Source organism: Bombina bombina, chromosome 3 (genome assembly GCF_027579735.1).
Source record: "Bombina bombina isolate aBomBom1 chromosome 3, aBomBom1.pri, whole genome shotgun sequence".
In the NCBI taxonomy this organism is placed as follows: Eukaryota; Metazoa; Chordata; class Amphibia; order Anura; family Bombinatoridae; genus Bombina; species Bombina bombina.
This window is the reverse complement of record NC_069501.1, coordinates 1170568453-1170640541: the sequence shown is the minus strand read 5'-3', so window position 1 is coordinate 1170640541 and position 72089 is coordinate 1170568453.

Below are 72089 nucleotides of genomic sequence, written 5' to 3'. Positions count from 1 at the left end.
TTCATTAAAGGGGGGTTGGGTGGGTTTTAGAGTAGGGTTGGGTGAGTGGGTGGTGGGTTTTAATGTTGGGGGGGAGTATTGTACTTTTTTTACAGGTAAAAGAGCTGATTACTGGCAATGCCCCGCAAAAAGCCCTTTTAAGGGCTATTTGTAATTTAGTATAGGGTAGAGTTTTTTATTATTTTGGGGGGCTTTTTTATTTTATTAGGGGGATTAGATTAGGTGTAATTAGTTTAAAAAACTTTTTTTATTTTCTGTAATTTAGTGTTTTTTTTCTCTCGTAATTTAGATAATTGTATTTAATTGTAGTTAATTTAGGGAATTCATTTAATTATAGTGTAGTGTTAGGTGTAATTGTAAGTCAGGTTAAGTTTTATTTTACAGGTAAATTTGTATTTATTTTAGCTAGGTAGTTATTAAATAGTTAACTATTTAATAACTATTGTACCTAATTAAAATAAATACAAAGTTGCCTGTAAAATAAAAATAAACCCTAAGATAGATACAATGTAACTATTAGTTATATTGTAGCTAGCTAAGGGTTTATTTTACAGGTAAGTATTTAGTTTTAAATAGGAATAATTTAGTTAATGATAGTAATTTTATTTAGATTTATTTAAATTATATTTAAGTTAGGGGGGTGTTAGGGTTAGACTTAGGTTTAGGGGTTAATACATTTAATATAGTGGCGGCGACGTTGGGGGCGGCAGATTAGGGGTTAACAAAAGTAGGTAGGTGGTGGAGATGTTAGGGACGGCAGATTAGGGTAAATAATATTTAACTATTGTTTGTGAGGCGGGAGTGCGGCGGTTTAGGGGTTAATATATTTATTAAAGTGGCGGCGATGTCCGGTTCGGCAGATTAGGGGTTAAAAATTTTCTTTAACTGTTTGCGGTGTGGGGGGGCTCGGTTTAGGGGTTAATAGGTAGTTTATGTGTGTTAGTGTACTTTTTAGCACTTTAGTTAAGAGTTTTATACTACGGCGTTAGCCCATAAAACTCTTAACTACTGACTTTCAAATGTGTTAGGGATCTTGGAGGTAGAGGGTGTACCGCTCACTTTTAGGAAGACTTGTAATACCGGCGTTAGGAAAATCCCATTTAAAATATAGGATACGCATTTGACGTAAGTGGATTTGCGGTATTTTAGAGTCGCGCAAAAAAAGTGAGCGGTACACCTGTACCTTCAAGACTCGTAATAGCGAATAGAATGAGTGTAAATTGAAGATAAACCTAAATTATCATAAAAGGAAAAGCCTTAAAAGCAGAGGGTGGTAAAATTTCAAATAAAAGCAAAAAAGTTACTTCACTTCTACACCAGTGTTTTTAAACTCCATTCAAAATTAAATTGATTGGATAGAGCCTGAAGTTTCCAATTTACTTCTATTATCAATTTTGCTTAGTTCCCTTGGTATACTTTGTTAAAAAGTAATCCTAAGTGAGCTCAGTAGTGTGCCTGGCAACAGTGTTTGCAACAATGTTTATACAGGGAGTGCAGAATTATTAGGCAAATTAGTATTTTGACCACATCATCCTCTTTATGCATGTTGTCTTACTCCAAGCTGTATAGGCTCGAAAGCCTACTACCAATTAAGCATATTAGGTGATGTGCATCTCTGTAATGAGAATGGGTGTGGTCTAATGACATCAACACCCTATATCAGGTGTGCATAATTATTAGGCAACTTCCTTTCCTTTGGCAAAATGGGTCAAAAGAAGGACTTGACAGGCTCAGAAAAGTCAAAAATAGTGAGATATCTTGCAGAGGGATGCAGCACTCTTAAAATTGCAAAGCTTCTGAAGCGTGATCATCGAACAATCAAGCATTTCATTCAAAATAGTCAACAGGGTCGCAAGAAGCGTGTGGAAAAACCAAGGCGCAAAATAACTGCCCATGAACTGAGAAAAGTCAAGCGTGCAGCTGCCAAGATGCCACTTGCCACCAGTTTGGCCATATTTCAGAGCTGCAACATCACTGGAGTGCCCAAAAGCACAAGGTGTGCAATACTCAGAGACATGGCCAAGGTAAGAAAGGCTGAAAGACGACCACCACTGAACAAGACACACAAGCTGAAACGTCAAGACTGGGCCAAGAAATATCTCAAGACTGATTTTTCTAAGGTTTTATGGACTGATGAAATGAGAGTGAGTCTTGATGGGCCAGAGGGATGGGCCCGTGGCTGGATTGGTAAAGGGCAGAGAGCTCCAGTCCGACTCAGACGCCAGCAAGGTGGAGGTGGAGTACTGGTTTGGGCTGGTATCATCAAAGATGAGCTTGTGGGGCCTTTTCGGGTTGAGGATGGAGTCAAGCTCAACTCCCAGTCCTACTGCCAGTTTCTGGAAGACACCTTCTTCAAGCAGTGGTACAGGAAGAAGTCTGCATCCTTCAAGAAAAACATGATTTTCATGCAGGACAATGCTCCATCACACGCGTCCAAGTACTCCACAGCGTGGCTGGCAAGAAAGGGTATAAAAGAAGAAAATCTAATGACATGGCCTCCTTGTTCACCTGATCTGAACCCCATTGAGAACCTGTGGTCCATCATCAAATGTGAGATTTACAAGGAGGGAAAACTGTACACCTCTCTGAACAGTGTCTGGGAGGCTGTGCTTGCTGCTGCACGCAATGTTGATGGTGAACAGATCAAAACACTGACAGAATCCATGGATGGCAGGCTTTTGAGTGTCCTTGCAAAGAAAGGTGGCTATATTGGTCACTGATTTGTTTTTGTTTTGTTTTTGAATGTCAGAAATGTATATTTGTGAATGTTGAGATGTTATATTGGTTTCACTGGTAAAAATAAATAATTGAAATGGGTATATATTTGTTTTTTGTTAAGTTGCCTAATAATTATGCACAGTAATAGTCACCTGCACACACAGATATCCCCCTAAAATAGCTATAACTAAAAACAAACTAAAAACTACTTCCAAAACTATTCAGCTTTGATATTAATGAGTTTTTTTGGGTTCATTGAGAACATGGTTGTTGTTCAATAATAAAATTAATCCTCAAAAATACAACTTGCCTAATAATTCTGCACTCCCTGTATATATATATATATATATATATATATATATATATATATATATATATATATATATATATATATATATATATATATATATATATATATATATATATATATTTATATATACACACACATATACATACATATGATTATTTATTATACATGTAGAAAACTCTTTATCCAAACTGCATCTATAAAATGGGACAGTTTGGAGAGGGGATGGGACCAAGTGTAAACAATAATATCTTATGTCATTTAGGCAATATTTACATGTCATAATACAGCTTATACAGGCAACTCAAAAGTAGTTTTGCATAATTTTTAATACTTTTCTATACATAGTACCCTCAGAATGATAGTACAGTACTGAAATCAGAAAGGTGATAGTTTTTGTTTTAAATAAGGGCTAGATTACAAGTGGTTTCGCTAAATATCCAGCCATTAGAAGTGGATTGTCATTACTACTGCAAGCTCACAGTGGCAGTTAGGGCTTATAAAATTAACAAGAGATCAGATCTCTGGTTAATTTTAGAAATATGCCCCAAATTACAATCTAGTGTATTTTATTAAAGAAGAAAGATAGCAGCATCTTTATTTTTTAATAAAATAACTGAATTAGGCAGTATTTTGAGGCTAAGGTTAGAGGGAATGGGGTGTTAGAAACAAAATGGCACTGAAAAGTGCCTTTACATTGCTGTCTATGGAAACTGTGTATTTTCAGTAAATATATATGTATATGTTATATACATATATATTTATCTCTTTATATGTGTATATACACACACTAACACATAAATATATATGTATATAAGCATATATATTTATATTTAAATTTGCTGCCATCACTGTGCTACTTACCCCATTCACTGCGCTTAGGTTCTGATGCCGTCTCTGACAGCATCAGAACGAGGCTCCCATTGGAGCCTATGGAAGTGCGCTCTCGGAGCGCAATACTTCCAAGCAATGCGAACGACGCGTTGCTGACAACTTATCATACCAGCGCCCATGAGCGTGCACTGGTATTTCACAGTGAAGCACAAATATCTCTTTCATAAAAGCGATATTTAGCATTCCACTTGTAATCTGGCACTAAATAAAGAATATTATTTGTATTTAAAACACAAAAAAACAAACCAAAGACACAGGCATAGGAGATTATGACTTACAAACAGGGGAAAATAGTAATATTTGATCATTTTATTTTTAAACAAATAATAATTAAAAAGTTTTTTGTAATTCCAGATCTGGGGATTTGGACCAGTTTTCATATTCTTATAGCTCACAGCCCATGGGTGCAGAAAGCTAGACACTTGCTATCTCACTGGTATTTCAATCAATCGTTGGTTATGAGCAGCACTTTGATAATCTACCTTGAAAGAATGCTTAGATAATCAAATTGTAGTGGATAAATTCTAGTGCAGAGGAAAAAGCCAATCAGTCATTACAAGTGGAGAGCAAAAATGTAAGTGTTATGGTGTGCTAAAATCAATACAGCCCAATCCATAGCGCTTCCATTTTTACTCTCATATTACAAGTTGGAAGTAAAATATTAGCACTGATGCAAAAGCCTAGGATGTTGGATAGTGGTGCACTAAATCCCTCATATAACAGCCTTCAAGGAACAGTTTACTCAATCCCCTTTAATTTGTTCCCGATGATACACTTTACCTGCTGGAGTGTATTAAATTGTTTACAAGTAACTCCTTTACCCTTATATTAGCATTTGAAATAGTTGATTTAGTCTGTGGTATCCTAACCTATTCTGAAAGTTTCTGACCTTTTGTCCAAGCTATAGATAAACTATGTAAATACAACAATCAGAAGAAATTGCACTCTTAGTGGGATATGGAAGAGATAAGGTAATACAATGTTCATTTTCCATGGTTCCATCCAAGTATTGGTCTTTGGTTTACGGACAGATATAAGATCAAGAAGCATGTGTGTGTACACAATGTGATAAAGTAATGAGATCTGATTATACCTACAAGCTCAACCCATTTTATAAGGTTGTGGCTTCAAAACACAAATTCAGCTAATTCATATACACAAATAAACCTTTAAAAGCAAATTATCATCCATTTTATACTCTGCAGTTCGAAAAAAAGAAATTGGAAACACATTAAGGAAAAAACAGTTTTACAGGGGCATTCTGAAAAACTCATTTAGACTATCACTCGAGCCATAAGCCAAAGGTGCGCTAGACAGAAGGTCCTATAAACTGAAGATTAAATAGTTGAGTTCTTTGCTAAGTTAAAACTATGCTTTGCTATTGAAATATAAATATTTTTTTATTGCAATAAATATTTTAACAGTGATTTAACTGAATATGATATTTTATAAGTTCTTAGACTGGGAAGGGCTTGAATATGTATATGTATATGTGTATATTTCTATGTGTGTAGATATATGTATGTGTCAATTTGCTATGTGAAGAATACAGTATTATGATTATGATGATGGTTTTAATAGTACACTTTACAGCATACAATGGGCCAGGAATCTTTTTAATAAAACATAGATTTCTGTTCCCTGCCTATCGTTCCTTTTAGATAATGCACTAACACAAAAATAGCAGTTTTCAAACTCTATGATATTAAATTGTTACCAAGTGATGAATTTGGTAGAAGCTTGTCTAAACTAGAAAACAATAGACAAATTGCCTCTAATGGCTTTGTAACAGGTCAGTCACATCCAGAAGACTTGTCAAAATTCCATTACAGTGCATTGGGCAAGGATAGGCCCACATTTTTAAGTCATTACAGACATGTCTATTTGATATATCAGGCAGAAGGACAATTATTCTAAATTGTTGTCAAATGCTATAGCTTATTCCTGTTTTTGGAAAAGGTATAGTAACTGCAATATGCAAAAATGGTCTTGTGTATTTTAAAACCAAATATTCTATTATTGTGTGTCGTTGCTAAGGGTGACAATGAATTGTAACTTTATTTATGATGTACAATTAAGCACCCCATTTAATTGAAGACAATAAGGTCTAAATTACAAGTAGAGCGCTATTTAGAGCACAGGATGATTATCCTTATTGTGACCCTGGTATTACATGTCAATGGTAAAACAGATTTACCAAAGAATGTTAGCACAGACGGCTTTTTGTTTAGCGGGCCCTATACTTTCAATGGATAGCAATATCATCTCTAATATTACTAGATGTGCAACACATAATAGCGTGGAAAAATTTTGCCCAACTGGAGACCTGAAGAAAAGGGTTAGGGCCAGAATAAATGCACAACAAAACACATGTATAATATAATAAAGTATTATATATATATATATATATATATATATATATATATATATATATATATATATATATATATATATATATAATAAATACAGACATATGTTGGGAGAAAATTACCTGAACCTTCTTGATTACAGGATAGGAAGTTTTATACCTGGGTAGAAATTAAAGTTGGTCTAGGCGGACTTTAACCATTTCTAGACCTGGTGCAGGTCCCCAAAATATTTATTAACTTCAGATTTATTAGTACAAGAAAAGGGCCACAGTAGAGATATATGAGATACTGTGAATAGACAGGGGTTTACAGCACACAAAGGAGTATTCTCTATATCAATGATAAATAGTTTGGCCGGAAATCCTTCAAAACCAACAAACAGATACACACAGGTTCAGAAAGTGCGACAATTTATTTACAATTGAAAAACATCTCTGATCAGGCATAAATGCACTAAAGTCTGACTAATAAGCATTTAAATCTTACTGGAAAATACCTACTGAATAAAAGTACTCATAGCAGTATAGTATAAATAAAGAAGCAACCACAGGTATATCTCTAATGATGGTTATATATGCAACAGTTAATGGCAATACTGTTTACAAGCAAAGACCCCACAGTATGTTGTTATACGACCTGATAGATAGGGTGGTTATAGTCCTCCTTAGGAGAGAAAGGCTTATAAAGCCTTTAAGAACTGGAAGTCCTTTTCAAACAAAAGCCAGGACACAGGATAGAAATAATATTCCAAGGGTTAAAGATGTTTACAACTTTTGTCCTGCTTCCATCCAAAGATATACATCAGGATTCGCTAGCTGAGATATCGAGGTAAGAGCGTCCTCTTTAGCTAGCACAGAACAGTTGCAAACCAAGTTTGTTGCTAATTTACAGCCAGAGACAAGTGCAGCCTAACAGAGAATGCGGTAGGTAAGGACCGGGTATTCACATTTAGGCACTTATAAAAAATCAATACAGCCGCTTCTGACGTCTGTTAAGGATATCATCGCCTGTATTCCAATCTTCCGGACCTTTGAAAACCGCTTATGCTGTTAGTTGATGCCAGTCTGCAGTTCCACTGTGGCACACTTGTAAGATCGGGACATCCGCTTCCGACATCTTTTACTTTCACACCTCCTCCACATAAAATCGTGTCACCTTGCTCACAGGGACCTCGACTGTGGTGGATAGGGTATCGTTGGTTGTAATGAACCTTAGGTTATTTTCAACTTTTTTCTCTTTTTTAGAATACAGGAGGTCATCCCTATTCAATTTTCTTACTTTGTTAAGAGTGTGTTTAAGTATCCTGAAGCAACTGCACCCCCTTTCTTACTATGAACCAATAAAAGCCTTGAGATCCAGGTGTTTGACAGTCCTGACGAGGCCCCGGCTTTCACTCAGCATTGTGGGGCGAAACGCGCGTCAACGACAGAAACTAACAAACAGTCTGCTAAAGTCCAGAGGAATACAACACAGGCAGCGATACTCTATCCGCCACAGTCGAGGTCCCTGTGAGCAAGGTGACACGATTTTATGTGGAGGAGGTGTGAAAGTAAAAGTTGTCGGAGGCAGATGTCCAAAGTGGAACTACCCGGTCTGCAGACTGACATCAACTAACAGCATAAGCGGTTTTCAAAGGTCCGGAAGATTGGAATACAGGTGATGATATCCTTAACAGACGTCGGAAGTGGCTGTATTGATTTCGTATAAGTGCCTGGATGTGAATACCCGGTCCTGGGGGAGAAAGAGCACAAAAGAGAGGGGGGAGAGAGAGCACAAAAGAGAGAGGGCAGAAAGAGCACAAAAGAGAGGGGGGAGAGAGAGCACAAAAGAGAGGGGGGAGAGAGAGTACAAAAGAGAGGGGGGAGAGAGAGAGCACAAAAGAGAGGGGGGAGAAAGAGCACAACAGAGAGGGGGAGAAAGAGCACAAAAGAGAGGGGAGAGAGAGAGCACAAAAGAGAGGGGGGAGAAAGAGCACAAAAGAGAGGGGGGAGAGAGAGAACAAAAGAGAGGGGGCAGAAAGAGCACAAAAGAGAGGGGGGAGAGAGAGCACAAAAGAGAGGGGGGAGAGAGAGAACAAAAGAGAGGGGGGAGAGAGAGAGCACAAAAGAGAGGGGGGAGAAAGAGCACAAAAGAGAGGGGGGAGAGAGAGCACAAAAGAGAGGGGGGAGAGAGAGTACAAAAGAGAGGGGGGAGAGAGAGCACAAAAGAGAGGGGGGGAGAGAGAGAGCACAAAAGAGATGGGGGAGAAAGAGCACAAAAGAGAGGGGGCAGAAAGAGCACAAAAGAGAGGGGGCAGAAAGAGCACAAAAGAGAGGGGGCAGAAAGAGCACAAAAGAGAGGGGGGGAGAAAGAGCACAGCAGAGAGGGGGGAGAGAGAGCACAAAAGAGAGGGGGCAGAAAGAGCACAACAGAGAGGGGGCAGAAAGAGCACAACAGAGAGGGGGGAGAGAGAGAGCACAAAAGAGAGGGGGGAGAAAGAGCACAACAGAGAGGGGGGAGAAAGAGCACAAAAGAGAGGAGGGAGAGAGAGCACAAAAGAGAGGGGGGAGAAAGAGCACAACAGAGAGGGGGGGAAAGAGCACAAAAGAGAGGGGGGAGAGAGAGCACAAAAGAGAGGGGGGAGAGAGAGCACAACAGAGAGGGGGAGAGAGAGAGCACAAAAGAGAGGGGGGAGAGAGAGAGCACAAAAGAGATGGGGGAGAAAGAGCACAAAATAGAGGGGGCAGAAAGAGCACAAAAGAGAGGGGGCAGAAAGAGCACAAAAGAGAGGGGGCAGAAAGAGCACAAAAGAGAGGGGGGGAGAAAGAGCACAGCAGAGAGGGGAGAGAGAGAGCACAAAAGAGAGGGGGCAGAAAGAGCACAACAGAGAGGGGGCAGAAAGAGCACAACAGAGAGGGGGGAGAGAGAGAGCACAAAAGAGAGGGGGGAGAAAGAGCACAACAGAGAGGGGGGAGAAAGAGCACAAAAGAGAGGGGGGAGAGAGAGCACAAAAGAGAGGGGGGAGAAAGAGCACAACAGAGAGGGGGGAAAGAGCACAAAAGAGAGGGGGGGAGAGAGAGCACAAAAGAGAGGGGGGAGAGAGAGCACAACAGAGAGGGGGAGAGAGAGAGCACAAAAGAGAGGGGGCAGAAAGAGCACAACAGAGGGGGGGGGAGAAAGAGCACAAAAGAGAGGGGGCAGAAAGAGCACAACAGAGAGGGGGGGGAGAAAGAGCACAAAAGAGAGGGGGCAGAAAGAGCACAACAGAGAGGGGGGAGAGAGAGCACAAAAGAGAGGGGGGGAGAGAGAGTACAAAAGAGAGGGGGGAGAGAGAGAGCACAAAAGAGAGGGGGGAGAAAGAGCACAACAGAGAGGGGGGAAAGAGCACAAAAGAGAGGGGGGAGAGAGAGCACAAAAGAGAGGGGGGAGAGAGCACAAAAGAGAGGGGGGAGAAAGAGCACAAAAGAGAGGGGGGAGAAAGAGCACAAAAGAGAGGGGGGGGGAGAAAGAGCACAAAAGAGAGGGGGCAGAAAGAGCACAACAGAGAGGGGGGAGAAAGAGCACAAAAGAGAGGGGGGAGAGAGAGCACAAAACATAATTTATGCTTACCTGATAAATTCCTTTCTTCTGTTGTGCGATCAGTCCACGGGTCATCATTACTTCTGGGATATAACTCCTCCCCAACAGGAAATGCAAGAGGATTCACCCAGCAGAGCTGATATAGCTCCTCCCCTCTACGTCAGTCCCAGTCATTCGACCAAGAATCAACGAGAAAGGAGTAACCAAGGGTGAAGTGGTGACTGGAGTATAATTTAAAAAATATTTACCTGCCTTAAAAAACAGGGCGGGCCGTGGACTGATCGCACAACAGAAGAAAGGAATTTATCAGGTAAGCATAAATTATGTTTTCTTCTGTTATGTGCGATCAGTCCACGGGTCATCATTACTTCTGGGATACCAATACCAAAGCAAAAGTACACGGATGACGGGAGGGATAGGCAGGCTCATTATATAGAAGGAACCACTGCCTGAAGAACCTTTCTCCCAAAAATAGCCTCCGAAGAAGCAAAAGTGTCAAATTTGTAAAATTTGGAAAAAGTATGAAGCGAAGACCAAGTTGCAGCCTTGCAAATCTGTTCAACAGAGGCCTCATTCTTAAAGGCCCAAGTGGAAGCCACAGCTCTAGTGGAGTGAGCTGTAATTCTTTCAGGAGGCTGCTGTCCAGCAGTCTCATAGGCTAAACGTAATATGCTACGAAGCCAGAAAGAGAGAGAGGTAGCAGAAGCTTTTTGACCTCTCCTCTGTCCAGAATAAACGACAAACAAGGAAGAAGTTTGGCGAAAATTTTTAGTTGCCTGCAAGTAGAACTTGAGGGCACGAACTACATCCAGATTGTGTAGAAGACGTTCCTTCTTTGAAGAAGGATTTGGACACAAGGATGGAACAACAATCTCTTGATTGATATTCCTGTTAGTAACTACCTTAGGTAAGAACCCAGGTTTAGTACGCAGAACTACCTTGTCTGAGTGAAAGATCAGATAAGGAGAATCACAATGTAGGGCTGATAACTCAGAGACTCTTCGAGCCGAGGAAATAGCCATTAAAAATAGAACTTTCCACGATAACAATTTTATATCAATGGAATGAAGGGGTTCAAATGGAACACCTTGTAAAACGTTAAGAACTAAGTTTAAACTCCATGGCGGAGCAACGGCTTTAAACACAGGCTTGATCCTAGCTAAAGCTTGACAAAAAGCCTGGACGTCTGGATTTTCTGACAGACGCCTGTGCAACAAGATGGACAGAGCTGAAATCTGTCCCTTTAATGAACTAGCCGATAAACCCTTTTCTAGACCTTCTTGTAGAAAGGACAATATCCTAGGGATCCTAACCTTACTCCAGGAGTAACGTTTGGATTCGCACCAGTATAGGTATTTGCGCCATATTTTATGGTAAATCTTTCTGGTAACAGGCTTCCTAGCCTGGATCAGGGTATCAATAACCGACTCAGAAAAACCACGCTTTGATAAAATCAAGCGTTCAATTTCCAAGCAGTCAGTTTCAGAGAAGTTAGATTTTGATGTTTGAATGGACCCTGTATCAGAAGGTCCTGTCTCAGAGGTAGAGACCAAGGCGGACAGGATGACATGTCCACTAGATCTGCATACCAAGTCCTGCGTGGCCATGCAGGCGCTATTAGAATCACAGATGCTCTCTCTTGTTTGATTTTCGCAATCAATCGAGGAAGCAGCGGGAAGGGTGGAAACACATAAGCCATCCCGAAGTTCCAAGGTGCTGTCAAAGCATCTATCAGAACCGCTTCCGGATCCCTGGATCTGGACCCGTAGTGAGGAAGTTTGGCGTTCTGGCGAGACGCCATGAGATCTATCTCTGGTTTGCCCCAACGTCGAAGTATTTGGGCAAAAATCTCCGGATGAAGTTCCCACTCTCCCGGATGAAAAGTCTGGCGACTCAAGAAATCCGCCTCCCAGTTCTCCACTCCCGGGATGTGGATTGCTGACAGGTGGCAAGAGTGAGACTCTGCCCAGCGAATTATCTTTGATACTTCCATCATTGCTAGGGAGCTTCTTGTCCCTCCCTGATGGTTGATGTAAGCTACAGTCGTGATATTGTCCGACTGAAACCTGATGAACCCCTGAGTTGTTAATTGGGGCCAAGCTAGAAGGGCATTGAGAACTGCCCTCAATTCCAGAATGTTTATTGGAAGGAGACTCTCCTCCTGATTCCATAATCCCTGAGTCTTCAGAGAATTCCAGACAGCGCCCCAACCTAGTAGGCTGGCGTCTGTTGTTACGATTGTCCAGTCTGGCCTGCTGAATGGCATCCCCCTGGACAGGTGTGGCCGATAAAGCCACCATAGAAGAGAATTTCTGGTCTCTTGATTCAGATTCAGGGTAGGGGACAAATCTGAGTAATCCCCATTCCACTGACTTAGCATGCACAATTGCAGCGGTCTGAGGTGTAGGCGTGCAAAAGGTACTATGTCCATTGCCGCTACCATTAAGCCGATCACCTCCATGCATTGAGCCACTGACGGGTGTTGAATGGAATGAAGGACACGGCATGCATCCTGAAGCCTTGTTAACCTGTCTTCTGTCAGGTAAATCTTCATTTCTACAGAATCTATAAGAGTCCCCAAGAATGGAACTCTTGTGAGAGGAAAAAGAGAACTTTTCTTTTCGTTCACTTTCCATCCATGCGACCTTAGAAATGCCAGAACTAACTCTGTATGAGACTTGGCAGTTTGAAAGCTTGAAGCTTGTATTAGAATGTCGTCTAGGTACGGAGCTACCGAAATCCCTCGCGGTCTTAGTACCGCCAGAAGGGCGCCCAGAACCTTTGTGAAGATTCTTGGGGCCGTAGCCAATCCGAATGGAAGAGCTACAAACTGGTAGTGCCTGTCTAGGAAGGCAAACCGTAGATACCGTTGATGATCTTTGTGAATTGGTATGTGAAGGTAAGCATCTTTTAAATCCACTGTGGTCATGTACTGACCCTTTTGGATCATAGGTAAGATTGTCCGAATAGTTTCCATTTTGAACGATGGAACTCTTAGGAATTTGTTTAGAATCTTTAAATCTAAGATTGGCCTGAAAGTTCCCTCTTTTTTGGGAACCACAAACAGGTTTGAGTAGAACCCTTGTCCTTGTTCCGACCGCGGAACTGGATGGATCACTCCCATTAATAACAGATCTTGTACACAGCGTAGAAACGCTTCTTTCTTTATCTGGTTTGTTGACAACCTTGACAGATGAAATCTCCCTTTTGGGGGAGATAATTTGAAGTCTAGAAGGTATCCCTGAGATATGATCTCCAGCGCCCAGGGATCCTGAACATCTCTTGCCCAGGCCTGAGCGAAGAGAGAAAGTCTGCCCCCCACTAGATCCGGTCTCGGATCGGGGGCTCTCGGTTCATGCTGTCTTTGGGGCAGCAGCAGGTTTCCTGGTCTGTTTGCCCTTATTCCAGGACTGGTTAGGTTTCCAGCCTTGTCTGTAACGAGCAACAGCTCCTTCCTGTTTTGGTGCAGTGGAGGTTGACGCTGCTCCAGGTTTGAAATTCCGAAAGGAACGAAAATTAGACTGTCTAGCCTTAGCTTTGGCTTTGTCTTGAGGTAGGGCGTGGCCCTTACCTCCTGTAATGTCAGCGATAATTTCTTTCAACCCGGGCCCAAATAAAGACTGCCCCTTGAAAGGTATATTAAGTAATTTAGACTTAGAAGTAACATCAGCTGACCAGGATTTTAGCCACAGTGCTCTACGTGCCTGTATGGCGAATCCAGAGTTCTTAGCCGTAAGTTTAGTTAAATGTACTACGGCCTCCGAAATGAATGAATTGGCTAGTTTAAGGACTCTAAGCCTGTCCATAATGTCGTCTAGCGTAGACGAACTAAGGTTCTCTTCCAGAGACTCAATCCAAAATGCTGCCGCAGCCGTAATCGGCGCGATACATGCAAGGGGTTGCAATATAAAACCTTGTTGAACAAACATTTTCTTAAGGTAACCCTCTAATTTTTTATCCATTGGATCTGAAAAAGCACAGCTATCCTCCACCGGGATAGTGGTACGCTTAGCTAAAGTAGAAACTGCTCCCTCCACCTTAGGGACCGTTTGCCATAAGTCCCGAGTAGTGGCGTCTATTGGAAACATCTTTCTAAATATTGGAGGGGGTGAGAACGGCACACCGGGTCTATCCCACTCCTTAGTAACAATTTCAGTTAATCTCTTAGGTATAGGAAAAACGTCAGTACTCGCCGGGTACCGCAAAGTATTTATCCAACCTACACATTTTCTCTGGTATTGCAACGGTGTTACAATCATTGAGAGCTGCTAAGACCTCCCCTAGTAATGCACGGAGGTTCTCCAATTTAAATTTAAAATTTGAAATATCTGAATCCAATCTGTTTGGATCAGAACCGTCACCCACAGAATGAAGCTCTCCGTCCTCATGCTCTGCAAGCTGTGACGCAGTATCAGACATGGCCCTAGTATTGTCAGCGCACTCTGTTCTCACCCCAGAGTGATCACGCTTGCCTCTTAGTTCTGGTAATTTAGACAAAACTTCAGTCATAACAGTAGCCATATCATGTAATGTTATCTGTAATGGCCGCCCAGATGTATTAGGCGCCATAATATCACTCACCTCCCGGGCGGGAGATGCAGGTACTGCCGCGTGAGGCGAGTTAGTCGGCATAACTCTTCCCTCGCAGTTTGGTGAAATTTGTTCACATTGTACAAATTGACTTTTATTTAAAGTAGCATCAATACAGTTAGTACATAAATTTCTATTGGGCTCCACCTTGGCATTGGAACAAATGACACAGATATTCTCTGAGTCAGACATGTTTAACACACTAGCAATAACTTGCAACCTGGTTATAATTTTTTTTTTTTATCAAAAACGTACTGTGCCTCAAAGAGGTACTTTAACGATTAAATGACAGTTGAGATAATGAACTGAAACAGTTATAGCATCAAGTTTAAAATAACACAACTTTTAGCAAAGGTTTGTTCCCATTAGTAAATAACTAAATTTGACATAAAAAATTATAGAGTAACGTTTTTATTCACAGTCAATAACAATTCTCACAGCTCTGCTGAGAGAATGTACCTCCCTTCAAAGAAGTTTGAAGACCCCTGAGATCTGTCAGTGAACCGGATCATGCAGGAAATATAATAGTAGCTGACTGGAATTTTTTGATGCGTAGCAAAAGAGCGCCAAAACGGCCCCTCCCTCTCACACACAGCAGTGAGGAGAAACGAAACTGTCACAATTTAAAGCAGACAACTGCCAAGTGGAAAATAATGCCCAAACATTTATTTACTCAGTACCTCAGCAATGTAAACGATTCTACATTCCAGCAAAAACGTTTAACATGACAATATTTATTAAAAGGATTAGTGACCTTTAACAGAGTAGTTCCGGTGAAAAACCATTCCCAGAATACTGAAGTGTATACATACATGTCATTATAACGGTATAGCAGGATTTTTTCATCAATTCCATTCAGAAAATAAAAACTGCTACATACCTCAATGCAGATTCATCTGCCCGCTGTCCCCTGATCTGAAGCCTTTACCTCCCTCAGATGGCCGAGAACAGCAATATGATCTTAACTACTCCGGTTAAAATCATAGTAATAAACTCTGGTAGATTCTTCTTCAAACTCTGCCAGAGAAGTAATAACACGCTCCGGTGCTATTGTAAAATAACAAACTTTTGATTGAAGTCATAAAAACTAAGTATAATCACCATAGTCCTCTCACACATCCTATCTAGTCGTTGGGTGCAAGAGAATGACTGGGACTGACGTAGAGGGGAGGAGCTATATCAGCTCTGCTGGGTGAATCCTCTTGCATTTCCTGTTGGGGAGGAGTTATATCCCAGAAGTAATGATGACCCGTGGACTGATCGCACATAACAGAAGAAAAGAGAGGGGGAGAGAGCACAAAAGAGAGGGGGGAGAGAGAGCACAAAAGAGAGGGGGAGAGAGAGCACAAAAGAGAGGGGGTAGAGAGAGCACAAAAGAGAGGGGGAAGAGAGAGCACAAAAGAGAGGGGGAGAGAGAGCACAAAAGAGAGGGGGAGAGACAGAGAGCACAAAAGGGAGGGGGAGAGAGAGCACAAAAGAGAGGGGGAGAGACAGAGAGCATGTGTGTGTATGCTTGTGCATGTGTGTGTGCTTGTGCATGTTTGTGCATGCTTGTGCATATGTGCTTGTGCATGTGTGTGCATGTGTGTGTGCTTGTGCGTGTGTGCTTTTGCATGTGTGTGTGCTTGTGCATATGTGTGCATGCTTGTGCGTGTGTGCTTATGCATGCGTGTGTGCTTGTGCATGTGTGTGTGTGTGTGCTTGTGCATGTGTGTGCGCTTGTGCATGTGTGTGCATGCTTGTGCGCATGTGCTTATGCATGTGTGTGTGCTTGTGCATGTGTGTGTGTGCTTGTGCATGTGTGTGCTTGTGTGTGCTTGTGCATGTGTGTGCATGCTTGTGCGCGTGTGCTTATGCATCTGTGTGTGCTTGTGCATGTGTGTGTGTGTGTGTTTGTGCATGTGTGTGCTTGTGTGTATGTGTGCTTGTGCATGTGAGTGTATGCTTGTGCACGTGTGTGTTTGTGTGTGTGTGTGTGTGCTTGTGCATGTGTGTGTATGCTTGTGCATGTGTGTGTGTGTGTGCTGTGTGCATGTGTGTGCATATGTGTGTGCGTGTGCTTGTGCATGTGTGTGTGTGCTTGTGCATGTGTGTGTGTGCTTGTGCATGTGTGTGTATGCTTGTGCATGTGTGTGCATATGTGTGTGTGCTTGTGCGCGTGTGCTTCTGCATGTGTGTGTGCTTGTGCATGTGTGCGTGCTTGTGCATATGCTTGTGCATGTGTGCTTGTGCATGTTCTGGGTTTGTGCATGTGTGTGTGTGCTTGTGTGTGTGCTGGGCTTGTGCATGTGTGTGCTTGTTCATGTGTGTGCATGTGTATGTGTGTGCTTATGCATGTGTTAGTGTGTGTGTGTACTTGCGCGTGTGCTTTTATATGTGTGTGTGCTTGTGCATGTGCTGGTTTTCTTCATGTGTGTGTGTGCTTTTGCATGTGTGTGCTTGTGCAAATGTGCATCTGTGTGCTTGTGCACTTGTGCATGTGTGTGCTTGTACATGTGTGTGTGTGCTTGCATGTGTGCTGGGCTTGTGTATGTGTGTGCTTGTGCATGTGTACGTGTGCAGCGCATGTGTGCTTGTGTGTGTGTGCTTGCGTGCGTGAGGGGGGCTCAACTTGAAAGTTTTCGCCAAAGAGGGGGCCCAATTTGCAAGACTTTCTGAATCATGAAAGAAAAGATTTGGGTTTAGTATCCCTTTAAGTGCTGATGCAGGTTATTTCTGTCTTTATAGCAATCTCCTGCATCTTACAGTGATACTCTGGGCTCTGACATAAGGGGCGTGATCAAATATACGGCGCAGGTTTCGGCGCAAGCGTGGAAACCCGTGCCGCCCGTAATTTCACCTTGCACATCGGGGTATTACATATACGGCGCCGGCATTTCCTAAGTGCCGTAAGTCTGATAAACTAGCGATGTCCAGAAATGAGCGTAAATACAGATTTCTGGAGTCGCCAGTGACTTACGGCACTTTAGAAACTGCCAGCGCCTAAGAAAGGTAAAGAAAATAACAATTCTCCCGTAAAAGTCTACCAGTTTATTTTTATTTTTTAAGTAGTGTTAGTTTTTTTTTCATTTAATAGTAACGTTAGTATTTTGTAAATTTGGTAGTTTTAGTTCATTTAGGGGGTGTTAGGTTAGGGGGTCAGGTTAGGGGGGGTTAGGTTAGGGGTTAGGATTATTGCGTTGTGGGTTAATGGTGGATTAGGGGTTAATGGTTTTAATAGGTTGTTTGCGATGTTGGGGTTGGCGGATTTAGGGGTTAATAGACTTTATTAGTTTGGTGGGGGATTGCGGTTGACGGGTAGATAGACATTGCGTATGCATTAGGTGTTAGTTTATTTTTGTAGGCGTTTTCAGGAGTTACAGTGCTCCCATACTCAGCGCAAGGCTTGCTGTGGCTGCCTTGTTTGGTGAGGTAAAAATGGTAAGATTTATCCATTTTCGCCACGTAAGTCCTTACGCTGGATATTGGATACCGATTTGCGACTCGGTTCTATGTTAGCTTATGGGAGTAATAATTGCGGGGGACGGGTGAAATATACGCGCGTAACTTGTATGCTATGCCGTATATGTAATACCAAAATCGTGTAAAATCTGGCGGCGGAGGATTTTGCGGGCGATGCTGCATATGTAATGGAGGCCAAGGACTTTTAAAGCCCCTCCTCCAAAACAGGCTCACTGACATGGAAATACCTGCATCAGGAAGATCATCACACACACAGGTGAGGATGTCACAGCCACTGATAGGTGTAAAACCAGTTATAGAGTAATGCAAATGTTAATCAATATGCATAAAACATTTATAACTAGCAACAAACCAGTTCATATGTGTGTGGTTATATAGTTCTTTTGATCTTTCATGTTATGACCAAATTGTCTTTCCAGCAGTTATAGAAAAGTCTACCATAGGCAAGTTGTGATCTGAGCTGGCTACATATGAACTAAATGAAAATGTATCCTGATCGGGTGCCATTCCATTAAGAAAGCTATTAAAGAGATATAAAACAGTCTGTTTCATTGTTGTAAGAACAAAGCACTAAGCAGTGGATTATAATTAACATAAATGTTTGCAACATGTATTATTCATCATTTTAAACAGATTCTACTTTTTTTTCCCTTCATGTGTGCAGTGCTCATTGCTTCATGACACAGTCCTACAAGGGGGCTGGGTCTCTACAGTAAGGCATATCTAGCTTTATGTCATAAATCTTCTAGAGTAACATGAGCTGGTTTACTATTCAGATAGTCATTAAGTCATTTATGCCCATGCTCAGAAGAGGCAAAATGCAACTTCATTTTAAAGCATGTCTACTCCCTTATTTAGCTGTAGTCAGGGGCTACACTGAGAATGTCTACATACTCAATTTGGAAGAAAACAAGTATGTTGTTTGCTGTTTTAACACAATCTGTTTCTTTTGATGTTTACTTTGATTTAACATATATTTTGTATATTTTGCTGCTAAAGGAGCACTATTTCATATCCTTTTAAGCTTTCTGCAATCACAATTTAATGTCTCTGACAAACTTTTATTGTGATATTTGTAGCCTTAAACTACACATCAAACTAAAAAAATATATAGAATTTCTATTCATGACTAAAGTTATGCATCTCTCATTAAAATGCACCTTACAAAGAAACACTAATATTTAAAACCAATAAAGGAACTTTTTTAAACTATCTATAACACATAAAGTCATTATTGTCTAACAAAAGAAAAAGATGCACACATAAAACAGAAAAATGAAAAATAATTATCAATTAGGTCTGCAGGTGAATAAAGTGTTGCAATCTACCTGTTAGTGTGAGTTTTAATTTAAATAGCTGTACAATTGTTCAGAAGCTTTCTGACCTATAGAATCCCAGATGTGTGGATATTTTATTTTTAATAGATATTAACATCAAATTTGAAATAAGCAGCAGTAAATTTGAATTCACATCAAGTTTGTAATATATATTTACCAAAGTGTTTTTATTAAAAAACTAATTACTTCTACAAAGCCTTTTAGTACACAACCTGCTAAGAACATGTATATGAGTCACAAACATAATTTAGTCTTTCTTGTTGATGACATCATGCAAATATAGGTAATTAGAATGTTCCTTACAAAGAAGAAACACTTAGATCTAAGATCAATAAAAAAATATTTATTAAAAAGAAAAACATGGGTACTAAGCAACTACATGTAACGCATAACATCATTATTGTATAACAAATGAAAGATGTACACGTAAAACTAACAAAAATAATTGTCAATTAGGCCTGCAGGATAATTCTTGTTATTCTTGTAACATAAAATCAAAGTTCCTTTATTTGTCTGCAGTGACCACAGTGCTGAGCGCCTCAGGCCTCCCACAGCAGAGCACTATTTTGTCAATAAGGTGACGTTTCCACCTCTTAGCAAATAGCCGTGCGGGCCAGCTGGCATTATGCCTGATAGCTAGCATGCTATTGGCTAAGATCACCTCACTGCAAAATAGCATTCTGCCGTGGATGGCCTGAGGTGCTCAACGCAGTGAACATGACTGAAAGTCCCCTTTATTTGTTGCACTGGTAAAAAAATCACTTTAACTCAAACCCTATAAGGTTTTTGCATTTTCTAAATGTTGGGAAGTAGGTGTATGATACAACATGTAAATCAACTAAAGGTGTGTAATTATAAATGGGTTATAATATTAATAAATGATAGCTCAATTGTTAACATATTTCACTTTTGAAAGAGGTGTCTGATGACTAATACTTTTTGTGTTTTTATTTGTAAATATAATTGCATATTTGTCATTTGAGTGGACCATTCAAATCAGTCAATAGAATTTCAGTAGCTCTCATCCTATTGGCTGATTTGAACAGCGAATAGGATTTCAGTAGCTCTCATCCTATTGGCTGATTTGAATTTCAAAAATCAAATCAGCCAATAGGAAGGCAAGGGACGCCATTTTGAAATGCTCCCTTGCATTGAACATTCAGTGTACGGCGGTGACCGGATGAAGAGGATGCTCTGAGACGGATGTCTTCAAGGATGGACCCGCTCCGCGCCACCGGGTTGAAGATAGAAGATGCCGCCGGGATGAAGACAGAAGATGCTGTCTGGATGAAGATAGAAGATGCGGCCTGAATGGATGAAGACCTCGCTGCCTGGATGAAGACTTCTCGCCGCCTAGATGTCCGGACTTCAGAAACTGTAAGTGGATAGTCGGCTGTTAGTGTTAGTTTTTTTTTTTAACTTTTTTTGGGTGGATTATTTTTTAGATTAGGGTTTGAGCTTTTTAAAAAGAGCTGAATGCCCTATTAAGGGCAATGTAAAATAGCTGAATGCACTTTTAAGGGCAATGCCAATACAAATGCCCTTTTCAGGGCAATAGGTAGCTTAGGTTTTTGCTAGAGTTAGGTTTTTTATTTTGGGGCGTTGGTTGGGTGGTGGGTTTTACTGTTGGGGGGACTTTGTGTTTTTTTACAGGTAAAAGAGCTGATTTCATTAGGGCAATGTTTATTGTAGGCTAGGGTTTTATTTTCGGGGGCTTTTTTATTTTTATAGGGCTATTAGATTAGGTGTAATTGTTTTTATTTTGGATAATTCTGTCTTTTATTTTTTTTTTGTAATTTAGTGTTTATTTTTTGTAATTTAGTATTTTTTTATTTTTTTATTTTAGACTTAATTTTTTTTAGTAGTGTTAGGTTTTTTTAATGTGCAATTTAGTTTATTTTATTGGTAGTTATTTTAATTTTAGTATTATAGTTATGTTAGGTTAACTGTTAGTAAACTTAGGTTTTTTTAATTTCACAGGTAAGTTTTTATTTATTTTAAGATAGGGATATTGTAATTTTAATTTAAAGTTAGGGTGTTGTTAGGTTTAGGTGTTAATAAATTAATTTCGTTTTTTGTGATGTGGGGGCTGGCGGTTTAGGAGTTATTAGGTTTATTTTGTGGCGGTGATGTGGGAGGCCAGAGGTTTAAGGGTTAATAACTATAGTGGTGGCGATGTCGGGGAGTAGCGGAATAGGATTTAATAACTTTTACTAGTGGCGGCAATGTTGGAGCGGCAGATTAGGGGTATATATGTTTTAAATAGTGTTTGCGATGCGGGAGGGCGGCAGAATATTGGTTAATAGCTTTATTATAGTATCAGCTATGTTGGGGTGCGGGAGAATAGGGGTTAATCACTTTATTATACTGGCAGCGGTGTCGGGGAGCGGCGGAATAGGGGTTAATAGCTTTATTATAGTGGCAGGATGTGGGCGGGTGGCAGATTAGAGGTTAATAAGTTTTAAATAGTGATTGCGATGCAGGAGGGCAACAGTTTAGGGGTTAATAGGTAGTTTATAGGTGTTATTGTACGTTGTAACATTTTAGATATGATTTTTGTGAAACATTTTTGTTGTGCAAAACTCATAACTACTGCTTTCAGATGGCGGAACGGATCGTGTCGGTATAGGCTGGAACTCAAGCATTTTAGCCTCACCGCACAAACTTGTAATACCGGCGCTATAGAAAACCCATGCAAAAATGACATTTTTTTGAGTGCGGGATAGACGTTGCGTTACAGGCTAAAATGCTTGCTGTATAGCTATACCGACAAGATTCGTAATAGCTGTGTTACTGTTTTTAGGTTGAAATGGCCATTTTTTCAGCGTTAAAACCGTAACGTAAAAAACTCATAATCTAGGTGTTAGTTAATTCCAGTCATGGTTACAGTTCAATCATGTTTAAGGTTAAATCATGGAATTTGTAGGATTGAGTCAGCTGTGTTAGGGTTGTTATGGGCCAGGTCAAAAGTAAACTTTAATGTAGATAGGTGGACAATTATTTATTGGTGATTTTCCAGTTTTAAGCTGTCTTGCAGCAGGTGTAAAGAGTTTATTCTTGGTCAACATAACTATAGAAGGAAAGGGTTACTGTTGATATTATGTTTTAGTAACTCACATAAAAAGTAATAGAACTCACTATTACTTGGGAGCAGTTGCTCACCTTTGTCTTATCTAAAAAACATATTTAAATCCTTGTTATGTAAGTTTCATATTCAAAACTGCCACATTATTTGACAAATCAGGATAAGTTACATAAGAGACTAGATGCATCTTCCTCTTCGTGAAATGCAAACTCATTTCCTGCTGATTGTAGTTTTTTTTTTTAATTATCATGTATCAAAACACATACTAAAATGCCTTAGCGTTAAGAAGATATTCACAACTCAGGTTGTCCAACTGTTGGGTTGGTAGATTTCTTTCTTAAGGTACCAGGTTCAAATCCATTCAAACCCTTAGGTCCAAATGCATGAAGCTGCATCAGCTGTATCATCTGAGCCTGCAAATGGAAGTTAAGAATAACCACTGCTTCTTAGCGTGTCTGCAGCCTCAGACATAAGCGGATTTCATAAGTATTTTTGGTTTGTTTTTATATATTAAACATCTCACTCATTTTAATAAAATCAGTTGAAGGGAAAATCTGAGTATCCTATATTATTCATTTGGTTAGTTGCCCATCTGAAATTAAAATATCACATCTCCCTGATCTATGTAATGTTAATATTACCTGAGTTTTTTCAGCTCCCAATTCATGTTTTTCAAGTTCTGAGTGATTGCAATCCAAAAGATATCACCATTTCTGTATTGAGAACAGTTCAGATATGAGCAGATAGAGGGAAAAACACCCATACGATGCACGAACAGCAATGACTTTGGTGATCTTAATCCTCCTGACCATGGGTTTTGTACTTTACTTCAGCAATAAAATTGACACATCGAATTTATCATAAAAACGATGTTGTTAAAGTGCAAAACTGGACTTCCCTACATGTTTGCCAGTATTCCAAGAAGATTTGTAATAATTCTGTAATCTTTCCCATGTGCAATACAATTACAGAAATTAATTAGATGTACAAAGGAATATACAGTATGGTCTATATTTATGAAACCTATATTTAGCACTAATACTATTGTAATAGAAACATAGAAACAGAATTTGACGGTAGATAAGAACCAAAAAGGCCCATCAAGTCTACCCATATTACATGTTACTTTTTTCTTAGGATAGCCTCATGCATGTCCAAGGCATTTTTGAATTCCTGCAGTCTTTGTGTTTACCACCTCAAATGGAAGTTTTTTCCATGAATCCACCACCCTCAGTAGTATGTGTGTGTGTGTGTGTATATATATATATATATATATATATATATATACAGGTAGCCCTCAGTTTACGCTGGGGTTAGGTTCCAGAAGGAAAACCGTTGTAAACCCAGTTTATAATGTAAGTCAATGGGAAGTGAGGGAGATAGGTTCCAGGCCCCTCTCAAAATTGTCATAAGTAACACCTAATACATTATTTTAAAAGCTTTGAAATGAAGACTTTAAATGCTAGACAGCATTATAAACCTAATAAAATAATCACACAACACAGAATATATAATTAAACTAAGTTAAATGAACAAAAACATTTGCTAAACAGCATTATACACCTAATAAAATAATCACACAACACAGACTTCACTTGCATTTTTCTGCAAACAGTTCTTTCTATGCATTCCAATCTGGACTGAGTTATAGACAGGAAGATCTTGTTCCTTTGAAATCTGCTCGATAGCTCAGGTCTGGTTAAACTGATTAATTTCAGCTTGCTTGGCTTTACTGCAACACAAGCGGACAGCTTCTTGCTATTTTAATAAATGCACTGCTTCTCAATGCTTTTCAATAGTAGTCACATGACTGGAAAAAAAGGTTGTTATTCTGAAACAGTGTAAATTGAACCATTGTAAAACGAGGGTCACCTGTATATATATATATATATATATATATATATATATATATTTGGATTAGAATGGAGTCCCCAAAAGCCTGTGCACAAATTAACAAGTGATACAGTCACAAACGCTCAGGACCAAACTGTCCAGGGATTTAAACCTTCAATGTCGCTATAGTGAGGGAAGTAGATGGAATGGAGTTCGTCTGCTGTGTAGTGTGGTAAATGATAACCGGCTGAAATAGCAAAACCCCAAGTTAAGGGAAAGAACTTACTCTGTGGGCGTCCTGGCGTGAAAAGATCTCCTTCCAAAGTGCCGTAGTTCACAGCACCTCGAGAGACAGAGCACGCTCAGTGATCCAATCGTTCACCTCCTTAACATTGAGGGGAAAAAGCTTCCTTAGAAGGTGCAGCAAAACACGGGTCGCTTGTTTTTCTCCGGTGCTCCTCCACTACTTACTCCGTCCAATAGGAACGGCGCTGTTGAACTCCAAGCCCTGACTTGACCATATGACTGCAAACCACCAATGGAGGGCGTTCTTTGAAAAAAAAAATATATCTATGATTAAGGCTACGGCCAAAACATGTTAGATTGTCACCTTTTGCTATTATTGTGAGCTACTTTTTAGCAGCTAATCCTTTTATATTTGTTGAATATATTGGACTTTTTAACGAAGCATGTGCAGGCTGGTTTCATGAATTTATATATATATATATATATATGAAACAAAAAAAGCGTGTATGTCAAAGGGTTAAAAAACCTCTCTTTCAAAACACAGAACTGCGCTCTAAATAAACCTATTTTTTTAAAATACAATATAAATATCTGGATGATGCCAAAATCAAAACATTCAAATAATCAAATAATATTGATTCATTGAAAATATATAACAGAATGAAATATATAATGATAAGATAATAAATCACAATAAAAAGGATAAGTTGGTTGGATCCCACGTAATAGTGCAGATCAATTGTAGGTGTCGGCTGCTGTATCTTATTAATCCTCCGGAATCTCACGGAGTAAGGTAGAAATCTAAAAAAATGAGAAAGAAAGCGCACAAAGGCACCTACATAGTGCAAATCAATTTAATTTAAACAATAATACAGGGGTATATTAAAACTGCTCCCCGTAGGGTATCTACTCACAAGAGTCAACCTCAAACTTGTGAGGTATGTTTGAGCATGTAGTTTGAAAGTTCCGCTCAGAACCGCTTGCTATGAAAGTGCTTAATCAAAGAAGTCAGGACAAATCCAACCTGAATGCCGGGTGTCGCTGTCTGTAACTCGAGATCTGGACAAGTATTTCTCCCGGCCTCTTATTCCACTCACATCCCTTTTTGGTAGGAGTTTTTTTGGGATACAATCTTTCTTGAGCAAAATGGTCCGTGCAGATACAAACACAGCTGATCGCAAATAGTGCTGGCAGAATGGTGAACCGCTGAGGGAGAGAGCTGAGATCCCAGGAACAATTAATGAGGATTCAGAATTCAGTCTGTGCTGATCCAAAGTGAGGCTAGAGTGATGATTCTCAGTAGTATCAAATTACCTAGCTAGGTAATTTGATACTACTGAGAATCATCACTCTAGCCTCACTTTGGATCAGCACAGACTGAATTCTGAATCCTCATTAATTGTTCCTGGGATCTCAGCTCTCTCCCTCAGCGGTTCACCATTCTGCCAGCACTATTTGCGATCAGCTGTGTTTGTATCTGCACGGACCATTTTGCTCAAGAAAGATTGTATCCCAAAAAAACTCCTACCAAAAAGGGATGTGAGTGGAATAAGAGGCCGGGAGAAATACTTGTCCAGATCTCGAGTTACAGACAGCGACACCCGGCATTCAGGTTGGATTTGTCCTGACTTCTTTGATTAAGCACTTTCATAGCAAGCGGTTCTGAGCGGAACTTTCAAACTACATGCTCAAACATACCTCACAAGTTTGAGGTTGACTCTTGTGAGTAGATACCCTACGGGGAGCAGTTTTAATATACCCCTGTATTATTGTTTAAATTAAATTGATTTGCACTATGTAGGTGCCTTTGTGCGCTTTCTTTCTCATTTTTTTAGATATATATATATATGTATATATATTCAGTAAATATATAAATATATATATATAATATAGGACTTTTTCTTGCTAAAAAGCATGAATGCTATTTCTGTGCATCATCCTGATTACAAATTCCATTTTTAGAATGTAAGATTAAATCTCAACACTTCTTGTTTAGTTTTGTTGGTCACTGACCCTAAAATTAATTAAATCTAATCAATTCACAGTAATCAGTTCAACAGTGATATTGATTCTCTCTACAATGTCAGGTGCTTTTGAAAAGGTTGCCTATTGACAGATGATAAATGGTTTGACTTTACAAACAACTCTAATGTACAACGATTTCTTGCAATCTTGTCAGGTAGAAGACATCTGAAAACTCTTAAAAGCTGTTTTGGAAAAGTCAGCTAGACATTAAAATCATCAGTTTTACAAACTACTTTTTATTATTCAGACAAATGATTAATGTTTTGGGCTTCTACACATAGGGGCTGAATTACCAAGTTCCGAAGGGAGCTTAATGCCCCTGTTTCCCTGTTTCTAAAGACCGCTGCTACATAACTTGTCCGCCTGCTCTGAGGCTGCGGTCTTCAATTCGCCCGATCCAATACAATCGGGCTGATTGACACCCCTGCTAGCTGCCAATTGGCTGCAAATCTGCAGGGGGCGGCATTGTACAAGCAGTTCACAAGAACTGCTTGTGCAATGATAAATGCCGACAGCGTATGCTTTCTGCATTTATCGATGTGCGGCAGACATGATATGCTACATCGTATCATGTCTGCTCGCACTTTGATAAATTGGTCCCATAATCTCTTCCCAAGATTGAATTAATTTGTAACCTGTTTCGTAATTGCAATATTCTACCTATTATGGGCCAGATTATGAGTGAAGCACTAAAAGTTACGTGCAAGCGAAAAAGGGTTTATCATGGGTGTTTGCACGCATCAGGTTTTTCCATCATATTACAAGTTGAAAGTAAATACGATCACTTGAGCGCAATTGAAGTTAGTGCATCCTCAGAGCTCTGGTTAAATGTTTTGCAAAACAAAAAATTGTCACAAAACACATCAAAAATACATTACAAAGTACAGTTACAATAAGAGAGGGGCCCTAGATGTACTTGGCTCTGGGTAGATATTAGCGCCAATTCTCCCACATCTACACAGTTACAGCCAATCAGATTGAGCTCGCATTCTATTGGCTGTTCCGATCAGCCAATAGAATGCGAGCTCAATCTGATTGGCTGATTGGATCAGCCAATCGGATTGAACTTGAATCTGATTGGCTGATTCAATCAGCCAATCAGATTTTTCCTACCTTAATTCCGATTGGCTGATAGAATCCTATCAGCCAATCGGAATTGAAGGGACGCCATCTTGGATGATTTCCCTTAAAGGAGCCTTCATTCGTCGGTAGTCCGTCGGGAAAGAAGGATGTTCCGTGTCGGCGGGATGAAGATTGAAGACCCCGCTTGGAAGATGACATCACCTGGATAGAAGACTTCTTCAGCGCCTCTTGGAAGATGACATCGCCCGGATGGAAGACTTCTTCAGTGCCGCTTGGAGGATCACTTCATCGGATGGAAGATTTCTTCAGCGCCGCTTGGAGGATAACTTCTGCCGCTCCGGGTCTCCTCTTCGGTTCCATCGCTGCTCGGCTGAGTGAAGACAACTCAAGGTAGGATGATCTTCAGGGGATTAGTGTTAGGTTATTTTAAGGGGGGTTTGGGTTAGATTAGGGGTATGTGGGTGGTGGGTTTTAATGTTGGGGGGGTTGTATTTTTCTTTTACAGGCAAAAGAGCTGAATTCTTTGGGGCATGACCCACAAATGGCCCTTTTAAGGGCTGGTAAGGTAAAAGAGCTTTGAACTTTTTTAATTTAGAATAGGGTAGGACATTTTTTTTATTTTGGGTGGGTTTGTTATTTTATTAGGGGGCTTAGATTAGGTGTAAGTAGCTTAAAATTGTTGTAATATTTTTTAAATGTTTGTAACCTATTTTTTTTATTTTTTGTAACTTAGCTTTTTTTTGTACTTTAGTTAGTTTATGTAATTGTATTTAATTGTAGTTATTTGTAGTTAATTTATTTAATTTATTTAATGATAGTGTAGTGTTAGGTTTAATTGTAACTTAGGTTAGGATTTATTTTACAGGTAATTTTGTATTTCTTTTAGCTAGGTAGTTATTAAATAGTTAATAACTATTTAATAACTATTCTAACTAGCTAAAATAAATACAAAGTTACCTGTAAAATAAATATAATTCCTAAAATAGCTACAATGTAATTATTAATTACATTGTAGCTATCTTAGGGTTTATTTTACAGGTAAGTATTTTGTTTTAGATAGGAATCATTTATTAAAGTATAGTGTAGTGTTAGGTGTAATTGTAACTTAGGTTAGTTTTTATTTTACAGGTAAATTTATCTTTATTTTAGCTAGGTAAGCTATTAAATAGTTAATAACTATTTAATAGCTATTGTACCTAGTTAAAATAAATTGAAAGATGCCTGTAAAATAAAAATAAATCCTAAGATAGCTACAATATAATTATTATTTATATTGTAGCTATATTAGGGTTTATTTTAAAGGTAAGTATTTAGTTTTAAATAGGATTAATTTAGGTCATAATAGAAATATTATTTAGATTTATTTAATTAATATTTAAGTTAGGGGGGTGTTAGGGTTAGTGTTAGACTTAGGTTTAGGGGTTAATAAATTTATTATAGTGGCGACGGTGTAGGGGGGCAGATTAGGGGTTAATAAATTTAATATAGGTTGCGGCAGGGTCCGGGAGCGGCGGTTTAGGGGTTAATATGTATAGAGTAGCTTGCGGTGGCCTCCGGGAGCGGCGGTTTAGGGGGTAATAACTTTATTTAGTTGCGGCGGTGTAGGGGGGACAGATTAGTGGTGTTTAGACTCGGGGTACATGTTAGGGTGTTAGGTGCAGACATCTCCCATAGGAATCTATGGGATGTCTGGCAGCAGCGAACTTGTACTTTCGCTATGGTCAGACTCCCATTGATTCCTATGGGATCCGCCGCCTCCAGGGTGGCGGTTTGAAAACCAGGTACGCTGGGCCGGAAAAGTGCCGAGCGTACCTGCTAGTTTTTTGATAACTAGCAAAAGTAGTCAGATTGTGCCGCACTTGTGTGCGGAACATCTGGAGTGACGTAAGAATCGATCTGTGTCGGACTGAGTCCGGCGGATCGAAGTTTACGTCACAAAATTCTACTTTTGCCGGTCTCTAGCCTTTGATAACTAAGGCGAATCAGCCTCGCCACAAATACGCTGCGGAATTCCAGCGTATTTGAGGTTGACGGCTTGATAACTAGGCCCCTGTATATTTACAGTATATATGTGCATTTGTACATATCTATTTATGTATTAATATGTGTTTATTTGTATTTACAAACATACAGTATATACACATATAAACACATAAATACATATATATAGATATATATATATATATATATATATATATATATATATATATATATATGTACTGTATATATATATATATATGTGCATTGGAGCCAATTGCAGTTAAGTAGATGAAAACATGTAAAAACATATTTATGCAATATTAATTTTTAATAAAGTGTTATACTGTGTATTTACTGTAAATAGTTCACATTCCAATGTTCTGTACATAGCAGAATATGTGCTATGTATTTATAAATAGATATTCGCTTGAACGCAATTGAAGTTAACGCTCGCCAGGATAGCGCATCCTCAGAGCTCTGGTTAACTGTTTCACAAAACAAAAAAGTGTCACAAAACACATCAAAAATATATTACAAAGTATAGTTACACTCATAATAACACTGTCTGATAAAAAATTATCTTAAAGAAATATTGCACAAAAAATTTATAATGGCTCAAAGGTATGATGTCTCGGGTGCTAGAAAAAAAAGGCTGCAAAGGGCTTTTTATGTCTAAAGATGTATATGTATGTATGCAGGTATGTATGTGTGTGTGTGTGTATATATATATGTATACATGTGCGTACATATGTATTTATATGATTTTACATGTATTTACAGACATACAGTATATACACATATAAACACATAAATACATATGTACACATATAAAGACATATATAAGTGCATTGGAGCCCCTTGCAGTTAAGTAGATTAAACCATGTAAAAACATATTTATGCAATATTCATTTTTAATAAAGTGTTATACTGTGTATGTACTGTAAATATTTCACATTCCAATGTTCTGCACATAGCAGAATATGTTCTCTCTCTCTCTCTCTCTCTCTCTCTCTATATATATATATATATATAAATAACGCTTCAGAATATGTTCTCTCTCTCTCTCTCTCTCTCTCTCTCTCTCTCTATATATATATATATATATATATAAATAACGCTTCAGAATATGTTCTCTCTCTCTCTCTCTCTCTCTCTCTCTCTCTCTCTATATATATATATATATATATAAATAACGCTTCAGAATATGTTCTCTCTCTCTCTCTCTCTCTCTCTCTCTCTCTCTCTCTCTATATATATATATATATATAAATAACGCTTCAGAATATGTTCTCTCTCTCTCTCTCTCTCTCTCTCTCTCTCTCTCTCTCTATATATATATATATATATAAATAACGCTTCAGAATATGTTCTCTCTCTCTCTCTCTCTCTCTATATATATATATATATATATATATATATAAATAACGCTTCAGAATATGTTCTCTCTCTCTCTCTCTCTCTCTCTCTCTCTCTCTCTATATATATATATATATATATATATATAAATAACGCTTCAGAATATGCGATCGTGTTTTTGCTCCACTGACTTCTATGGGGGAATACATTAGTGTGTGCAATGTTCTAACTTGGGCTTTTTAAGCACTTTATATCGCGCAAGCAAAAACTGTTTACTTTCAACTTGTAATACGAGCACTACCCTACGCGCACAAAGAGCTTACTTCTGGCGGAGTTAGCACTCGAGTGGGATTTTAAACAGTTTTCCACTTTTCTTCTACTATCAAATTTGCTTTACTCACTTCCTTTATTATACACAACAATGCACTACTGGGAGCTAGAACAAGAGGTCATGATCTCAAGCTGAAGGGTAGTTTATTCAGGAGTAATTTGCGAAAGCACTTCTGTATAGAAAGGGTGATTGATTCATGGAATAGACTTCCTCAAGAGGTGGTAATGACAAACACTGTGGGGGATTTTCAGAATGCTTAGGATAAGCATAAGGTTGTCCTACGAACTAGATACGTTTATACGTTTAGAAAATATTGGGCAGACTTGTTGGGCCTATGGTTCTTCTATGTCATCAAAATCTATGTTTCTATGTAACGGTATATTTTGTTGAAAAACACACATAGGTAGGCTCAGGAGCTGCAAAGCTCTACTGCGAACGAACTGCTGATTAGTTGCTGCAAATTTGACTCATCATTGACTCACCTGATGTGTTCAGCTAGCTCCCAGTGGTGCATTGCTGTGTATAATAAAGGATACCAAGTGAGTGAAGCAAATTTTATAATAGACTTAAAGTAGAAAGTTGTTTAAAATTGTATGCTATGGGGCTGAATTATCAAGCCTTCAGGTTTGCCGGAAACAGCAGTTATGAAGCAGCAGTCTAAATATAGTAAAAGTAAATTAGAAATTAGTTTAAAATGACATTCTTTTAAATTGCACACTCCGTCTGAACTATGAAAGTTTAGGGCTAGATTACAAGTGAGGCGCAAACGGTTTTGCGCAATCGATATCGTCTTTTCGCAAGCCTTTTTCATTGTGCTGATATTACAAGTTGAGCTAAATTGCGATTGCGCTAGTACAATCGCCATTTACGCTTCAATCCTTACCACAATCTCAGAGCTGTGGTTAACTGTTCTTGTGAACTGCTTGTGCAATGCCACCCCCTGTATATTCGCATCCAATCGGCAGGGGGTGTCAATCAGCCCGATCGTATAGGATCGGGTGGATTGATGTCCGCAGCCTCAGAGCAGGCGGACAAGTTATGGAGCAGCGGTCTTTAGACCATTGCTTCATAACTGCTGTTTCTGGTGAGCCTGAAGACTCACATGGAAAAAGTAGGGCAATCTTTAACACAGGTCAAAAAGGGCAGCTGCCCAGGGCCCAGTCTTTGTTGAGGGGCCTAAGAGTCCTAAAAAAAAAAATGTATTTGGTTCATGCCAGACTGCTCATGTCATGTGACATGGGGGGGGCACAGTCAGTTCTAATACTGTCACAGTCAAAAGTTCTCTGCTTATATTTATTTATAAGAAACTGTGCCAGACCGTGCCGTGTCATGTGACATGCTAAGCTAGTGCCATGTGCTGTTTTAGATGTGCACTGTGTAGCACTGAATGCTAAGCCCTAACTCGGCATCCAGCCAATCCCACTGCATCAGAAAAGGTCTGCTGGGGTTACCACTGTTACCAGGTAACTGCTCTGGTGGTGGGGATTGTTTCAGGGTAGGGCTGACTGTAGGCGCATGCAGCAGAAAGCTGGAGCGGCAGGCATGTATGGATTTGAGCATCTGTGTAGCTGCACACACTGCTCTCTTCAGTCTTGAGGCTGTGTGACTCGTCTCACATTGTATCCATGCAGCCTTGGATAGACAACAACAAGTCTGCTGGTCCCCTTAGCCCTGCTCTTTCTGCTGTTGCCCTAGGATCAACTAACATTGTAGAAAGGTGTCAGTGAGAAGAATAAGTGAGTGCACACACCCCTCCCCCATGCAGCATCGTCTAGTGCAGGGTGAGAGGGATGTTCCTAGCAAAGAAGAGACCTGTAAAGAAGTGACCTGTGCTGCCGTCAACCACAAATATGCTGGAATTCCGCAGCGTATTTGTGGCGAGCCTGATTTGCCTTAGTTATCAAACCCTACAGACCGGCAAAAGTAGAATTTAGTGAGGTAACACACGATCCACCAAACTCAGTCCGACACAGATCGATGCTTACAATGGAATTAAGGTAGGAAAAATCCTATTGGTTGATGCAATCAGCCAATAGGATTGAAGTTCAATCCTATTGGCTGATCCAATTAGCCAATAGGATAGAGATTGCATTCTATTGGCTGATTGGAACAGCCAATAGGATTGAACTTCAATCCTATTGGCTGATTGCATCAACCAATAGGATTTTTCCTACCTTAATTCCGATTGGCTGATAGAATTCTATCAGTCAATCGGAATTGAAGGGACGCCATCTTGGATAACGTCATTTAAAGGAACCTTCATTCATCGGTTAGTCGTCGGCCAGGAAGGATGCTCCGCGTCGGATGTCTTGAAGATGGACCCGCTCCGCGCCGGATGGATGAAGATAGAAGATGCCGTCTGGATGAAGACTTCTACCCGTCTGGAGGACCTCTTCACCCTGGCTTGGATGAAGACTTCTGCCCATCTGGAGAACCACTTTGCCTGGCTTCATTGAGGACTTCAGCCTGGTTGGGTGAAGACGTCTCAAGGTAAGGTGATCTTCAAGGGTGTTAGGTATTATTAAGGGGGGATTGGGTGGGTTTTAGAGTAGGGTTGGGTGTGTGGGTGGTGGGTTTTAATGTTGGGGGGGTATTGTACTTTTTTCAGGTAAAAGAGCTGATTACTTTGTGGCAATGCCCCACAAAAAACCCTTTTAAGGGCTATTTGTAATTTAGTGTAGGGTAGGGCTTTTTTTTATTTTGGTTTTTTTTTTAACTTTATTAGGGTGATTAGAGTAGGTGTAATTAGTTTAAAATTCTTGTAATTATTTTATTATTTTCTGTAATTTAGTGTTTGCTTGTTTGTTTTTGTACTTTAGATAATTTTATTTAATTTTATTTAATTGTAGTTAATTGTAGTTAATGTAGGTAATTAATTTAATTATAGTGTTGTGTTAGGTGTAATTGTAACTTAGGTTAGGTTTTATTTTACAGGAACTTTTGTATTTATTTTAACTAGGTAGTTATTAAATAGTTAATAACTTTTTAGTAACTATTCTACCTAGTTAAAATAAATACAAAGTTGCCTGTAAAATAAAAATAAATCCTAAGATAGCTACAATGTAACTATTAGTTATATTGTAGATAGCTTAGGGTTTATTTTATAGGTAAGTATTTAGTTTTAAATAGGAATAATTTAGTTAGATTTATTTAAATTATATTTAAGTTAGGGGGTGTTAGGGTTAGTGTTAGACTTAGGTTTAGGGGTTAATACATTTAATATAGTGGCGGCGGTGTAGGGGGTGCAGATTAGGGGTTAATAAATATAATGTAGTTGGCAGCAGTGTAACTTTAATGTGCGTTATTGAAATATTAAATATAAAATATTAAAAAATATTTTTTTAAATTATTAAAAATTAATATACATACGGTAAAAAGTATAAATAATATATAAAAATACTATTTTTATTACAGTTTGTATAATAATTTTTAATCATTATTATTATTTTTTGTATACTTTATATGTAATATTTAAATAACGCTATGTAAGATTAGTAATTGTTCATGTGCACTAACCCGTTACCGCATAAGACCTAAATCACGAAACACAAATCGCTTTATGCATATTTTACATTCCTATGTTCTTCACATAGAAAATTAACTGCCGGAATTTAAGTTTGTATGATGAATCTCTTATGCAAGCCTGCCCCTGTTATTAAATGTCAGCCATCCAAGATTAATTAGTGGTTATAAGAGCATTACTTCTTAACTTTCAGGATTCATGCTCACTCGGCTCAAAGCTGCTAAGCAGCTTCATAAATCAGGACCATAAGGCTGTAGAGGTCATGGTGGAAATTAATTGAGCCTCACTTCATCTATCTATTTTTTAAGACCATATCATTAATGTATGTTACTGCTGTCTATAGTTGCCCTATACATGAAACCTCTTAATGTAATGAGAACCAACTGGCAAGTCAATAAAGCAATTGTAACCACAACAACTCCAGAAGCACCCCTGAAGCACAGTTATGGTTAATGCCTGTAAGGGTAGAATACTGGCATGTTTGTTTTGTTATAAAAACTTACTCTCGGGGGAGTGTCTCTGGGCAGCACCTTGAATGGTCGCAATATTGGTGGCTGTGTGTAGATTTTTAATAATCCGCCAGTTATCAGTTAATTATAGTGTCATCTAATCTCAAATCCTAGTTCTATGGACCTTGCAGTTTACGATAAAGCATTTAATGCCATTGTATTTGGGATACTATCACATTTATCTGATCCAGAGCGTTGAGGCCTAAGGCAGCCCTGAATGGAGATGCATCAACAGCCTCCCGGTTAAAGGGTAAGCAGTACAGAGTCACTGATGTACTTGAGCTAATTAATCATTAGCTATGGTAAACATGGAGAAGCAAATACTTCAAAAGCTGGAGAATCTATTATTAAAATACCTTACCCGATTTGAGAAGGGTCTGTATAAATTGATACAGTCAATCACCCACAAGGTTTCCTAAACACTACATACTGATGAGGCATGGATGAATGCTATAGAAGAGGAAACCTGATCTACTTACAGGGTCTCTTTTGGGAACAGAACCTGATAGTTTTACCATAGACACACCTAGATTACAAGTTTTGCGTCCGGGTTTTAACGTTGAAAAAATTGTAATTTCAGCGTTAAAACCGCACCGCAGCCATTACAAGTCTTGTCGGTATAGCTGTACCGCAAGCCTTTTAGCCTGTAACGCAACGTCTGTCCCGCACTCGTAAAAATTAAGTTTTTTCATGGGACTTCCATAGCGCAGTCATTACAAGTTTTGCGGTGAGGCTAAAAAGCTTGCGTTCCAGCTTATACCGACAAGATCTGTTTCGCAATTTGAGAGCAGTAGTTATGAGTTTTACGCTATATAACTGTTACATAAAACTCATAACTAAAGTGTCACAAAGTGCACTAAACACCCATAAACTACCTATTAACCCCTAAACCGAGGCCCTCCCGCATCGCAAATACTATATTAAATTTATTAACCCCTAATCTGCCACTCCCGACGTCGCCGCCACTAATAAAATGTATTAACCCCTATTCCGCCGCACCCTGACATTGCCACCACTATACTACAGTTATTAACCCCTATTCCCCCACACCCCAACATCCCACACACTATAATAAAGATATTAGCCCCATTCTTAAAAGGGCCTTTTGTAGGGCATTGCCCTAAAGATATCAGCTCTTTTTCTACAAAAGAAAAACAAACACCCCCTAACAGTATACAACCCCCCACCCCCCAAACCCACAAAATAAAAATAGTAAAACCTAATCTACACATTGTCCTGAAAAGGGCATTTTTATGGGCATTGCCCTTAAAAGGGCATTCAGCTCTTTTGTTGCCCATTAAAAATAAAAAATGGCTATTCTAAAACGAAAAACCCACCCCAAAATGAAAATAAAAACATTACACAAAATAACAAACGAATTATCCAAAATAATTATTATTCCTATTCTAATACCCATTTTAAAAAAAATCACCAAAATATAAAAAAAAACTAATCTATAATAAACTACCAATAGCCATACACTGAGGATTGAAATGCAAGGTAACCCTTTTATGCTGGGGTACCATTGCATTCCTATTGGCTTAAAAATTTGAATCAGCCAATAGGAATTAGGGCTGCTAAAATCCTATTGGATGATCGAATCAACCAATAGGATGAGAGCTACTCAAATTCTATTGGCTATTAAAATCAGCCAATAGAATTTCAGCAGCTCTCATCCTATTGGCTGATTTGAACAGCCAATAGGATTTTAGCAGCCCTAATTCGTATTGGCTGATTCAAATTTTTCAGCCAATAGGAATACAATAGTACCCCCAGTATAAAAGGGGTACCTTGCATTTCAATCTTCAGTGTGCGGCGGACGATCGCATGAAAAGGACCTCCACGTCGGATCGATGGACCTCCGACTTGGACCTCCACCTTGGACCTCCACCTGGACCTCCGCCTTGGACCTTCGCCTAGACCCCCGCTTCCGCTCATCGACTGCTAAACCTCCGCAGGGATGAAGAAGATGCCGGCCCCGCGATGGATGAAGATGTTGCCGCCATGATGAAGATGGAGCCGCCGGGATGAAGATGCTTTAAGTGGGACTTCAGCAACTGTAAGTACCTAAAGAGGGGTTAGTGTTAGGTTTTTTTAAGGTTTTTTTGGGTGGGTTTTTTTTAGGAATAGGGGTTGGGCATTTCTTAAAAGAGCTGAATGCCTTTTTCAGGGCAAGAAAAAGAGCTGTTTAACTTAGGAGAATGCCTACAAAAGGCTCGTTTAAGGGCTATTTGTAGTTTATCATAGATTAGGTTTTTTATTTTGGGGTGTTTTTTTTTTTAAATGGGTATTGGGTATTAGAATAGGAATAATAATAATTGCTATTATTTTGGATAATTCGTTTATTATTTTGTGTAATGGTTTTTTTTTTCGTTTTGGGGTGGGTTTTTCTTTTTAGAATAGCCATTTTTTTATTTTTAATGGGCAGCAAAAGAACTGAATGTCCTTTTCAGGGCAATGGGTAGATAAGGTTTTACTTTATTTTTGTTTTGTGGGTTTGGGGGGTGGGGGTTTGTGTACTGTTGGGGGTGTTTGTTTTTCTTTTGTAGAAAAAGAGCTGATATATTTAGGGCAATGCCCTACAAAAGACCCTTTTAAGGGCCCTTGGTAGTTTTTTTTTATAGATTAAGGTTTTTTTTATTTTGGGGGGGGGGGGGTTGTTTTTTTTAATGGGTATTAGAATAGGAATAATTTTTATTGTTTTGGGTAATTTCGTTTGTTATTTTTGTAATGGTAGTTTTTTTATTTTTTGTAATTTTAGTGTTTTTTTATTTTTTGTAATGTTAGGTGTTAGTGTAAGGCAGCTTAGGTTTTATTTGACAGGTAAGTTTGTATTTATTTTAACTAGGTAGTTAGTAAATAGTTAATAACTATTTACTAACTAGTCTACCTAGTTAAAATAAATACAAACTTACCTGTGAATTAAAAATAAAACCTAAGCTAGCTACAATATAACTATTAGTTATAGTGTAGCTAGCTTAGGTCTTTATTTCACAGGCAAGTATGTATTTAGTTTTAAATAGGTATTATTTAGTTAATAACGGTAACTTTAATTTAGCTCTATTTTAATTATGTTAAAGTTAGAGGGAGTTAGGGTTAGGGTTACGGTTAGGGTTACGTTAGGATTAGGTTTAGGGGTTAATAGTTTAATTTAGGTTGTTGCGATGTGGGGGGCTGGTGGTTTTGGGGGTTGATAGGTTTATTTAGTGGTAGTGATGTGGGAGGCTAGAGGTTTAGGGGTTAATGGATTTATTTAGGTGGCGACGATATTGGGGTCAGCAGATTAGGAGTTAATAACATTATGTAGGTGTCGACAATGTTGGGGGCAACAGATTAGGGTTGTTTAGACGTGGGGTTTTTGTTAGGGTGTTAGGTTTAAACTTAACTTTTTTCCCCCATAGACATCAATGGGGCTGCGTTACAGAGCTTTTCATTCCGGGATCACAGGTGTTAGGTTTTTTTCTGACACTCTCTCCCCATTGATGTCTGTGGGGAGAGCGTGCATGAGCACCTCAAAACAGCGCTTGTATTTTGTGCGGTATGGAGCTTAAAACCACCATATTGCATGCACAAGCTGGCTGTTTCTAAACTTGTCATGGCTGCGCTATAGATGGCGTTCATTTAATGCCCTATAGTGCGCATAACTCGTAATCTACATATAAGTGGGTTAAGAGAGGGGATGACTCAACATGATGTTGCATCAACAAATGCTACAAGTGAGTGTCTGTTGGCTGAGATATTTTCGAACGGCGAGAGCATAAAAGTTCAGTGTCAGCAAGTTCCACAGTACTTCACTGTCTATGGAAGGTCCTGGCACATGGGAGTCTATTTGAAGAATCTATTGGACTTAAATCATTGGTCAGGAGTGACACTAAATATATTGATCTCTACCATAGTTAAAATGAGATAATACAGAATTGCAGCATTGCTAAGACTCTGGGGAGAGCGGCCGGCTCTCTAGATTGTCTGTTGAATGTAGCCCGTCAGATAATTGTAAATTTGTGCTGTCTGCAGTGGAGGACTGGCGTGGGGTGAGATCTGTACAGTTATAAACTGTTGTCATGGACATTGAACCCACTTATTGCCATGGACCCTAGTCCTTGCAGTTTGTTCCCCTATATATAGGCTAACTCCCGAAATCACTGTATCTATGATAACCAGGACAAAGAGATGAAATATCCCACAGTATACACAATGGAGATCGACAAAACAAAGTGAATACCTTTTCAAACCTGCATATACACTTATTTAGTATCCAGGTCTTATCAGAGCCTACTCACCCCTAAGAGATTCAAAGACTTAGCGTTACCAAAGGCAAGAACAACTTTTCACTCCTCCTATCATGCAGCTCTTGTTAGCCGTCAGAGAAAGCAGAGTATCCAGGCATCCGTATGCCTTATGGGGCTGAGAAATTGCTCAGCACAAACTGCCCTTCTGTGTTAGCTTCTGTCTTGAAATCAGTGTGCGGCAATGAGCTGTAAGGAGGTGTAGGTGTGTCAGCATGGGAGGAGGGGTGGAGGCTTTCTTCGCCCAGTGCCAGTGTAGATACTCACAGCAAGAGAGATACAGCAAGTACCAAATGGCTGGTAACAGTCACAGGAAAAAAAGAGAGAGAGAAGGCGGTCTTGCTGATAAAAAAAGTTCCTTTATTGCAACTTCAAGGTTAAAAAATCCATGCAGATTCAAAGTGCAGAAAGAGGGTGAAAGCACTAGACAGTTGAGATTTTTCGGCCGTGGGCCGTAATCATAACCTGGCCGAAACATCTCAACTGTCTAGTGTTTTCACCCTCTTTCTGCACTTTGAATCTGCATGGATTTTTTAACCTGATAACCAGTAGTTAAACTTTAGAGAGCTCAACCCTATTTTGAGCTTATCTATAAAGGAAAGTTTCCTTTATAGTACTAAAGATACAGTTATATATATTCGGCTATTTTCATAATTCTCCATGGAAGGTTTACATGTCCTTTGGATAATATAATTTTCTATTAAGTTCTATAAGGTTTATTGGTGTTTTTAACCTGTTGTTTAGAGACAGAGGTAAACCCATACATAGTGAATATACATGAAACCAGAGATGTGAATTACCCCAGCCATATATTTTATAGACATACAGAATCTTATGACCATCATATAGAATTTTATCTTATGGTTATGATACTAACACAATTTATGGAGACCCTAACTTACTTAACAGAAGGTTTGTGCAAGGGGCAAGTCAATATATTGCTTAATGTTTAAGTTTTTCCCCACATTTTTAGCTCCAGATCTATATGCCATAAGTATTATCTACTTTATTCTCTAATAAGAGATTCATGTATTTTGTTTTGCTACTTGCTCGGGATTCTAAATGTTGAGATTACCTAATTTTTCATTTTTATGCAAATAGTTTAGCTGAGGGTAACACATTATAAGGGTGTTCATTTGTTAACGGCTCTAAGTAATTTTGTTTTTTTTCAGGTCATTTCTATAACTATATCTCACTCCTCTATCAGAATCCAATTTCGTATCTCAGTATTAATAACATTCTATCTACCCCAATAATACTGCATAAGGGAACAAGACAGGGCTGCCCTCTTTCTCCATTATTATTTGATATAGCCATTGAACCTCTGGCGGTGAAGAGTCGAGAGGTCTTGGAAGGTATAAGAATAAAACAGCACAAAGTTACGCTCTCACTATATGCAGATGATATCCTCTTCTACATAAGAAATTCAACTAAAAATATCCCAATTTTAATTGATATTCTATCGGAATTCTGCAAATTTGCAGGATAAAGAATAAATCTTGCTAAGTCAGAGATCCTCTGGGTCATAAAGAATAGAAACAGTTACATACAGAATCCTTTTAAACTAACTGATAAGTATATTAAGTATTTGGGAATAAACCTTTCAGGAAACCCAGAGGAATGGTATGACATTAATTTTACTCCTATCTGGAGAAAATGTCTAGCAGAAATCCAGAAATGGAGCAAACTTCCTCTGTCACTCTCAGCAAAAATAGCACTAATAAAAATGCGAACTCTTCCAAAAATACTGTTTTTTATACAGAATATCCCTTCCTTTTTGCGTAGGATGGATATTAAAAAATTTAACTCTTGCTGTTCTTCTTTTCTCTGGGCCCCAAAGAAACCTCGTATTTCACTACCAAGGTTAATGCACCCAAAAGATTTGGGTGGATTCGCCTTTCCAAATTTAGCAAATTATAACCTGACATGTCTTGTTCGAATTGCCCTGGATTGGCTTACAGGGGCAAATTTTATTGCTAGTTCTGATATGGAAGAGGGTATCATGATGCCATATGCTCTTAAGGCATTGCTACATATTGCCCATCCTATAAAGGTCCGGGACTTTTCATTAAAATACACAATTTACAATGTTATTCTTGCGTGGCATAAAATCTGTAAATTATTAGAAGTGGAAAACTCACTTTCTCGTTATTTACCTATTAGGGGAAACCCTGATTTTAAGGGTGGTCGTGAATCATCAGTTTTCAGGAAATGGTCTGCTAATGAGTTGACATTTGTAAGCCAGGTAGTAGACCCAGTCACAAATGATATAAAAACATTCGAATCCCTAATCAGAGATTTCCAGCTGGATAAGAGATCTTTCTTTGCTTATTTACAAATAAGACATTTTTATTATAGTCAGAAATCTACGGTTGAGGACCCCTGGACTTTGGGTCCATTAGATTCTGTTATTAGTAGATTTTCACGGGGAAATCATTTTATATCATATATTTATAGACTGCTGATATTGAAGGAGGCAGAGAGGAAGGTAGACAATCTCTTTTCTATTTGGAAATCAGATTTCCCTGAAATGGACAGGGAATACTTCCAGGAGAGCTTTAATAGGGTAAGACATTTTTCAAGCAGCATGGCAATTAGGGAGTCCCATTTTAAGCTTCTTAATAGGGCCTATTTGACTCCTAGCAGAATGGCCAAATGGAAGGGGGACATGACCTGTTATAGATGCAATTTCCCGTCTGCAGACATATTTCACGCATTTTATGCCTGCCCAAAAAATGATTAAATTGTGGAAACAAGTGGAATACTGGTTGAATAGATTTCTGCCAGATAGGATATCACTGAAGACCTTAGAAATATTTTTTTTAGTTTCGGATAAAACTCATAATAAGTCTTTGATTAATACTTTAATCCTTCTAGTAAGACAGATGATATTAAAAGCATGGAAGAAGAAAAACGCTCCCAGTATAGCATCAGTTATAAATAATGTACAATATCAAATGTTGCTAGAACAATATGACCCGCTAATATTTGAGGAAAACAAATTAAAAAAATATTTTGTTAAATGGGACAAGGTAATTCTGAGCAGACCTAGAGAGGCCCAGCTACAGATACTAAAAAACTTCCGTAATTCACCGGCACTTCTACAACTAATCGTATCAGATAGTTACCCCGACTTCTGGAGACAATGTTTTTTCTGAGGTGATGGGGCGGGGGCACCAGGTGGAGGGAAGAGAGCTAGGATAGATTTTTCTCTCTCTTGCTTTTCTTTTCTTTTTTCTTCTTTTTTTCCTTTTTTTTTTTTTTCTTCTCTTTTCTTTTTCTTTCTCCTTTTATATCATGTTTGCATGGAAATTAAAAAAAAATATAGAGGTGCAGATTTTGTTTGAGAATTTAAGATTATGACTTATGCAATGGTGTCATGCCTACTGTCTCTTTGAGAATTTAAATCATAAGATTATGACCTATGTAATGATGTTATATTTTTTGTTTTTTGAAGTCTAATGTATAATCTGTATGTGTTCTTGAACGCCTCAATAAAGAAAAATTATTCGAAAAAAAATAAAAAAAAATAATGGTGTTCATTATCTCCCTTAGCTAGTTTGAAAACCATTATTTTAAGCCGTTCCATTATGCAAGAAAGCTTAGGAATACAATGTATATTTAAAACGTTGTTGTATTTTGAATGTTTAGATATGCTTTCATTTAATATATTATTATATATGAGATCTATTGCTGCCTAGTTTGTATATAATCGGTTAAGGTTGGGCACCCGATTTTAGGGCACTGTTATTTACCAGCAAATAAATCATCTCCCTTTGGTAAAGAAACCAGAGATAGTTATAATATCTATTTATTATTTGCTTCTCCTTTCAATTTACCCACTATTATATTGTCATTTGACTAGAGGTAGATATAATTAAGGTAACATTGATAATATAAATACATATGTTCTGGCCTCCATAATATAGTTTAAATTATGTCGTTTTGCATTAGGGCCCAAAAGGGGCCATCAAGATTATGAGATCCCCTTCTTTAAGCTATATGAAGGTTTGTAGGTCCAAGAGTTTCCTTTTGTTCAATTAGAGTATCCCACACTTCTGAAAAATATTAAAATCTGAGCTGATCTATTTTTGGTCTCTCTTTTAGTCACATCTTAGGCATTATTTGAGTTAATGGCTGATTTTGATGGACCTATAGCTTGTTATGCTATATAAGTTATACCAGACAATAATTTACTATATATATTTAAGATTTTTTTGCCATGTAACACCTATTTAATCACTGATATGGTAGACTGACCATCAATCCTGTGCCTATATTGTATGCTTACTTACCTAAATAAAATAAAAAAAAACTTTAAAAAAAAAAAAACGTACTCTCACTGCATAAAACGAGAGGTGTCTCGGAAACCTCACAGACAGATCAAGTGGCTGAAGGTAGGTGTTCTAGGGGTATGATCAGAATTTTTTAATCTAAACCCTGAATACATAAAGACTCTATTGTCTTTATGAAATATATTATGTTGTTTTTGTGTCAAAGCTTTTTTTGCTAATAGTATAATAGACTGTTTTATAGAGAGTGTATTATTCTGTAATAACATGAACGCAACAATGGCTATAGTTTGTCCTGAGATTAATGCTTTTAGATGTTTACAATTTGATGAAAGAAATTATGCAAATATATATATATATATATATATATATATATATATATATACAGTATATATAAAACAATAATTTTGAGAGTATGACACTAATGGAAAAGTTTGAAAAGTATGTATTCCTTTTTGCATTAGATAAATTAAATGTCTGGTAAAATTACTAGCAAAACAGGATAAATACAATAATAGACAAAACATGAAAAAACCCAGACAATCTAGGAAGTATGAACTCAGAATGTAATTTTCAGTAGAAATCATTTCATGCAAATAATAAGATGTGAGAGTGAAAACAAAAACTAAAGCTGAATATGAAACAGATTTGCAAATAAAATGCCACAACTAATTAAGTTCTGCTATTTAAATAAATAAGCAGGTGCTAGGATGAATGTATCTTATACTCATGGGGTTTTTATTAAGAACATAGTTACAGGATTTTCTGATTTTCTTTCTTCTTAGGTGATTAATCTAACTAAAAACCTTTGAAAAACCACAGGACTTAAATATAAAGAATGGTTATTTATTAACGTGGAGCTGTCAATCATGCTAAAACCAATATTGTTATTGTTATTTTTAAAGGGAATAAAAAGGGACCAGAAAAAAATTCTGCTACTAATTGCATTATTGGCAACATCTGAAGGGATACTTTGCAGTAAAACAATCAGGTAAACATGTTGCAAGAGTATAGATCACGCCCACAGGCCGTTTCCAAAATTCCATCTACACTGTTTCACCCCTAATTATCCAATTATTATTATATTATTTGATTTAATCCAAGGGAGATAGTAAAATCTTTTGCTGGGCATCTCCCTGATGAAATTTATAAGACAGCCCCCCCCCCCCTCATAATGTTACCTTCTTTTTTCTTTTTAAGACAATTATAATATTTATCTTTAGAATCTGAAAAATAACAGTGGCTCTGTCTCCATGGAATATTGGACCAGTGTCTGCATCTGAGACAGGAACTTGAAGTGACGTTAGAACATTTGGTAATATTTGGAACTTTAGTAAGAACTAAAGGGTGAAAATATGCATTTTAATGTGTCCTGATGTGTAACTATTAAAAGAGATATCTTTGAGTCATGGTTTGTGTGGTTTCTTTTTTATCTTTTCACAGTTTAGACGGATTGAACTTTAAAAAGATCAGAAATTTTAAAATAGCTGAACCTTAGAAATTGTTGTTTGGTGATCTCTGGACAAAAGTGTAAAGATTTTTGGCTCTGATAGCTTCATAAGTAAGATTTCATAAAAGGAGAGACGTGTACTTATATATTTACTCTCATAATTATTAAAATACAGGAGACTTAAATGCCACACAATACAACCAAATATGCGAATAAGATTAACACCTCACAGCAGCAGATTTTTACATTGGAGAACAGACTTTTGGAACAATTATAGCACGGTGCAGAAATACAGAAACCGGGCTATCCCAGGAACATCAGGCCAGTTAGCAAGCATGCTAATAGGAATGAGTGAATGTTTCAGCATAGTATTGAAGAAATAATTATTTTGTTCTACTAAACAAAAGTTAAATGTTTTGCAAATGTTTGTTAGCGTTCTTTATATTGACTGTAACATTTTGGTATTAACATTAGAATGTTGATTCTGTAGACCACAGAGTTTGCTAGAGTCAAAATGCAGATGTAATATTTGAAAGTTAAAATTCACTATTTAAATATTGAATTTTATATTTGTTCTCTAAAAAATGTTTAAAGTAGTGTAATTGTCAAAGTGAACATTTGTTAAAGGGTAGAGGGGCCTGCCAAGAGTCGCACTGTTGTAGTCAGCTCTAAAGAAGGTGACCTACAAACAGTAAGGCTCTTAGGGTTACATGCTAAGGGGGTTCAAGGGGATAGCAATGGAAAGTGGGCACAGGGCAGAGGAGGCCCCAGAGAAGGCTACACTAAAGGTACGGTTTGACAGGTAGGAAGAGAACCACAAGAGGGCTGTGTAAAAAATGCCAAAGGATTGGATGGTTTAGAGCAAAAGAGGGTGGTCAAAGGTATCAAAGGCTGCGGACAAATCAAGGAGGATAAGCAGAGAGAAGTGGCCTTTTGATTTTGCTGTAAGTAGGTCGTTGGTAACCTTAACGATTGCTGTCTCTGTGGAGTGATGAGGACGAAATCCAGATTGCAGTGGGTTGAGGAGGGAGTTTAATGTAAGGAAATGGGATAGTTGTGCATATACTAGATTTTTGAGAAGCTTTGAGGCAAGAGGGAGTAGGGAAATAGGGCGGTAGTTGGATGGGGAGGTTGGATAAAGAGAAGGTTTTTTGAGGATAGGTGTGAACAGTGCATGTTTCAGAGATGAGGGAAATATACCTGTGCTAAGGGAGAGGTTAAAAAAGTGTGTGAGTATAGGGGTAAGGGTAGAAGAGAGGAAGGGGAGCAGCTTTGAGGGGATAGGGTAAAGAGGACAGGTAGTGAGGTGAGAGCTCAGTATAAGTGTCGAAACTTCTTCCTCAGTAACAGGGGAGAAAGAGCTACATTTATGGCTATGTGGGTTGTGGTTGATTGCGAGCATTTGAGGGGGTGAGAGAATGGAAGTATGTTGAGAGCTGATTTCGTTTCTGATGGAGTCGATCTTGTTATTGAAGTAGCTGGCAAAGTCTTGAGCTGACAGAGAAGTTGTATTAGGGGGTGGGGGTGGGCGGAGAAGAATATTGAAAGTGGAGAACAGATGTTTTGGGTTTGAAGAAAGATTAGAGATAAGAGTAGAGAAGTAATGTTGCTTATAGAGATTAAGGGCATAGGAAACTAGATATGTTAACTAAACATGGTACTTCCATTCTTCAAATGTCCAGAGTTTCAGTTTGTGCAACTGGATTTTCTTGTTCGTACCTAAAAGGGAAATCCCAGTCAATTATAACTAATTAATTGGTATGGTTCACATAAGGGAGGAATATCACTATCTGACCAATCAGTATATTTAGAATAGGACTAGAAGACTAATTGTATTGCTATTAGATAAATACCTGATGTTGATATAATATGAAAGAATGACCGGGTGTCCACAAAAAAAAATAGGGATTTTATTTCACTGGAAAAATGTGCAATGGAAAGTGTCTACAAAAGTCTATAAAAGAAAGTTGTACAGAAACAAATAGTGATTTCCAAACATAATATATATGTGCTGCTTCCCTTAGCTGAACTTCAGATTTCTCAATGTGTTACACACATGTCTTACATGGTAGGCAAAGATATTTCAGAAAACCACAGCTACATGACATCAGTAATATATGAAAACAAATTAAAGGGACATGCCACCCACATTTGTTCTTTTATGATTTAGAAAGAGAATGCAATTTGAAACATCTTTCTAATTTACTTATATTATCTAATATGTTTTATTCTCTTGATATGCTTTGATGAAAAGCATATCTAAATATGCTCACTAGCTGCTGATTGGTTGCTGCACATAGAAGCCTTGTGTGATTGGCTCACCATGTGCATTGCTTTTTCTTCAACTAAGGATATCTAAAAAATGAAGCAAAATAAATAATGGAAGTAAATTGTAATGTTGTTTAAATTTGTATTCTCTATCTGAATCATGAAAGAAAGATTTTGGGTTTAGTGGCCCTTTAATGTGAAATCATGGGCAATGTTCCAAAGCAAATATGCTAAGATTAAAAGGAGATAAAATTATTATTTTGTCATTTATACATTAGAATTCAATAATTGTTGCATACAAAATAAGGGGTAAATCACGATCTATTGTTTGAGAATCATTGACATGTTAACGGCTGCAGTTTAAAGGAGTAATGTAGCCGCACCACCAACTGTATTTATAACATTATTGCTTTAGTGTTCCAATTAAAACAGACAACGTTAATTGGCACAATAAAGCAATAATGTTTTAAATACAGTTGGTGGTACAGCTACATTACTCCTTTGAACTGTATACCTTGGACCATGGTGCAGGTGTAATAGCTGGCATACCTGCAAACGGTTTGTTGCATACCCACAGGTGGGGATTACCTTGGTGCTTGTGCATTCTTTTGATTCACATGTTAACGGCTGCAGATGAGTCTTTCGGGTCTATTTATCAAGCTCCAGACGGAGCTTGATGCCCTGTGTTTCTGGTGAGCCTTCAGGCTTGCCAGAAACACAAGTTATGAAGCAGCGGTCTGAACTTCTCTGCTCCATAACCTGTCCGCCTGCTCTAAGGCGGCGGATAGAAATCAACCCGATCGAATATGATCGGGTTGATTGACACCCCCTGCTAGCGGCCGATTGGCCGCGAATCTGCAGGGGGCGGTATTGCACTAGCAGTTCACAAGAACTGCTGGTGCAATGATAAATACCGACAGCGTATGCTGTCGGCATTTATCGATGTGCGGCAGACATGGTTCGCTATAGCGGATCATGTCTGTTCGCACAATGGATAAATGGACCCCTTTTTTATGTTGACACTATTACAATGAGCTATTTTAATTGTCTATCATCAGCACTTGTTTCATTTACAGTTTTGGGAAAAATAGCCCCGCACTTAATATGTGTCCTTGCTGTTTGGCTGAAAACAAACCAAATTCTTCATATTTAACATCACATTTATAATGATTTTTCACTTCCAATTTTCAAGTTTCAATTCCACAGCTAAAAGGACTTGATAAACACCAGACAATACATTTTAAATTGTCAGTTTGTAAATATAACATTTATTTTGCGCATGGGAAAACAAATGGAAATTACAACTGCCATATTGGATAACATTAGGAAGCAGCCTCACAAACACATTTAAACATTACCTACTTAATTAATTAAAGAAAATAATAATAATAGTAATAATAATTAATAATAATAACTTTTACAGTAATAACATTTTGGCAAATCAATTACCCAACAAACACATATGCCCACTATACTGATAATGCCACTGTTAAAATTTCTTAGACAGACATCCACATATCTCTATGGTTTTGGAGCAGGTTAATTGCACATAACTAATTGTTAACATAACTACTATTAAAAGGGATCAATAACATACATTATTATTATTATTATTATTATTATTATTATAATCAGGTATTTATAAAGCGCCAGCAGATTACGCAGCGCTATACAAGTAATAATAAAACATTACAGGGATGCATTACATACACAAACAATTGGGGTACATTACAGTTGTAGGTGCAATAATTGAGTTATACAGAAGGAGAGGAATGCCCTGCCCTTGAGCAAAATCAGTAGTAGTTCCCTTTAAATACAAAGTGGTCTGCAGGTAGAGAGGCTCTCAAGCTTACAATCTAAAGGAGAGGGAATGGACACAAAACGTAAGGGAGAAGGGAGATAAGTCTGATATAAGACAGTGTAAACTGAGAGTGAGTGCAGTGTGTGGCGAGCAAATGAGGGTTGGAAAAGTGTAACAGAATATGGTAAAGCATCAGTACAGAGGCTGTAAATGTAAAGTAGTGTCTCTATCCTGGTTCATTAGTGACAGCTGCACCTAATTGCTGTTAGGAGGTGTTTATATATTAAGGTAAACACCAGGGTGGGTGGTGGAGGGAGGATTTGAGGGCAAGTGCTTGCAGAGGAGCTGGGATACTACTGCTAGTGTGTGAGCTTGAAATACAAGCCCTTAAGTCTGTGATGTAATCACTAAATCCACAAAATTTCCATTTTGTTTGACCTAAATCCTGCATTTTGGTTTTTGGATTGTGAAATCAGGAGATTAACATTGCAGATAATAATTTGTGTTGTTTTCGGGAGCTAAACAATTTGAATATGAGGGATATCAGCAGCAGAAACATTTCTGGATTGTAATCACTGGAAAAACACCATGAAAGCCAAGCATCAGAAATCGTTATCTACTGGAAAAAAAGATTGTGCTCAACCCCTATGGGCTAGATTACAATTATCGTGCTCCCGCAAATGAGCACATTTTAAATTTCTAATAAAAAAAACTACACTAGGAAGTTATGGTGCTGTAAAGTTGGTGTTAGAAAAGAAAATGGCACTGAAAAGTGCATTTACATTGCGGTCTATGGGGAATTGTGTGTTCTCATAGACCGCAATGTAAATATATATGTATATGATTATATACATATATATTTATTTGTTAATATGTGTATTTAAACATATAACACATACATTTATATGTATATATTCATATACATATATATTTTAAAATGCTGCTCAACGCTGCACTACTCACCCCCTTCACTGAACGAGGTTCTGAAGCAGTCTATGACAGCATCACAACAATGCTTCCATAGGAGCCTATGGAAGAGCGCTTTCATGAGAGCAATGCAAACGCGAGCTCCCGTTTGCATTGCGATTTACTTGTAAGACTAGTGCACATTGTTGTGCATGGTATTACAAAGCAGAGCAATATTGAGCGTGCCACTTGCAATCTAGCCCTATATGTTTTAAAGGCATTTAAATCTGTTCTTTTGTTTGGCCAATTAGCAACAAATATAAATAAGCATCTACTCATATCAAGTAGTAGTTACTATGCAGCATAGAAGAGGGGCAGGATTCTAAACACTATAAAATACACTACAGCCTTTCTGTGGATTAGGAAAAGAATGATCTCAAAGTTGAATTACAGGAAAAATAAACAAAATTAATTTTTGATTTTTTTTTTCTGTTTATAATTAAATCAGGGGCGTATTATTGCATAGGCCAATAAGGCCGGTGACTAGAGCAGCATATTTGAGAGGGGCAGCACATCTGCCCTATCCTCTCTCTAAAAGCCAGCACACAGTACAGTGAGCGATAAAGTGCAGGCTTTTACAGAGAAGACAAGGCACGTGCGCTGATTAAGGTCGCTCTTTACAGGCAGTGCTCCTTTAAACCGTTGCTTCATTTAGAGCTGCAAGCATTTTTGCAGTGGAAGCGTTCTTGGTGAGAAACTTGCCCGGGGTTATGCTTACAAGGTGAGGCTGGAGGAGAAGACCTTGTGCCGATATGCTACCTCCCCTTATCAGCTGTGGTGGATCTGCGAGCGCAGTGCTTATTGCAGGTCTTAGTAACTAGCAGACTGGATGCGTCTGTGCACTGCTTAGATCAGCTTGTGATGTCTAATTATAAACTCTAACAGCTAACATTCTCTGCATTCATTAACCCACGGAGTAAATAGTAAACCGACACTTAAAAAGTTTCATTACTTGAATGATAGTAATTACTGTATGTTGCTGCATGTGAAGGGCAGTGATTGTTTCAAAGTGTATTCTTCTTTGCCTCCATTCCTCTTCTCTCTCTTCTTTCCCTTTCTCCCTTCCTCCCTCAACTCACTCCCTCCCTCCCTCAACTCCCTCACTTCTTTCCATCCATCCCTTCTTTCTCTTAACTCCCTCCATTGCTCCCTTCTTTCCCTCCCTTCTTTCTCTCCCTTCTTTCCCTCCCTTCTTTCCCTCCCTTCTTTCTCTCCCTTCTTTCCCTCCACCTTTTCTCCGCCCCCTCCCCACTTTTCTCTTCTTTCTCTCCCTTTCTTCTTTCCTTTCCCTCCGTTTTCTCCCTTCCCTTAGGGAGAAAATGGTATGAGATGCACGCAATTCAACCAACCTGTATGCAAGTGTTTTGCTAGCCCATTTTCTTTTGAATTGTTATGCAAAGAAAAACAAATTTATTTTTACACACTGACCCAAAAACATATTAAGGGGGAAAAAGGCCTAAAACCTTGGGGGGGGGGGGCAGCAGAATTTTAAGTGCCTAGGGCAGCACAAAACCTAAATACCCCACTGAATTATACCTTTTATAGAAAATTCAATTTTATGTTTGATGTCCCTTTAAAGGTAACATTTAATTTTTTTGTTTTTAAAAATGCATTGAAATGACAAACATTAATCAATTCTCATATATACAGTAATTCATTACTTGCTATAGTCGTCATTCTTTAAAAAAAAAACAGTATTTTATTTAACTGGTGTGACTGCAAATTAAGCAGCTTCAGAAGTTTGACCTATATTTGTGGTGAAAATAAATTAGAACAAACAGCTGCACTTACAGCGCTCAGTGACAATACAAGGACTGGCTGAACTTGTACTCTAGAGACCCATATTTGGAATATAATGAGGATTTCTCACGTTTTTTTTTTTTTTTAAATCTGTATTTTAGAATCGGCTCCATCCTAAATTGTCATCAGTAAGGTAACCTTGAATTATCAATTTGTTGTTTGCTATCTCGGGTTGGGAATACGTTAGCAGCCATTAACTCCTTGTTTGCAATCTCAAGTGTTCCAATTAAGAATGGTTATTGGTTACAAGACTAATAAATTCTGATCTCTGCGAGTTGGTTGACCCACAACCTTCATATTATACATAGATACAATTTTTAATCCAGTTTCATGTATTAAAGGGATTCTAAACCCATTTTTTTTCTTTCATGATTCAGATAGAGATTGCAATTTCAAGAAACTTTCAAATTTACTCCTATTATCAATATTTATTCGCTCTCTTGCTATCTTTATTTGAAAAGCAGTAATGTAAAGCTTAGGAGCTGGCCCATTTTTTTGTTCAGCATCTGGGTTGCGCTTGATGATTTGTGGCTAAATGTACCCACCAATCAGCAAGCGCTATCCAGGGTGCTGAATCAAAAATGGGCCGGCTTCTTAGCTTAGATTCCTGCTTTTTCAAATAAAGATAGCAAGAGAATGAAGAAAAAATGATAATAGGAATAAATTAGAAAGTGACTTAAAATTGCTCTATATGAATAATGAAAGAAAACATTTGTGTTTAGTAGCCCTTTAAATACATATATTTTAAAAATGATCTATCTCAAAAAACAATTGTTTCTCAGTGTAAGCACTTGTAGCTGTTACATACAATAGGAATCAATAAGCACTTGTAGGTTTATTGCATATTTTCTTGCCAGTAAAAAAAATAAAAATAAAAGCAAAAACAGTGCATTTCAACGTGCTTGTGCTTACATTATTGAACACCTAAACAGGAACCCGCCTTTGTGAATGTGAGTTCAATAATGTAGGCACATGACGTTGTGTTCCCTATACAACCCGGTCATGAAGGAACAATCACGTTTAAACACCTCCTAGGCAGATACAGTGTTGCAACGGAGCAGGTTAACTTTAACAGTTTTAGTTCTTTTCAAATCCAGTATAAGATATAATAAGTGCTTTCCATAGAAACCCGTAGTTGCCATCTTGTCTTATATTTACTCCAAAATGGAAACAGTCCTTTAACAAACATTAAAAAAAAATATTGTTAAAAAATACTCGAGAATGTCAAAATTGTGGTCGGAATGCATGCAATTGGCATTCAGATGGTTTAGCAGTGGTGAGGATGGAAACGTATTTCAATAGGTTTCTATAGAACTCGTGATTGTGTAATACTGTTTTAAAACCCTGTTATGAAGACATCTGTAATGGTGATGATGAACACAACAGTGCAAGTGTGGCTTAGTATCAAACATTTAATAAATATATTATAGCATGCCATTTGTAGATGTTGGGGTCCTAATGTGACTTTTCCTGCAGATCCCCTTAGCTGTACAGGATATCATGTACTCAACACGTATACATATTCATATGAACCTTTACATATGTAAGTGTGTGTCTACTGTATATAACCTATACAATAGGAATAAATAGTTTTAAAGGGACATGAAAGCCAAACATTTTCTTTCATGACTTACATAAGCATACATTTTTAAACAACTTTGCAATGTTCTTATTGTATCTAATTTGCTTCATTCTCTTGATAAGCTTTGTTGGAAAGCATATCTAGATAGCCGCAGTAGCTGGGAGCTAGCTGCTAATTGGTGTCTGTACATATATATGCCTGTTGGGATTGGCTTACCAATGTGTTCAGATAGCTCCCAGTAGTACATTGCTGCTCCTTCAAGAAAGGATACCAAGAGAATAAAGCTAAATTGGTAAAAGAAGTAAATTAGAAACATGTTTACAAGTGTATGCTTTGGCCTCTATTTATCAACCTGTCAACTTACCTGCATTCGACTGCACCAATACGCTCGCCTAAGATCGCCTAACATCGCTGCCGCAGACCTGAATACGTTCTCCAAAGTTATCAAAAAAGCTGTCAAAAAGCCGAGCACCAAGTACGGAGCGATGAGCAGCGGACTGTTGTTAACTAACAGTCATCGATCTCGCTGCTCTTCTGCTTTTTTACAGCTTTCTTGGTACCCTGTCACTAAACACCCAAACTATACTGTTTACCCCCTAAACCGCCACTCCCGGAGCCCACCGCAACTTTAATAAATATATTAACCCCTAAACCGCTGCTCCCGGACCCCACCGCAACTTTAATAAATATATTAACCCCTAAATTGCCACTCCCAGACCCCCCCCGCAACTAAATACAATTATTAACCCCTAAATCGCCGCTTCCGGACCCCACGGCAACTAAATACAATTATTAACCCCTAAACCGCCACTCCTGGACCCTGCCGCAACTAAATACAATTATTAACCCCTAAACCGCCGCTCCCGGAGCCCACAGCCACCTACATTATACTTATTAACCCCTAATCCCCCCCTTACCGCCGCCACCTACATTATATTTAATAACCCCTAATCTCACCCCCCTACACCGCCGCCACCTACCTACATGTATTAACCCCTAATCTGCCCCCCCTACACCGCCACCACTATATTAAATTTATTAACCACTAAAGCTAAGTCAAACCCTAACCCCCCCTAACTTAAATATAATTTAAATAAATGTAAATAAATATTACTATCATTAAATAAATTATTCCTATTTAAAACTAAATACTTACCTGTAAAATAAACCCTAAGCTAGCTACAATATAACTAATAGTTACATTGTAGCTATCATAGGCCTAGATTTGGAGTTCGGCGGTAGCCGTCAAAACCAGCGTTAGAGGCTCCTAACGCTGGTTTTGGCCGCCCGCTGGTATTTGGAGTCAGTGATTAAAGGGTCTAACGCTCACTTTTCAGCCGCGACTTTTCCATACCGCAGATCCCCCTACGCCATTTGCGTAGCCTATATTTTCAATGGGATCTTTCTAACGCTGGTATTTAGAGTCGTTTCTGAAGTGAGCGTTAGAGCTCTAACGACAAGATTCCAGCCGCCTGAAAATAGCAGGAGTTAAGAGCTTTCTGGCTAACGCCGGTTTATAAAGCTCTTAACTACTGTACCCTAAAGTACACTAACACCCATAAACTACCTATGTACCCCTAAACCGAGGTCCCCCCACACCGCCGCCACTCGATTAAAATTTTTAACCCCTAATCTGCCGACCGCCACCTACATTATACTTATGTACCCCTAATCTGCTGCCCCTAACCCCGCCGACCCCTGTATTACATTTATTAACCCCTAACTTGCCCCCCACAACGTCGCCACCAGCTACTTAAAATAATTAACCCCTAATCTTCCGACCGCAAATCGCCGCCACCTACGTTATCCCTATGTACCCCTAATCTGCTGCCCTAACATCGCCGACCCCTATATTATATTTATTAACCCCTAATCTGCCCCCCTCAACGTCGCCGACACCTGCCTACACTTATTAACCCCTAATCTGCCGAGCGGACCTGAGCGCTACTATAATAAAGTTATTAACCCCTAACCCGCCTCACTAACCCTATCATAAATAGTATTAACCCCTAATCTGCCCTCCCTAACATCGCCGACACCTAGCTTCAATTATTAACCCCTAATCTGCCGACCGGAGCTCACCGCTATTCTAATAAATGTATTAACCCCTAAAGCTAAGTCTAACCCTAACACTAACACCCCCCTAAGTTAAATATAATTTTTATCTAATGAAATAAATTAACTCTTATTAAATAAATGATTCCTATTTAAAGCTAAATACTTACCTGTAAAATAAATCATAATATAGCTACAATATAAATTATAATTATATTATAGCTATTTTAGGATTAATATTTATTTTACAGGCAACTTTGTTATTATTTTAACCAGGTAAAATAGCTATTAAATAGTTAAGAACTATTTAATAGTTACCTAGTTAAAATAATAACAAATTTACCTGTAAAATAAATCCTAATCTAAGTTATAATTAAACCTAACACTACCCTATCAATAAAATAATTAAATAAACTACCTACAATTACCTACAATTAACCTAACACTACACTTTCAATAAATTAATTAAACACAATATCTACAAATAAATACAATTAAATAAACTAACTAAAGTACAAAAAATAAAAAAGAACTAAGTTACAGAAAATAAAAAAATATTTACAAACATAAGAAAAATATTACAACAATTTTAAACTAATTACACCTACTCTAAGCCCCCTAATAAAATAACAAAGCCCCCCAAAATAAAAAATTCCCTACCCTATTCTAAATTAAAAAAGTTACAAGCTCTTTTACCTTACCAGCCCTGAACAGGGCCCTTTGCGGGGCATGCCCCAAGAATTTCAGCTCTTTTGCCTGTAAAAAAAAACATACAATACCCCCCCCCAACATTACAACCCACCACCCACATACCCCTAATCTAACCCAAACCCCCCTTAAATAAACCTAACACTAAGCCCCTGAAGATCTTCCTACCTTGTCTTCACCATCCAGGTATCACCGATCCGTCCTGGCTCCAAGATCTTCATCCAACCCAAGCGGGGGTTGGCGATCCATAATCCGGTCCAGAAGAGGCTCCAAAGTCTTCCTCCTATCCGGCAAGAAGAGGACATCCGGACCGGCAAACATCTTCTCCAAGCGGCATCTTCGATCTTCTTCCATCCGGAGCGAAGCGGCAGGATCCTGAAGACCTCCAGCGCGGAACATCCATCCGGACCGACGACTGAACGACGAATGACTGTTCCTTTAAGGGACGTCATCCAAGATGGCGTCCCTCGAATTCCGATTGGCTGATAGGATTCTATCAGCCAATCGGAATTAAGGTAGGAATTTTCTGATTGGCTGATGGAATCAGCCAATCAGAATCTAGTTCAATCCGATTGGCCGATCCAATCAGCCAATCAGATTGAGCTCGCATTCTATTGGCTGATCGGAACAGCCAATAGAATGCAAGCTCAATCTGATTGGCTGATTGGATCAGCCAATCGGATTGAACTTGATTCTGATTGGCTGATTCCATCAGCCAATCAGAAAATTCCTACCTTAATTCCGATTGGCTGATAGAATCCTATCAGCCAATCGGAATTCGAGGGACGCCATCTTGGATGACGTCCCTTAAAGGAACAGTCATTCGTCGTTCAGTCGTCGGTCCGGATGGATGTTCCGCGCTGGAGGTCTTCAGGATCCTGCCGCTTCGCTCCGGATGGAAGAAGATCGAAGATGCCGCTTGGAGAAGATGTTTGCCGGTCCGGATGTCCTCTTCTTGCCGGATAGGAGGAAGACTTTGGAGCCTCTTCTGGACCGGATTATGGATCGCCAACCCCCGCTTGGGTTGGATGAAGATCTTGGAGCCAGGACGGATCGGTGATACCTGGATGGTGAAGACAAGGTAGGAAGATCTTCAGGGGCTTAGTGTTAAGTTTATTTAAGGGGGGTTTGGGTTAGATTAGGGGTATGTGGGTGGTGGGTTGTAATGTTGGGGGGGGGGTATTGTATGTTTTTTTTTACAGGCAAAAGAGCTGAAATTCTTGGGGCATGCCCCGCAAAGGGCTCTGTTCAGGGCTGGTAAGGTAAAAGAGCTTGTAACTTTTTTAATTTAGAATAGGGTAGGGAATTTTTTATTTTGGGGGGCTTTGTTATTTTATTAGGGGGCTTAGAGTAGGTGTAATTAGTTTAAAATTGTTGTAATATTTTTCTTATGTTTGTAAATATTTTTTTATTTTCTGTAACTTAGTTCTTTTTTATTTTTTGTACTTTAGCTAGTTTATTTAATTGTATTTATTTGTAGGAATTGTGTTTAATTAATTTATTGATAGTGTAGTGTTAGGTTAATTGTAGGTAATTGTAGGTAGTTTATTTAATTATTTTATTGATAGGGTAGTGTTAGGTTTAATTATAACTTAGGTTAGGATTTATTTTACAGGTAAATTTGTTATTATTTTAACTAGGTAACTATTAAATAGTTCTTAACTATTTAATAGCTATTGTACCTGGTTAAAATAATTACAAAGTTGCCTGTAAAATAAATATTAATCCTAAAATAGCTATAATATAATTATAATTTATATTGTAGCTATATTAGGATTTATTTTACAGGTAAGTATTTAGCTTTAAATAGGAATAAGTTATTTAATAAGAGTTAATTTATTTCGTTAGATAAATATTATATTTAACTTAGGGGGGTGTTAGTGTTAGGGTTAGACTTAGCTTTAGGGGTTAATCCATTTATTAGAATAGCGGTGAGCTCCGATCGGAAGATTAGGGGTTAATAATTGAAGTTAGGTGTCGGCGATGTTAGGGAGGGCAGATTAGGGGTTAATACTATTTATGATAGGGTTAGTGAGGCGGATTAGGGGTTAATAACTTTATTATAGTAGCGCTCAGGTCCGCTCGGCAGATTAGGGGTTAATAAGTGTAGGCAGGTGTCGGCGACGTTGTGGGGGGCAGGTTAGGGGTTAATAAATATAATATAGGGGTCGGCGGTGTTAGGGGTAGCAGATTAGGGGTACATAGGGATAACGTAGGTGGCGGCGGTTTACGGAGCGGCAGATTAGGGGTTTAAAAAAATATGCTGGGGTCAGCGATAGCGGGGGCAGCAGATTAGGGGTTAATAAGTGTAAGGCTAGGGGTGTTTAGACTCGGGGTACATGTTAGAGTGTTAGGTGCAGACGTAGGAAGTGTTTCCCCATAGCAAACAATGGGGCTGCGTTAGGAGCTGAACGCTGCTTTTTTGCAGGTGTTAGGTTTTTTTTCAGCTCAAACAGCCCCATTGTTTCCTATGGGGATATCGTGCACGAGCACGTTTTTGAGGCCGGCCACGTCCGTAAGCAACTCTGGTATCGAGAGTTGCTTTTGCGGTAAAAATGCTCTACGCTCCTTTTTTGGAGCCTAACGCAGCATTTGTTTGAACTCTCGATACCAGAGTTAATTTTATGGTGCGGCCAGAAAAAAACCCGCGGAGCGTTAACAGCCCTTTTACCGCCGAACTCCAAATCTAGGCCATAGGGTTTATATTTATTTTACAGGCAACTTTGTATTTATTTTAACTAGGTACAATAGTTATTAAATAGTTATTAACTATTTAATAGCTACCTAGTTAAAATAAATACAAATATACCTGTAAAATAAAACCTAACCTAAGTTACAATTACACCTAACATTACACTATAATTAAATAAATTAAATAAACTAAATACAATTAAATACAATTTTAAAAAATTATCTAAAGTACAAAAAAAAAACTAAATTACAGAAAATAATAAAATAATTACAAGTTTTTTAAACTAATTACACCTAATCTAATCCCCCTAATAAAATAAAAAAGCCCCCCAAAATAATAAAAATCCCTACCCTATACTAAATTACAAATAGCCCTTAAAAGGGTTTTTTGTGAGGCATTGCCCCAAAGTAATCAGCTCTTTAACCTGTAAAAAAAAATACAATACCACCCCAACATTAAAACCCAACACCCACACACCCAACCCTACTCTAAAACCCACCCAATCCCCCCTTAATAAAACCTAACACTAACCCCTTGAAGATCACCCTACCTTGAGAAGTCTTCACCCAACCGGGCCGAAGTCCTCAACGAATCCAGCAGAAGTGGTCCTCCAGACGGGCAGGAGTCTTCATCCAAGCTGGGCAGAAGAGGTCCTCCAGACAGGCAGAAGTCTTCATCCAGACGGCATCTTCTATCTTCATCCATCCGGCGCAGAGTAGGTCCATGTTCAAGACATCAGACACGGAGCATCCTCTTCGTTCGACGGCGACTGAAGAACGAAGGTTCCTTTAAGTGACGTCATCCAAGATGGCGTCCCTTCAATTCCGATTGACTGATAGAATTCTATCAGCCAATCGGAATTAAGGTAGGAAAAATCTTATTGGCTGATGCAATCAGCCAATAGGATTGAAGTTCAATCCTATTGGCTGATCCAATCAGCCAATAGAATGCAAGCTCAATCCTATTGGCTGATTGGATCAGCCAATAGGATTGAACTTCAATCCTATTGGCTGATTGCATCAGCCAATAGGATTTTTCCTACCTTAATTCCGATTGGCTGATAGAATTCTATCAGCCAATCGGAATTGAAGGGACGCCATCTTGGATGACGTCACTTAAAGGAACCTTCATTCTTCAGTCGTCGTTGAACGAAGAGGATGCTCCGCGTCGGATGTCTTGAAGATGGACCTGCTCCGCGCCGGATGGATGAAGATAGAAGATGCCGTCTGGATGAAGACTTCTGCCCGTCTGGAGGACCTCTTCTGCCCGGCTTGGATGAAGAATTGAAGGGACGCCATCTTGGATGACGTCACTTAAAGGAACCTTCATTCTTCAGTCGTCGTTGAACGAAGAGGATGCTCCGCGTCGGATGTCTTGAAGATGGACCTGCTCCGCGCCGGATGGATGAAGATAGAAGATGCCGTCTGGATGAAGACTTCTGCCCGTCTGGTGGACCACTTCTGCCGGATTCGTTTAGGACTTCGGCCCAGTTGGGTGAAGACTTCTCAAGGTAGGGTGATCTTCAAGGGGTTAGTGTTAGGTTTTATTAAGGGGGGATTGGGTGGGTTTTAGAGTAGGGTTGGGTGTGTGGGTGGTGGGTTTTAATGTTGGGTTTACAGGTTAAAGAGCTGATTACTTTGGGGCAATGCCCAGCAAAAAGCCCTTTTAAGGGCTATTTGTAATTTAGTATAGGGTAGGGAATTTTATTATTTTGGGGGGCTTTTTTATTTTATTAGGGGGATTAGATTAGGTGTAATTAGTTTAAAAAACTTGTAATTATTTTATTATTTTCTGTAATGTAGTGTTTGTTTTTGTACTTTAGATAATTTTTTTACATTGTATTTAATTGTATTTATTTTAGTTAATTTATTTAATCATAGTGTAGTGTTAGGTGTAATTGTAACTTAGGTTAGGTTTTATTTTACAGGTATATTTGTCTTTATTTTAACTAGGAAGTTATTAAATAGTTAATAACAAAATCGCATTTAATGCTCAAACATTTTACTCGACCTGAAAGGTAACGTAATGAGTTTGACCAGAGTAAACAGTTGAAGTAAACTATTCTTTTTATCCCTAAAACCGCAACACCTCCACATTGCAAACTACCCCTCTACACTATTAACCCCTAAACTTCCAAACATCCACATCGCAAACTAAGAACTACACTATTAACCCCTAAACAACCACAACCCCCACTGCAAAGTAAGCTGCTACACTATTAACCCTTAACCGCCACAACTCCCATTGCAAAATACCCACTAACATCTATACCCCCTAACCTGCTAACACCCCTAACCTGACACCCCCTAAGTTGCCCCAAAAAAACTAACCAAAATAAAAATCCTAACCTTACCAAAAAAATAAAAAACCTTACCTTTCTTGAAAAATAAAATAACCTAACATTACAGAAAAAAAAATGACCATTTCAGATAATAATAAAAACTACCGTTACAGAAAACAAAGAACAAATTACCAAAAATAAAAAACAGTTATACCTATTCTAAAACCCCACTTAAAGAAATTACACATAAATAAAAAAAAAACTATACTAACACTAAACTACAGCAATAACCCTTAAAATACCCTTTTGTGTGGCATTTTCCTAAAGTGATTTAGCTCTTTTTCAAATTAAAAACCCAAACACCAATCTACAAGTAACCCCCCCCAAAAAAAGGCTATCTAAAATAAGGGCATTTAGCTCTTTTGCTGCCCAAATAAAATCCTAGCACTAAACCCCAAAGATGGTACTCTCCAAAGCTGAATCCAGGCGGCGGCACTCCATCTTCATCCCGGCGGTGGTCTTTTTATCTTCATCCCAGCGGTCTTCTTATCTTCATCCCTGCAGCAATCTTCTTATCTTCATCCATCTTCTTCTCTTCCATCCCCGACATCCTCTTCATGCAGCCAGCAACTGCACACTGAATTTTGAATGAGAGGTACCCCCTTTATATAAGGGTTCCCTTGCATTCCTATTGGCTGATTATCAATTTCAAATTAAAATCAGCCAATAGAAAAAGCTTTTATTATATTGGTTGGTTTGAATTTAAATTGCAAACCAGGCAATAGGAATGCAAGGGTATCCCTATATAAAGGGTTTTTTTTCAACTTTTCGATCTCCATTGAAGTCTATGGGAGAGTATTGTAACGCGGTTGCAATGGGTTAGCGTGCAAGCAAAACATATTTACTTTCAACTTGTAATACGTGTACTACCCAACGCTCAAGTCGAGCAGAGTTGGCGTGTGAGCAGGAGCAGTAATTACCACTCCAATCTAATCTATCCCTGAATTTGTTTAGTAATGTGGGGGGGTTTTCATATCCAGTGCATTAAGCAGAGCAAAGAGAGAGATTAAGGAGTAAGAAGGAAGTGGTAAACACCTTGTGATTGCAATATAAAATGTTCAATTACAATTAGTAAAAAAAAAAATTTATTATTTGATTTGCCCCTTTGCTATAATGTAAATTTGAAAATTAAGAGTTTTCTAATTCTAAGAACTGATAGTGCACATGGTGGGCTTCATAAATCTAATTGAGCCACATATCTGGCTCTAATTGGCTTTGGCAGATATCATAAGATAAAAAAATGATTAAGCAATGCAGTCTTAACTAGTTGGGGGGAGCTACAAATGCTGTGTGTTTCTTTTTAAAGTATTTAAAAGATATTTTATTAATTTTTAGGTATGAACAGCTTTAAGATATATTCTTGTACTTCTGGGCATTATATATATTTTTGTTGCATCTGTAGATTAAGCTAAGGTAATCATGCTAATGTGTAGAAATTGTGAAACTAAAAGGAATATACATGTATTAAATTGGTATATTCCCATCAGTTTAGCACATGACCATGGTTTCCTTACCTTGAGATACATAATGGTCTGCATTTTTTAATAACTTTCATAGTATATGTGTAATTTCTGTTTATGTTCTCTCTTTATATATTTACTTATACTTTTTTTCTGTAGTTTGTATTTTTTTTATTTCTGTTGTGTTTTTAAGAATTTTAAATATGTAGTATGTAATTATTTACTTTCAACACACTCTGTTTTCTATACATTTACCTACTGACAAATCAGGAAAATGTCATATCAAAATCTGAATATATGTTTTCTATTTTACAGAAATACATAAATGTGTTTCTATAAATTACAAACTAAAATCTGGTTGGCAGTGGAACTTTTTTTTTTTCTTCAAATCTAGACAGTGGTTTTACCTTTGCAGCAGAACCGTCTATGACTTTGATGAAAAGCAATTATATGAGAATTAAGAAAGTGTAAAATAATAACTGTTAAAAAAAAATGTGAGAATTAAAATGGCATACAACTTCAACATTGCATAACATTTAAATAAAAGTACCTTTATTTCAAAGTGAAAGAATAGAATATTAAGAATATAGTTAACTGTTTCACTTCCCATTTCCTTTATATTACATTCTAAAATAAAATATAATTGTTTTAATGAGTCAAATTTAAGGGGATAGTAAACACCTTGAGATTTTAATACAAAATGTTTAGTTATGTGTACTAAAAAAACTTTCCAATTTACTTTGATTACTTATTTTGCCCATTTTTTTGTGTCATTTGCAAAACAACTCCGTTAATACCAATGTAATGAACGTGGTTAGCCTTGTCTTCTGTAGACACAAGTCTGGAGTGTGACAATTGAAAAACAATTGCAGCAAACGATATTTATTTGTTAAAAATGCCTTGTTAGTTTATTGCCTCTTCTTAAAGGGATACTAAACCCAATTTTTTTTCTTTCATGATACTGATAGTGCAGGCAATTCTAAGCGACTTTCTAATTTACTCCTATTATCAATTTTTCTTTGTTCTCTTGCTATCTTTATTTGAAAATGCAAGAATGTAATTTTAGGAGCCGAACTATTTTTGGTTCAGAATCTGGGTAGAGCTTACTGATTGGTTTGCTACATTTAGCCACCAATTGTTACCCAGGTGCAAAATCATGAAAGAAAAAAATGTTCGTTTAGTATCCCTTTTTAAATATATATTGAAAGCTTCTGTGTTGTAGTAGCTATTACAAAACAACATAATCCTGAGTTGTGATACTTGTTGCAAGAAATAATATTTGTAGGCAAGGTTAACAAAACTACATTGTAATATACCTTCATTAATTATTTTGTCTGTTTTTATGTAAAATACCTCTTTAAAGTGGGGTTATTCCCTTCCTTCTAAAGTAGCTGACCTCTATAATACCTAAAGAGACATTCAACTGCTGGGTGCAATAGTTTGGTCACTACTCACCGTGCTATTGTGGTTCCTCCTGTATTTACAGCTCTTAATAAAGTTGTTTTTTCCAAGCCAAAAAGGATGATTTTCCTGGAGACGGAAGGAATCAATGACTCCAGACTAGTCATCAGAAGCCATCCTGAAGCATGCCCACAGGCCAAAATATTTAAATAAGATGACTCTAGAGTCATTCGCTGGCTGGTCATGCTTGTGAAGTAATCAGTAAGCTAATCTGCTTATCATTCTGTCATCACTCAGAATTTTGTCACCTTAGCTGGTGACTTTACAAGCCAGATGATGTCTGATGATGAGCAAATTACTTCTAAAGTAGTTAGATTCTCATCAGATGACTCTAGGATGGAAGTAATCCTGTTTGTCTTGGGCTCATATTTCAACCCTTTACAAGTACCAGTTAGTGAAGATCTGCATCCTCACCTGGGAGCAGCCATCTTGGATGCCACCACCTTTGTGACAGAAACAATGCATATTCGCAGACCACTGATCTTGATGTTGTTTTGACAAGTTGCACTGTGCACTTTAGTTTAACATGCGTCATAGAGAGCAGGAGCTTTTATAGAGGCTGCATTGCTCTACATTATTCCTGAGGGCTTTTTATGTGTTATGTAACTATTAAATTATATAAAAAGATTTACAAAAATGTAAACCTCCCATTCACTATGGAGCAAGCAAAACCAAAGTGCAAGGTGCAGATGTTAAAAAGCCAGCAAAGTAACTACCCTGTGAATGTTCACTGCTTGTCACATATGTATGTTCCAACATGGCAGCCTCCAGTATAAAGATGCCCCAGCCAGAACCTGTAATAAGAAAAGGGTTTTGAAGCGAGCTGTAGGTACAGGAGGAAATATAGTAGTATTGTAATCCAGCTTCTGTACTTGGGTTCAGCAGTTACATTTTCTTTCATGTAATTGGCAAGAGATCATGAACTAGTGACGTATGGGATATACAATCCTACCAGGAGGGGAAAAGTTTACCAAACCTCAAAATACCTATAAATACACCCCTCACCACACCCACAATTCAGTTTTACAAACTTTGCCTCCTTTGGAGGTGGTGACGTAGGTTTGTGCTTGTTTTTTTATGATTTCTTCTATGATAAGCGCTTCTAAGCATTCTGAAGCCCAATTCCTCTCAGAGTACAGTGTTTGTCAGAGGGATGTGAAGAGAGTATCGCCTATTGATTTTATAGTTTTCCTCGCGGGAAATCTTTTCAGAGGTTCTCTGTTATCGGTCGTAGGGATTCATCTCCTACCTCCCTTTTCAGATCGACGATATACCCTTATATACCATTACTTCTGCTGATAGTTTTCAGTACTGGTTTGGCTATCTGCTATATGTGGATGGGTGTCTTTCGGTAAGTATGTATCATTATTTAAGACACTCCCAGCTATGGTTTGGTGCTTTATGTATTAATGTATTAATAAAAAGTATGTATTTTACTTATATTTGCCATGAGTCAGATCTATGTGTATTTCCCTTTGCAGTCTAAACAGTTTCAGTATAGGAATCATGTTTGGGAAGTTTATTTAAACTTTTTTCTGACCTGTGGTTCAGTCTTTTTCTAATTTGACTTTCTTTTTTCGTGGGCAAATCTATGCTCGCGAGGGTGCAAAATGCTGTTTTTTATTGCTTCATTTTTGGCGCAATTTTTTTTGCCACACAGGTGCGCTATTGATGACGCAAATTTTGTCATTTCCTGCGCCTTTGTTGAAGCTAGTTGTTTTGGCGCAAAATCGCGTTTTATTATGACACGAGTTGTGTCATTTCCTGGTGTTAGTTTTGCACCAAAAAATGTTAAATTCTTTTTGCGTAATGCGTCATTCTTGGCGCCAAATTTTAGTTATTTTACCCCTCTCCGTCTATTGCTCGCTGTTTTTATGAACTTTGAAAGCTATTATGCTGCTCTTGTTTTTCTCTACTGAAACTGTTACATTGTGGAAATTAACGGCTAGATTTAGAGTTTTGCGGCCAAAGGGGTGCGTTAGCTACGCGTGTGTTTTTCCCCCGCACCTTTTAAATAACGCTGGTATTTAGAGTTCTCTGAAGGGCTGCGTTAGGCTCCAAAAAGGGAGCGTAGAGCATAATTTACCGCCACTTCAACTCTAAATACCAGCGTTGTTTACGGTAGTGGCCAGCTTGAAAAACGTGCTCGTGCACAATTCCCCTATAGGAAACAATGGGGCATTTTGAGCTGCAAAAAAACCTAACACCTGCAAAAAAGCAGCGTTCAGCTCCTAACGCAGCCCCATTGTTTCCTATGGGGAAACACTTCCTAAGTCTGCACCTAACACCCTAACATGTACCCCGAGTCTAAACACCCCTAACCTGACACTTATTAACCCCTAATCTGCCGCCCCCGCTATCGCTGACCCCTGCATATTATTATTAACTCCTAATCTGCCGCTGCGTACACCGCCGCCACCTACATTATACCTATGAACCCCTAATCTGCTGCCCCTAACACCGCTGACCCCTATATTATATTTATTAACCCCTAATCTGCCCCCCCCCCATGTCGCCGCTACCTTACCTACACTTATTAACCCCTAATCTGCCGACCGGACCTCGCCGCCACTATAATAAATGTATTAACCCCTAAACCACCTCACTCCCACCTCGCAAACCCTATAATAAATAGTATTAACCCCTAATCTGCCCTCCCTAACATCGCCGACACCTAACTTCAAGTATTAACCCCTAATCTGCCGACCAGACCTCGCCGCTACTCTAATAAATGTATTAACCCCTAAAGCTAAGTCTAACCCTAACCCTACCACCCCCTTAAGTTAAATATAATTTTTATCTAACGAAATACATTATTTCTTATTAAATACATTAATCCTATTTAAAGCTAAATACTTACCTGTAAAATAAACCCTAATAAAGCTACAATATAATTAATAATTATATTGTAGCTATTTTAGGATTTATATTTATTTTACAGGCAACTTTGTATTTATTTTAACTAGGTACAATAGATATTAAATAGTTATTAACTATTTAATAGCTACCTAGTTAAAATAATTACAAAATTACCTGTAAAATAAATCCTAACCTAAGTTACAATTAAACCTAACACTACACTAGCAATAAATAAATTAAATAAATTAACTACAATTGCCTACAATTAAATCAAATAAACTAAATTACAAAAAAAACAAAACACTAAATTACAAAAAAAAGATTACAAGAATTTTAAACTAATTACACCTACTCTAAGCCCCCTAAAAAAATAACAAAGCCCCCCAAAATAAAAAAATGCCCTACCCTATTCTAAAATAAAAAGTTAACAGCTCTATTACCTTACCAGCCCTTAAAAGGGCCTTTTGCGGGGCATGCCCCAAAGAAATCAGCTCTTTTGCCTGAAAAAAACCATACAATTCCCCCCCAACATTACAAACCACCACCCACATACCCCTACTCTAACCCAAACCCCCCTTAAATAAACCTAACACTACCCCCCCTGAAGATCTCCCTACCTTGTATTCACCCAGCCGGGTATCACCGATCCATCCAGAAGAGGTCCTCCAGAGGGTCCGAAGTCTTCATCCTATCCGGCCAGAAGAGGTCCTCCAGAGGCTCAGAAGTCTTCATCCAGGCGGCATCTTCTATTTTCTTCCATCCGGAGTGGAGCAGGTCCATTCTTGAAGCAGCCAGCACGGATCCATCCTCTTCTAATGACGTTCTAAGTCCAAATGAAGGTTCCTTTAAATGACGTCATCCAAGATGGCGTCCCTCGAATTCCGATTGGCTGATTGGATTCTATCAGCCAATCAGAATTAAGGTAGGAAAAATCTGATTGGCTGATTGAATCAGCCAATCTGATTCAAGTTCAATCGAATTGGCTGATCCAATCAGCCAATCAGATTGAGCTCACATTCTATTGGCTGTTCCGATCAGCCAATAGAATGCAAGCTCAATCTGATTGGCTGATTGGATCAGCCAATCCGATTGAACTTAAATCTGATTGGCTGATTCAATCAGCCAATCAGATTTTTCCTACCTTAATTCCAATTGGCTGATAGAATCCTATCACCTCCCTATAGCTCTGCTATTACAAGTTTACATAAAGCAGGCTTGTGCGGGCGATATGGTGGCGTTAAGCTCCATACCGCACCGAAATACAAGCGCTGCTTTGACATGCTCGTGCACGATTTCCCCATAGTCATCAATTGGGAGAGCCGGCAAAAAAGAAGCCTAACACCTGCGATCGCGGACGCAGCCCCATTGATGTCTATGGGGAAAGAAAAAGTTATGTTTAAACCTAACACCCTAACATAAAAACCACATCTAAACACCCCTAATCTGCCGTCCCCGACATCGCCGCCACCTACATAATGTTATTCACCCCTAATCTGCTGCCCTTAACATCGCTGTCACCTAAATAAAAATATTAACCCCTAATCTGCCGCCCTTAACATCGCCACCACCTACATTACAGTTATTAAGTCCTAATCTGCCGTCCCCAATGTCGCCGCACTATACTAAAGTTATTAACCCCTAAACCTCTGGCCTCTAACATCACTAACACTAAATACATATATTAACCCCTAAACCTAACCCTAATGTAACCCTAATCCTAAGAATAGCCCTAACCCTAATTTAACCTTAAGCCTAAATCTAACCCTAACACCCCCTAACTTAAATATAATTAAAATAAAGCTAAATAAACCTTACAATTATTAACTAAATAATTCCTATTTAAAACTAAATACAAACTTACCTGTAAAATAAAACTTAAGCTAGCTACAATATAACTAATAGTTATATTGTAGTTACCTTGGGTTTTATTTTTATTTCACAGGTAAGTTTGTATTTATTTTAAGTAGGTAGACTAGTTAGTAAATAGTTATTAACTATTTACTAACTACCTAGCTAAAATAAATACAACGTTACCTGTAAAATAAAACCTAACCTGCCTTACACTAAAAACTAACATTACAATAAAATAGAATTAAACTATTAAAATACAATTTTCTAAATTACAAAAAAAATAAACACTAAATAAAAAAATAAAAAAACCAAACTATCAAAAATATAAACAAATTACTCCTAATCTAAAAGCCCTATCAAAATAAAAAAGCCCCCCCAAAATAAAAAACCCTAGCCTACACTGAACTGCCAATGGCCCTTAACTGCTAATTGCCCTTAAAAGGACCTTTTGTGGGGCATTGCCCAAAAGAAATCAGCTCTTTTACCTGTAAAAAAAATACAAACACCCCAACAGTAAAACCCACCACCCAACCAACCAACCCCCCGAAATAAAAACCTAAATCTAAATAATCCTAAACTAACCATTGCCCTGAAAAGGGTATTTGGATGGACATTGCCGTTAAAAGGGCTCTTTTACATTGCCCAAACCCTAAGCTAAAAAAAAAAACACCCAAAAAACCTTTTAAAAAAACCTAACACTACCCCCTGACGATCCACTTACAGTTATCGAAGTCCGGACATCCATCCTCATTCAGCTGGCGAAGTCATCATCCGGGTGGCCTCTTCCATTTTCATCCAGCTGGTGAAGGGGCAATGCCCCCACAAAAGGCCCTTTTAAGGGCCATTGGCAGTTTAGTTTAGGCTAGGTTTTTTTTTATTTTGGGGGTCTTTTTTATTTTGATAGGGCTATTAGATTAGGAGTAAATCATTTTTATTTTTGATAATTTCGTTTTTTATTTTTTGTAATTTAGTGTTTATTTTTTTGTAATTTAGAAAATTGTATAATAATATGTTAATTAATTTTATTTTATTGTAATGTTAGTTTTTAGTGTAAGGCAGGTTAGGTTTTATTTTACAGGTAACTTTGTATTTATTTTAGCTAGGTAGTTAGTAAATAGTTAATAACTATTTACTAACTAGCCTACCTACTTAAAATAAATACAAACTTACCTGTGAAATAAAAATAAAACCTAAGATAGCTATAATATAACTATTAGTTATATTGTAGCTAGCTTAGGTTTTATTTTACAGGTAAGTATGTATTTAGTTTTAAATAGGAATTATTTAGTTAATAATTGTAAGGTTTATTTAGATTTATTTTAATTATATTTAAGTTAGGGGGTGTTAGGCTTAGAGTTACGTTAGGGTTAGGGTTAGACTTAGGGTTAGGGTTACGTTAGGGTTAGGGGTTAATATATTTATGTAGAGTTAGTGATGTGGGAGGTTTAGGGGTTAATAATTTGTTTTAGTATATTTCGTTGTGGGGGGCTTGCGATTTAGTGGTTAATAGGTTTATTATAGCGGTGGTGTTGGCGGACGGCAGATTAGGGGTTAATAATCTTTAAATAGTGTTTGCAAAGTGGGAGGGCAGCGGTTTAGGGGTAAATAGGTTTTTTATAGTGGCAACCATGTCGAGGAATAGGGGTTAATAATTTTATTTAGTGGCGGCGATGTCCGAAGAGGCTGATTAGCGGTTAATAATTTTGTTTTATTGTTTGCGATGCGGGAGGGCCTCGGTTTAGAGGTTAATAGGTAGTTTATGGGTGTTAGTGTACATTTTAACACTTTAGTTATGAGTTTTATGCTACAGCTTTGTAACGTAAAACTCATAACAACTGACTTTAGATGGCGGTACGGATCTTGTCAGTATAGGGTGCACCGCTCACTTTTTGGCCTCCCAGGCAAACTCGTAATACCGGTGCTATGGAAGTCTCATTGAAAAAGGGCTTTTTAAAAAGTGCGGTACTGACGTTGCGTGACGGCCAAAAAGGTTTGCCTACACCTATACCTACAAGACTTGTAATAGCAGCGTTAGGGAAAAAGCAGCGTTATGAAGCATGTTAATTGTTAATAATCCTTTTTCACATCTGGATTTTATCATGTTTGTTTTGAATTTTTATCCTATTCAATATGCTATCTGTATTATATTCTAGAGAATTATTATTCTGATTCCCTCTTATGACTGTACTACTATTTCTATGGAAATTGATACTTGTTTTCAGGATTCTTTAGAATTTGAATATATCCTTAGTAGAGCATATTCACATACTGTTTATATTTTTAGCTCAGCTTTATCTGTGGCTGACATTACTGTTCTCTTATCCTTTGTTAAACAGTTAGCATAAGCAGTTTCATATTCTTAATTATATAACTCTGTTTATTTACTTTAGTTGTATTCATTTAATTATGTTTACTATATTTATTATTATGATTTCAAATATATTTTATTATCTCTATCTTGTTAGGATAATAATTTGTTTGATTTCTATTATTTCTACTATTTCTGGAGGTTTAGAGTTTTTTTCTGCCCTTCTTTTAGTCCGGTGATGTAGATCAGTTGGTGAATGTCCTGACTACAAACGCTTGTTCTAGATCCAAGGGTCATAGATTAATTTCCCGGCAGGGTTAACACAGACCTTTAGCCTTTGAGGTCAATTTATTGTGTACCATTTATTTGGGCAATAATAACTACTGTTTTCGTCAGCTGCTAATTTTGTTAACTCCGAGTGTAAGCACTGAAGAAGCGTTTTTTTTGTATCCTTCTGGGAGAAAAACGCTATATAATTACTAGTTATTAGACTGCATGAAGGTGCGGTTCTCAAACCATTCCTTCTGGTGGGGGGCAGATTAAATTGTCTTTGGATGAACTCAGTCCAAATTCTATATTATTCTTAGGGTTTGAATAGATTTTTAGAATGAAACCTCCTATGGGAAGAATCTTTCTTTCTTAGGAGTGATTATGCCAGTTCTTTTTGCAGGAACAGGATTTGGGTTTCTATTCAATTCTATTC